Here is a 72,089-nt window from a genome sequence, read left to right on the forward strand (position 1 = left end):
CAGTTTCAGGAGAATTACAAATTCAAATGAATATGTCCAACAAGCAAAAGTAATTGAAAATAATTCCAGGTGTTATTTTTGTAGTTTCAAGAACAATAAAGAGGTTCCATTTCCTCTTCTTTCTAATTCTTTCAAATTCCATAACTGCTTTGTGCCTCTTTTCTTCTTACTGTCAGTTATCCCGGGAAACTGCCAATTACCTTTCCTTTCGTCCTTCTCTTTCCTTCTTCTCTCTTAGTTTAGAAGCTCCTCCTTTCTGGTCAAATCTTCTTCCACTGAGTTCTTTGGTAAATAACGTTCTTCTCTTATGAGAATATTCTGTTGAATAAAATTCTTCACCTTCTTGTACAACATAGTAATAAAAAATTAGCACTTCTGAATTTAAAAAAGACTATTGAGTGAGCGATACAATTCTTTTACTTAAAAGCATTTGTGTTTTGTTTTCTACTTCTCTTTCCTTTTTTTTTGGCTGAGTACAATGAACTTTATTGATGATGCATGACAAGGTAGAGCTTCCTAAGCCCCTCCCTCAGGGGGTCTAGGATGAAAACTATGGATGTCAGGAATGTCTCAGTGTATTGGGGATCAATCTGGGCAAGGGCTCCCTAGCAGCTGAGGGTCTTGTTTCTCCTTGCTGCAGTGGGCGGTCCAGGGGGCTCTTACTCCCTGGAGGCCATGTAGACCATAAAGTCCACCACCCTGTTGCTGTAGCCAAATGCATTGTCATATGAGGATATGAGCTTGACAAAGTCATCATTGAGGGCAATGCCAACCCCGGTATCAAAGGTGGAGGAATGGGTGTCACTATTAAAGTCACAGGAGACAACCTGATCTTCAGTATAGCCCAGGATGTCCTTGAGGGGGCCCTCTGATGTCTTCTTCACCACCTTCTTGATGTCATCATATTTGGCAACTTTCTCCAGGCAGCAGGCCAGATCCATAACTGACACATTGGGGGTAGGGACACAGAGGCCATGCCAGTGAGCATCCCATTCAGCTCAGGGATGACCTTGCCCACAGCCTTGGCTGCGCCAGTAGAAGCAGGGATGATGTTCTGAGCTGGTCCTCAGCCATCACACCACAGCTTTCTAGAGGGGCCATCCATGGTCTTCTGGGTGGTAGTGATGCATAGACTGTGGTCATGAGTCCCTCCATGATGCCAAAGTTGCCATGGTCAAACTTGGCCATGGGGACCAAGCAGTTGGTGGTGCAGGAGACGTTGCTGACAATCTTCATAGAGTTGTCATACTTGTCATGGTTCACATCCATCACAAACACAGGGCATCCACAGAAGGGGCAGAGATGAGGAGCCTCTTGGCTCCACCCTTGAAGTGAGCCCCAGACTTCTCCATGGTGGTGAAGACACCAGTGGACTCCACAGCATACTCAGCACCAGTATCACCCCATTTGATCTTGGTGGGCTCTTGCTCCTGGAAGATGGAGTTGGACTTTCCATTGCTGACAAGCTTCCCATTCTCAGCTTTGACTGTGCCTTTGAACTTGCCATGAATAGAATCATGCTGAAACATGTAGACCATGTAATTGAGGTCAATGAAGGGGCCACTGATGGCAACAATATCAACTTTGCCAGAGTTAAAAGCAGCCCTGGTGACCAGGCACCCAATGCGGCCAAATCCGTTCACTCTGAGCTTTACCATCGGGTCTCAGGGTTGCAGCTGGCTCTGCGCAGGAAGATGTGACTGTCTGTTGAACAGGAGGAGCAGAGAGCCTGTGTTTTCTTTATAACGTTGAGTGATAAAAGTGAAAAGGGTGAAAATTATGTGTAAGGGAAATATTCTTAGTGATAGAATAATAATGATAATAGGAAAAGAAAACACTTTTTTTTTAAAACCAAAAACTAGATATAATCAAGGGTTGGATTTGCTCAGCGGTATTTTGGTTGTATAGCTAGGTACTTATAATAAAAGCAATACCTTTACCTTGAAATGTCCACAGGAAAAATAACTTTAAAATTGGTATTCTGTAACCCTCTAACTCCTAACTTTCCTTTTCTCACTAAAACAATTGTAATTTTGTGAGATTTGACCTTTTTCTATTCCCCATCGTACTGCCAGGCAAAATAGAGAAAATGGGGATGTGAACGTGCTGCCATAGGGGCTCCTAGACATAGTGGTCATCAGCCTGGTGTTTCAGGGATATATTACTTTTGTGCACACAACCAGTCTCAGTTATAAAATGTCAAACAATGGTTGTGACCATCCAGTGAGGTGAATCTTTGTACACTGGAACCCATGCAGATAGTTCTTTTCCACCAAATGAAACTTTCACACCTTATTATTTCTCTTTTCAAACTTCTAACCCCTCTTTCCCAGTTAAATGACCTTGTTTCCCGTTTCACTGAGAAATAGAAGAATCAGAGACCTTTCCTCCTGTTCCCACCACAAGTACCAACCTACCTGAGTTACAAAGTCTGCCCTGTTCCCCCTTGCTGGGAATGAACTTCAGAGGGTGGCCACTCCTGTATGCCGGGGGGTCCTCTCCCCTACTCAAGAGTTTGAGTCCAGCATTCATCCCATCTCACATCTGTAGCTGTGATTTTTTCCTCTTTAGAGGATCATTCTCATTAACATACAAACATACTGTAATTACATTTTAAAAAATTAAGCTTCTCTTGATCCCACTTACCTCTCTAGTTTCCACATCATTTCTCTGTGCTCTTTACTGTAGAACTCTTAGAAAGTGTCAAAACAATTTTTTCTCAAGCTTTTCTCCTCCTACTCTTTTGGAACCCTCTCCAATCTCGTTTTCATCTGCCCTTCCAACAAAAAGGATTCCTGTCAATCTCACTAATGACTTTCACACTGCAAAAGTCCATGGTTAATCCTCAGTCCTCATCCTACTTCATTTATAGGGAGTTTTTGACTCTGGTGATCTCTACCTCCTCGACACTTCCTAACCACTCCCTCCTGGTTCTCTGGCCACCTCAGTGGCTGCTTTTTCTCAGTTTCCTTTGCTGGCTGGCAGGCCCCAGAGCTCAGACCTCCTCTCTTCTCTGCCTGCATTCGCTCTCCTGGTCATCTCATCCAGTCTTGGACATGCTGGCAGTCCAGACCTTTCCCTTGAACACCAAATTCAAATCCACTTGCTCACCATCTCCACTTGAATTCATCACAAACACAGCATACCCAGAAACACGCTGCTATCCCTGTCCTCCTCCAAACCTGCTCCTCTCCCCATCAACCCCATCTTGATAAGAAGCAACTCCATCATTTTTCTAACCTTCGAGTCAACCTTGCTTCCTTCTTTCTCTCACAGCGCTCACTCCAACAAAGCCAGCACCAAATTTTGTTATTTCTATCATCAAAATACATCCAACATCTGACAATTTCTTATTATTAATACATGTTGTTATCTGACTGATTCTAGACACCATCATTTCTTCCCCAGATTGCTGCAGTACCCTCCAAGCTAGTCTCCCTCTTCCCACTACAATCTACTCACCACACAGCTGGCAGGGAGCTATCTTTAAAGATGAGTCACATCAGGTCATTCTTATCCAGTGACTTCCCCTCTCACTCTGTGTAGGGTTTCACAATCTAATCTAATCTTTCCTAACTCTTCCTCCTTTCTCTACTGAATTCACACCAGCCTTTTAGTATTCCTTACTTGAACCAAGGACACTCCTACCTCAGGGCCTTTGCATTTACTATTCTCTCAACTGGGAATTTTCTCCCGATATTTACTAGATTCTTCCCAGTACTAAATTGAGGACCCTGTTCAAAAGCTACCTGATCAATTGCAGCCTTCCCTGATTGTTTTATATAAAATAGCAAACCTCTTTCCCACCTCCAAGCATTATCTGTTTTTTGTTTTCTTTTCCTTTATTTTTGCTCTTCAGTCTTCTTTACTTTTTTCTATAACATCGGTCATTGAGATATGCAATAAGCCAGGACAGATGGAAAAGGGAAACTGAGACAGAGAGCTGAACAAATTGGCTGAACAATTTACAGCCAGATACAGAAGATCACCTCCCTATAAATAACATCTCTGCCTCAGTTGTACTTCAGCTCCAGGCCCCCAAAAGCAGCAAAACCAGGTGGGTGATGCCAGGACCAGCTGCAGTAACTAATGACCCCCTCCTGTCGCTGACCAATCAGTGGAGACCATGATCCTGAAAGGGCACACTTGGAAAAGCTGATGACTATTCCATTGAGATCCTTCCCCAAGACCATCCCTAAACTCCCAGCCTTTAAAAACCTTGCAAATGCAGGTTCCCAGAATGCTAACTCCTGGGAGCACGCCCGCAGCTTTCCTTTCTCCCTTTTCCTCCCCGACAGGCACACATCTCTTAAACTGAAAGGGTCCCTTCTGACTTCTCAGCGAACCAAAGCACCTCTGCCTAGGCTCTCTCACGTTGCTTCTTCTGTCCTAAGTCCTTTCTTGTTTTACTGTCCCCAGCTTTAATAAACATACTCTCACAATCACCTGGACTCTGTCCTGAAGTCCTTCCTGAACAAAGGCAAGAAGCTGCACTCTAGTGGCAGGCCTGAGGCAGACCCGTTCCTGACTAGTCCCCTTTCTGGTAACATCATCAGCTGTCTTACTTGTCTATGGCCTTTCTTTCTCTCAATTAGAATGTAAGATCTATGAAAGCAGGGTTGGTGTCTATTTTGCTCACTGATGAATCATTAAGTTCTAGAACCACTCCTAACTGATCCCTAACTAGTTGTTGAAAGAATGGACAAATGAATGGATGAATGGAACATTTTTGCTATTATGTTTTTTAATAACATAGAGAAACATTAAAAATTGCTCTACATCAATAAAAATGTACTCCACCAAGGAAGTATAACATGATTGGTAAAATACAATATTTGGAGAAAACTTTTTGAGAAACTAATTAAAGTCATTCTAAAGTTGTCCAGAAATCCATTGGCTAAAAGAATGGTACAATAAAACACACAGCAATGAAAAATAATGAATGAGAACAATATACAGTGACCTGGAGATTTATTCATAATATAACATTAGGTGGAAAAAATATCAAACTTCAAAGTAACAAAATTAGCATCATTCCATTTTTTTAAAGTTTCAATGACTACTACATTTTATAAATATGTGGGTTTTGACCATGAAGAAAATAACTTCAAAAGGATAGAATTAAAGTAGGAAATCTCAAACTTCATTTATAAACCCCGATGTTGTTTACTTTATTGAAGTAATCATTTATTATTTTCATAATGTTTTTATACAATAAAGCTTTTCAATGTGTTAATGTAGGAAAGTGTTTGAGACAAAGTTTTTAATGGAATATGATGTAAGCATTGAAAAGCTTTTACATTTATAAATAGTTAAGTCTTAAAATGCAAAATTAAATTATCAAATGCTTGAGCCACACTTAGGAAAATAGTTAACTAGATAAATTAAACAAACTTCATATTTTTCCTTCATTGCTTATGCAACTGAAAACATTTTCAAATAGTTCTACTAAGTTTAATGTATAAATACATCCAAGTTGCAAAAGATCAAAAAAGCTTTTTCTAATCTTCACCCAAGGACTTTCTTTTTCTTTTTTTACTGGCTTTAGAGAGACAGGAAGAGTGAAGGAGACAGAGAAAAATATGGATGTGAGACAGAAACATTCAGCAGTTACCTCCTGTACACACCCCGACCAGGGATCAAACCCACAACCTAGGTACCAGCCCTGACTGGGAATCCAACTGGCAGCCTTTTGGTGTATGTACAGGATAACACAGCCAAGGCAAGATCCAAAAACAATTTTTTTTTCCTTGAAGAAGGATATAAACAAATTATCAAGGAATCATTTCTTGATTTTGTTCCTTAGGAGGATAGTCCAACTGCTGGAATGATATTTATTTGGGGACTGTGTTAATTTGAGTGATCTGGAGCTTTCCAAGTGTCACGGACAGGAAGTAGACTGCCTATGACTAAATAAGATGAACGGAGTATACTCAGGCATAGAAGCAGGCTTAAGAGAAGGACAGCACGCACTACCTAGTACAGAATCTCAATTTCCTTAGCAACAAGGCCGTTACAGAATGCCAAGAGAATCTAACTATTTTTAATATTCCTTAAAATATACATTTTTTTAGCCTACAGTTTCAATCTTGATATTTGCTTCAAATTCTTTCCAAGAAAATCAGATACTATATTAAAGAAATTTAATTCTGAACAAATTGGTGATTCCTTTATATAATATGTATGTATAAATATTTATTATACATATAAATAAGTATACTTTCTCATACATAAAATATTTATATAATACATATATGTTATACATATTATATTATAAAACTATAAAACTTAGTTTTTCATATATGGAAAAAGTGAGTTTTCACACATGGTAAAAAATCCTTGAGTTAATAAAAGGTAATAAAAGTTCCTAGATCTTTTGGATTAGCAATATCTTTTGGATATTCAAAATTTTTATTTATTATTCACAATACTACCATAGAAGGCATAAATAACATATGTCCACACCAAGACCTATAGAAAAGTGTTCGTACCAGTCTTATTCATAATAACCAAAACCCAGAAACCAAATGCCATCAATAGGAGAAGGAATAACTAAGTCATGGAATAGTTACACAATGAAACATTACTCAAGAATAAAAAGGAACTAATTCCTGATGCAACAATATGGATATATCTCACAGGTATTATATTGACAACAGACACGAGACAAGAGGAAGTCAAACCCAAGGCATTCTTAATTTATGATACCATTTATATGAAGTTCAAAAACAGATCAAACTGATCTGTGGTGACTAAAATCAGAAAATGGTTGTTTTAGGGGAGGAGATTATCTAAAAAACTGGAAAGGAGCACAAAGGAACTTTTGTGGAGCGATGGGACATGTTCTGTATCTTGTTTGAGTGGTGGTTACATGAGTATATACAATTGATAAAAGTCATCAAATTGAAGTAAGATTGAAGATTTTCATTATGTGCAAATTCAACTTTAAAAAATTATTGTACAAAGGGTTATTATTAAATACAGTGTGCTATAGTTGATTTAACCATTCCTCTAATGTTGGGCATTAGTTTTTTCCACTTTTCACAATCATGAATTATAATTCAATAAATATCTTTGTGCATATATTACATTGATCCACATGAAATTACCAATCTTCAATATTTCAATCTATAAAAATGACAAGTCCATATGTTCCAACATAATTTTTAATATTTTGGATTATTCCCGTACATTAAATGTTCAGAGTTGAGAGATTTGAGCAGTTTATTAACACAATACACTGTTGACACATATTGCTAAATGCTTTTCCTACCAGTTCGACAAAGATATACTTCCTACTAACCTTTTATAAAAGTGTCTACTTGCACCTCAATATTTTTAATTCTTTATAACTTGATAGCCACTTAATCTCTTCCACAACTGTATGCAGTCTCTTCTATCTTACCAGCTCTTTGTACCTCTCTTATATTCTTCTTCCATCATGTATGTGTACACTTATGGGTGTACAAGAAAACTTCTGGAGGACAAGTACAATCTCTTTTTCTTTATCTCCGAGCCTACTGCCTCTGCATGTCATTCATTCATTCATTCATTCATTCAAGGAACATCTATTGAGTTCACACAATGGACCAGTAACTGAGGAGGTGCAACAGGCATTCAAAATGTTCACTGACCTGAACACCACTGGTTTTATATATCCTTTTATTATCTCATTCGACATTCCTACCCCGCGTTTTAAATTTCCAGATTGAGACTTTCTCATTTCTACGGTGCACTAATCTGGAAACAAAAGCTCTGAAAGTTTAGCCTTTAAATGTTTTGAGTATGTCGGGTCCCTTCCGTTGGCCCTGTTAATTATTCCTTAAAATGCACCGGAGCGCCAGACTCTGGGGGACTTTAGAAGGGGATAGTAAAATCGAGGGCAGTCTGGTGGTGAAGGGACTTTTCACCGAAGTCCGAAGGGCGCCAGGGTCATAAATTTCTCTATAAGGACACCAGTGTAATGAATATGCAAATCACGTTAGCGGGAGCACACAGCACTTCCTGTAGCGCCCGCTGCCCCAACCCATTCCCACCAAGTGCCTAAATGAGCGGGGCGGGACTCGTCTCTCTCGCGGATTCTGAGGCGAGCCCCGCCCCCTGATCCGCCCCGCTCCGTCCGGGGCGCGCGCCGGGAGCCCCGCCCGGCAGTCTGGAAAGGGAGGGCCGGCGCTGCCGCACAGCTTCTTGCGGTCGGGTTCGGGACCGGGCTGCGCGTGACCGGCGCCGCGCGCGAGCGCCGTGAGCGCGCGCCCGGGCCAGTGACAGCCTCCGGGATGGACTGTGGCTCCGTCTCCGAAGAGGGGCCGAAGCACCCGCCGGACCGCCGGCGTCTTCTACTTTTCTTACTCGCCGGCCGCCACGGAAGCCTGGGCGGCCGCGGCTTTTCGGCACGCCGCTGCCTGTCCGCATTCCCGGAAGGTCGCGGGGCGCTGGGCCCCCGAACTCCGGGGGCCCGCGGCGCTTCCCGTGCCTCTGCGCTGCTCCTTCTGGTGCTGGTGCCCTCCCCACGCCTGGCCGCCGCCGCCCAGCGCCGACCACTAGGAGACTGGGAGCGCTCGCGCCCGGAAACCTTGGGTTCCCCAGCGGGTTGCGGGGGCGGCGGCGCACGGTGGGGCCAACTGGGCCCCGCCCTGGGCGTCACTGGTGCCGCCCGCCCCCTCCACCTGTGCCAAGCCCGAGTGCCAGCCCTCGCTTCCTCGAGGAGAGGTAGGATCAGGCGGTCAGAGGAGAGGGGGCTCGCCAGGCGGGGCTGGGACAGAGGGGTGGGAAGGCCGGGAGACCCAGAGGTCCGGTCACTAGAGGTCACCAGGTTTCTTCTAGGGCGTGGGGACGAAGGTCTGTCTGGCCCCGCCCTTCTGGTCCGCAGTATCTTGGTCTTGGCCAGCGAAGATGATCTGAATTAGCCGGTATAAAGGTTTTGGCACAGAATTGGAATGGGATTTGGGGAGGGTGGCGCGAGCCGGGACAGTGAGTGCTCATGCAGATTGCTGTTTTGCCAGTACTCACCTTGTCCCGACTCGGGTGAAGGCTGTGAGGGAGGCTGGCAAGTTTGAGAGATGGAGCTCTGGGAAATGAAGGGATTGTTTCACAATCTGATATTAAAATCCAATGGATTTGTTAATTAAATCATTAAGCGTTGGCACCTACTCTGTGCCTGGCACATTAACAGATGTTTGGAACCTATCAGTCCACAAAATATTTGCATTCTTGGAGCTTAATTCCAACAAAAGAGAGGATATACATATATGTTTAAATGGATAGATATAGATATAATTTTTTTATACATATACAATTCACATGTTCATATATAATAGTTGTATGTACATAATCTAATAAATACTATAAGAAAAAATAGAGGTGTTAAGGGTTAAGAAGTGAGGTGGGCCTCCAGTTATGACTTTAATAGCGTCTTCAGAATAAGTTTCACTGAGAAGGTGGCCTTTGACTAAATACTTGAAGGGGGTGAGGGCAGTCACTGCCCTACATGAAATTAAGGAAATCTAAACAGGCTCAGTTCACTAGATAGCAAATTGTTGATAAAAAGGTCACCGTTTTGAGTAATTATTAGCAAACTTGGCAAAAATATCACTTTGGGGGCATACTTTTCCATCAGTGGCCATCAGTACCCACTCTACCACTCTGGTGGCTTTTTTCTTTTTTCTCAACGGAACCGCCCAGTAAATGTGGGCTGCATCTAAAATTTAAGAATACCTTTGGCTAGGGGTGAAAGTGATTGGTAGAGCAACAGTGAACAAAGCTTTACATACAGAAGGTGGGGAATGAATAATAAGTGAACTTTGTCAGTGTCCTGCAGTACTTACGAGTTAGAGATGGCTTTGAACTTTATTTCTGTACTTTGCCTTTTGGTACTATTTTTTGTCAAGCTGGAAACTCGTGGTTTATTTTCTTCATAATTCAAGATTATGGTGCAAAGGGGAGAGTGTTCTTTCTCATCAGTTTTCCGATATTGTATCCACAAGGTGGTAACGTCGGATTAGTCTCAAATGATGTCATTCTTCACTGAGTATGTATGGATCATAAATATACAGTGGAAACACAGCCAAGACAGTTAAGGAATCATGTGTGCCCACTAGCCATCAGCAAATGAGAGTTTTGTTCCTTTGTCTTCAGCCTAGTAGTTTGTTTAGTGCCAAAGGTCCTAAGTAGGGCTACTTGGACTTAAGGATGTTACAAATAGGAAACTTGTACCTTATTTTGCTGTGTATAATACTCTCCTGTGTATAATGTGCACCCACGTTTTTTGCCCAGACTTTAAAGGAAAACATCTTTCATTTGAATTTTTTAATTCAATTTTTGTATTTCTATTTAGAAACAAAACTATCATATTTCAGGGTGTTTTGCATGCAGATATCATTATTGATTTCTAGTTACACTTTTAACACATAAGCACAAATAAAAGAATTATAAACATTTCTATAGATACAGGATTAGTACGGCCCATGTGTAATGCACATCCTTATTTTTCTATCGAAAATTAGGACAAAAAAGTGAGCATCGTACACAGCAAAATACAGTACTTGATTCCCTCTTCTGGTCAAGGCTAACTTTGGGCTTCTGTTGTTTGTGTGTTTAACATCCTTTAGGTATATTGAAGGTCCCCCAAAGGAGACTTTCCTATTACTATATATTAATATAGCTCAGCTTATTTTCTTTCTGGTTATTAGTAGGTACTTGTGGTTCTTGGGTCTCCTTTTGTTGTCACAAGAAAGAAAAGTGAGTCAGAGGTGCTCTGAATGTCAGTATTGCTGCATCCTCAGGCCCTTTGACAGAAGGTGAACTTGCATTCACCCTCTGTCAGCGGGGGTTGGAGGGCCAAGTGGGAAGTGGCCAGCCCTTTTCTCCACTTCTCAGATGACAATATTTCTATGAAATAAGCTTGCAATTGAAATAAACTCCAATAATTTTTTGGGAAGAAAAATCTGCAGTATCTAAATTGGAATTAGTTCTTGCTTAGAAAGGAGTCATGGTATTTTGTTTTGTTTGTGGTATTTTGTTTTAAATCATGTAATAATTAGTTTGTTACCAGAAAGCAGGAATTTGGGACTAGACTAAGCCCATCACTCTTCATAAGCCAGTTCTAGACTCAAATGTTTTCAAGATTCTTAACCATGCACAGTCCAGCCCAGTTCTAAGATGGGTGGGTGGCCTACAGAGAGCCCCTTGAAAGGTGCCTTCATTCAGTCATTCATTCATTCACCCACAATGTTTCTAGAGCTAGGTCTGTTCTGTGTCAGCAGACATGAAGGGTCTCTTCTCATGGAATTTTTGTCCCAGGACTGGAGGTAAAGAATGAAAAAAGAGGTAGGCATTTATGTGAAAAGGGAAGACCGTGGGTGAAGAGCAACACTTGCTCCTGTGATTGTTGTGAGCGTGGAATGAAATGTACCTCCCTTAGCACAGTATCTGTCACCTAATAATTGGTAATACTCTTATTATTTTTGCCATTGTTACTCTATCTTCTGAACATGCTCCCAGGCCCTGTCGCCACACGTGGTGGACACTCAGCTGCCAGTACCTAGATGTTATGACTCTGCCCCCTAATCATAAGTGGCTGGGCCGAGCAGGGCCTCCCAGAGGTTAAGAGGCTGGCTCTGCCCATTAACTGGCATTGTGACCTTGGGCAAGTGTCTCAACGTCTCTGAGACTTATTTTCTTTGTATGGAAAATGAGAGTCATAATAAGACCTACATCCCTCCCATCGGATTGAGCTGAGGGTCAAATGAGTTACGGAATGAACAGCCTTCAGCACAGTGCAGGCACATGGTAAGCTCCTTTAGGTATTAACTGTTCATGTTACTATCGATCCACATGAGTACAGGTTATTCGAGTGCCTGTTGTATGCCGAGCAGTGTTCTAAGTGCTGCAGGTACAGTAGTGAACAAAACCAGACATACCCTGACCTCGCAGAGCTTAGATTCTAGGGAGAGAAGGCAACAGTAAACAAGTAAATGTAATACCTGATAGGAGCAGTGCAATGAAGAACGTTAAAGCAGGGTGGGGTCTGCTGATACAGGTGATTAAGAAAAGGGGTAACATTGAGCTGTTCATTGAATGTTTGGGGTTCTCCTTTCAGACCTTTGTGACTTGCTTTGGCCAATGAAATGTGACTAGAAGTGGTAGGTGCCACTTTTGAGTGGAACTGCCAAGCTACTGTGCGATTCTCCACATCCCTTTAAAAAAAACAGAATGAAAAAGAGTTACTCATTTATGTAATAAGGGAAGACAATGTGTTAAGAGGAGAAAGGAGCTGAGCTCAGATTTTCTTTCTAGACAGTCTCATGATCCATATCTTAGAAATCATACAGTTGCATTTTTGTTTTTAATAATTTTTGGCCTTCAGTATGCCAGGCCCTCTGCTAGATGCCAAGAATACAAAAATGACTAAGATTGGCTGCTCTTGGGGATTGTGCACTAATAGAGGATACAGATATGGAAATAATATAATAAGTTCTGTGATAGAGCTATCTGTCCTGGGCTGAGATAAAGGAGCAGTAAAGGTGGCTCCCTGACCTGGGTAGAGTTGGCAGAGAGAGCCATAAATTGTATAACCAGAACCAGAACGTAATGAGTGTTTAGGAAGTTGTCAAATTAAATGAAGTGGGGTAAAGAAGATGCTTAAAATTTACCATTTGAGGAAGGGGAGCAAACCAAGATTAAGGATGGAATACCAAAGAATGAAAGTTCAGGAAACAGGGTAGCTTCGGTGGCTGGAAAGAAAGCTGAAAAGGTAAGTGTGGGCCAAACTGGAACAGGATGTGTATGCCTTGCCAAGGGCTTTATAATATAGGCCAGTGGTTCTTTGACTCTAAGGGCCATTTTTTAACCATTAAACACACACACAGAGACAATAGTTGTTGCATTTTATATGTTGTCAGTCTACAGTGTGTACTACAGAGGTACTATTGGATCTCTTGATCTTACTGTGACCACAGCAACCCTATTCTTTTAGCCAGTAAGTTGAGAACTACTGCTCTAGGCTTACACGGAAGAAGCAGATCTGTGGGGGCCTGTCCATGTCATGTTTTTGCTTTGCAGTTTCTCTAAGAGGGTGTAGGGATTGAGAGTAGGAGTTGATAAGCTGAAGTATCTTTCTGGTCATTTAGGAGACCTACTGAGCAAACCTTTGAACTTTGAGTTAGTAGATGACTGTTATCTCTTCTACCACTCTTCTACAACACCTGGCATCATTGAAAAGTAAGGACAAATATGTAGCAAAATTTGCACATAACTATGTTTATTACATTTAAATGAAAGGGTTTAATTTTGTGTTGTCCATCTCTTTTTTTCCCCTTTGCTGTCAAAATGTCTTTTTTTTAGTATGACTGTAATAGTAAGGAGCTATTATGTTTAAATGTCCTTTTTTGGCTAAATCACAAATTGACACTACAATTGTTGCATTTTTTTTAAAAAAGCTAGTATTGTGGTTCATGAAATACAAAAGCCAGGAAACCATTACTATGCTACCTACATCAAATGAGAACCCTGAAATAAGTTTACAAAATGGGTTGGATCTGTAGCTAAGTGAATAGAAATTCATAAAAATGGTAATATATAAATTGTTAAACTCATCTCCCTAAAAATAGGCTTTTGCAAAGACATCACAAGGGAAGAAAACGACAGATCAATCTCTTGTAAATAAGGACACAAGAATCCTCTAGAAAATACTAGCAAACCAAATCTTGAAATATATAAAAATGACTATCCACCAGGACCAGATGGGATTTTGTCCCAGGAATACCAGGTTCATTTAACATCTGGAAATCAATTTATGTAATGCACCATATTAACAAAATAAAGGAAACTACATGATCATCTCAAAAGACAAAGAAAGGGAATTTGACAAAATTCAACACCCCTTCATGATTTAACACACACACACACACACACAGACACACTCGGCAAACTAGGAATTATAAGGTAACTGCTTCATCTGGTAAAGTGCATCTGTGAAAAACCCTCAGCTAATATACCCCATGGGAAGAGACAAAATGCTTTTCCTCTAATGCAGCAGTTCCCAACCTTTTGGGGGCCAGGGACCGGTTTTGTGGAAGACAGTTTTTCCATGGACCAGTGTGACTGGGGGAATGGTTTTGGGATGAGTCAAGCACTTTACATTCAAGCCCACCTACTGCTGTGCAGCCCTGTTCCTAACAGGTCCACCAGTACCGCCCCATGGCCCAAAGGTTGCAGACCCCTGCTCCAATGTCAGCAGTAAGGGATGTCTGTTCTCACCCTTCCATTCAGCACTGCACTACAAATTCTAATCAGGGCAGTTAGGCAAGAAAATGAAAACGCATCCAGATTGTAAAGGAAGAGGTAAAACCACCACTGTTCACAGACGATGACCTTGTACTTAGAAAATTCTAAGGAATTCATTAAAAAACTATTGGAGCTAATAAACAAGTTCAGTAGGATACAAGATTAATATACTAAATACATTTTTAAAATACATAAAAATCAGTTCTATTTCTATACACTAGCAATGAACATTCTGAAAAATTAAATAATAATTCCCTTTACAGTAGCATAAAAAATATTTAGGGATAAATTTAACATGACAGCATAAAATTTATACTCTGAAACCTACATAACATTATTAGAGATATTAAAGACCTAAATAAAGGGAAAGACATCCCATGTTCATGGGTTGGAAGACTTTAATATTGTTAAAATGTTTAGGGTCAGAAATTGATAAACTGACCCTAAAATTCATGTGGAAGTGCGAGGGACTGAGAATAGCCAAAAACCATCTTAAAGAAGAAAAGAGTCACAGTACTCACTTCCTGATGTCAAAACTTAGCGATCAAGGTTCTCAATGTAAGAGCTAAAACTGTAAAATAACTAGAAGAAAACATAGGTGTAAATCTTTGTGTACTTGTATTAGCCAATAGTTTTCTAGATGTGACACCAAAAGCACAAGGAACAAAAGAAAACAAAGAATTGAGCTTCATTATAATTAAAAACTTCTGGGCTTCAAAAGGTGCTGTTGAGAAAGTGGAAGACAATTCACAGAATATTTCAAATCATATATATAGTATGGAACTTGTATCTAAAATTCATGAAGTCTTATGACTCAGCAATAAAAAGTAACCCAATTTTTTTTATGTAGGCAAAGGGTCTGAATAGATATTTCTCCAAAGCAGATGTAAATGTCCAATAAGCACATGGAAAGATACTCAGCATCATTAGCCATCAGGGAAATGCACATCAAAACCACCATGAGATACCACTCTACACCCACAAAGGTGATTATAATAAAAAAGATAAAAGGGGTGTTGAGGATACGGAGAAATCGGAACCCTCGTACGCTGCTGGTGGGAATGTCAAATGGCGTGGCCACTTTGGAAAGCAATCTGACACAACTTCATAAGGTTAAACACAAAGTTACCCTATGGTGCAGCAGTTCCACTCCTATGTTTGTACCCAAGAGAATTGAAAACAGGCTTACACAAAAGCTTATACACAATTTTAATAGCAGCATTATTCATAATAACCAAGAAGGAAACAACTCCTATGTCCTTCAACGAATGAGTAGGTTGAGTAAAATTGGTATTTTTGTACAATGAAATAGTATTTGGCAATAAAAAGAAGTAATGTACTACACATACTACAGGGTGGATGAATCTTGAAAACATCATGCTAGCTGAAAGAAACCAGTTACAGCATACCACATGTCTTATACTCTGTTCATTCGCAGTGTCCAGAGAAGGCACATCCCCAGAGTCAGGGAGTACATCAAGAGTTGCCTAGGAGTGGAGGCCTGGGGAGTTTGGTTACTTTTGGGGACGGTGACAGCATTCTAAAGTTGATTGTGGGGATGCTTGCACAAGTCTGTGAATATACTAAAAACAATCAAATTGTACACTGGGAATAGGTGAGTTGTATAGTATGTGAATTAGAGCTCAATAAAGCTGTTGTTAAAAAAAAAAAACCCAGGCTTTTGAGGTGTGCCTGATTTGTTCATGTTGCTGGGTTGCTTTGGTTTACCATGAGGTCCCCTTTTGAACGTGATTGTCCTTTGCATTCTAGAGCTAAGCCTCTCTGCTGGGCGCCCACAGCTGGAGCGCAGACACCAGGATTTCACCTCTTCTGGGAGTAAGAAGCTCTACTTTGACACCCATGCCTTAGTGTGTTTACTGGAAGAAAATGGTAATCCCTCCTCTTTGGTCACTCAGTGCCATAGAACGGCGCCGTGAATTATTACTTCTCTCACGATTTCATCTAATTTCTCATATTTCTCTTTGACTTTTAAGTCTGCAGGTAATCTTTTGCTCAGTCTCCATTTTTGAGTCCTCGTTTTTTGTTGAAGGACATTTTTGCTTCATCAATACAATAGAGATTTTCTCACACATTTTGTCCAACTGAAGTGTATTCTTTTAACATCACTCTAGAAATATAGTGTTAAAGATAAAAATCTAGGCACGAGTCAGCAAAACTCAGGAGTGGTTCTCACTGTCTGAAGCAGAGAAGTGATGGTTTTATTGCTGTGCATCTTGTATGCTTTTACAATTTTTATGAAATTTAAATGTTGCTGAGCAGCAATTATTGATAATATCACATCATTGTGTTCTCTTTAAAAAATATTCAGACTAACATTTTCTCTCATTGCTATTGTGTTCATTAATACAGAATGTTGCTCTGGCCATGGCTAGTGTGGCTTAGTGGTTGACTGCTGGCCTGCGGAGCACAGGGTCACTGGTTCGATTCCCAGTCAGGGCACATGCGTGGATTGCAGGCCAGGTTCCCAGTAGGGGGCGCTTGAGAGCCAACCAGACATGGGCGTTTCTCTCCCTCTCTTTCTCCCTCCCTTCCCTTCTCTCTAAAAATAAATGAAATCCTTTTTTAAAAAAAAAGATTGCTCTGACATATATGACATTTGTTGAAAGCACACTTCATTTATAGAGAACATTCTCATATTTCATCTTATCTAGACAAATACACCAAGTATAATTCTCTATACTGTGACACATACATCTCAAAATCAGAATCTTATATATCATAGATTATTCCTTGGAAATAAATGTATCTTATGTTTTTAATTCATTGATAGTTATTTATCCAGTTGTGTGTGATCATATCTGAAAAGCTACCCTCTGTAGACGTACTAAACATGCCCAGACCAAGGTGATGGAATGAATTCCGTGCCCCTGTGGGGGTTAGAAGCTCTGGGTTCAAGCTGCACTGGGGCTTAGCCTCGGCAGTCCTTTCATCCTCAGTTTCTGTTCCCTCCTTGGTGGCATGGGCATGCTAAGAATTCCAAAGGGCCTTTCGAATATTAAATTAAATAATGTTATTGAATGCATCCGGAAAAGCTGTCAAATGCTATATAATATATTTTACAAGCTTTTCTTGTCAGACTTGAACTAGCCAGCCCTTTTCACCAAAATTTCTTTTATTGGCCAAAAAAGAAAAGTGGAAGTGAGAAGAGGGCCATCTAAAATATCTTGATAAATTAGTAGGAGTCTTGCTACATTTTTTTTCTTTTTGGTGGGCCTGTGTGTTTCTATTCAAAGTAGAAATATTAGAGACAGTGGGGGCGTATCAACATCCACTAGGTGTTTGATGATATTAGGGGACATCATTAATTTTGTTAAGTGTAACATCGGCAAGGTAGCCGCAGTGGACTGCAGATGGCCACCAATCCTTTCTAATGAGAGGTGGAGTTTATTTTCCCTTTTCACCTTTAAAATTTTATTTATTCATTTATACAAATAAAAAATTGAGTATTTTTAAAATATGTTTTGGTGTATATAGTTCCTACTTTTCTTGGTTTCGAACCTTGAAATATGCATGAATATTTGCATATTTCAAGGCCAGTGCTGTGAGGACCCCACTGGAGTGTGTAGGGTAAGTTGTCCGGGTTAGGGTGAGGCCAGACAACTTACCCTTCGAGGAATATTCCCTCCTTTATCCTTTTTTTCTGCAGTTATGTCTCCTCATTAATGAAACTCCCTCTATGTCTACAGTCTCACTAACCCCAATGTGTTTTGTTCTCTCACTCCTGCAAAAGAATGATTTGTGGCTGGGAACTCAGCAGGTTTGCAGAGGCTTCTGCTTCTCCTTGTCTCCTTTCACTTTCCACAGGCACTTGTTTGATTTTAAGGCTTTGGAGTTTGTTTTATTATCAGCATAAGTTCCTTTCCAGTCTCTATTTTTCTTTTCTTCATAATTGGCAAATCTCATTATGTTTAACTATGAACTATTCTTAAATTTTTAAAAAGTGCAAAAGACATATACATTTTTTAAAAATTAGGGAGATAGGAGAAAAAAAACGTGCAAAACTATTCTGAATCCCAGTATCTGAGGGCTACACATGTTACCATTCTGGCAGACAACATTTTGAGTGATTTTTCTAGATGTGCCTGACCCACACATTGAAAATTGAAGGACTTTGAATGAAGTGAAGGGAGTAGGTCTTTGAAGGGTTTCTTTCTGTCGCCTTTAAAACTGTGCCTTTTTTTGAAAAAATTATACTCTCATGCATAATCTCATCTAGATTATATCACCTATAACTTTATTCAGACAAATGTGCCATTAATTACAAGAATCATAGATTCTTCTGAAATTCTTATAGACAGACGTATTTAATAGAAAGCACTACTTTCCACGGGCTTGGTTTTAAGCATTTTATTAGAATTTCCAATATGAAATATAAATTATTATCTAAAGTTATTAAAAATAGCAATACTGCCAAGTTGAATCTTTATACAGTTCAGTTCAGTATCATTTATTGAGAGTATCAAAGAATACATTTTTTTTCCTGTTCGGGCCTGCATCATCACTGACTGAAGGGAATTGCGGAGGACAACCAAAAGAACCGATTTTAACATTAATTGTCTTTGAACATTAATTTACCATATTTTTTGGACCATAAGATGCACTTAGGTTTTAGAGGAGAAAAATAGGAAAAAAAATTTTAAAGCAAAAAATGTGGTAAAATATTTAATAATATAAATAACATAATATTTTACCAATGTAAATGTAAGCTACATTTGGACTATAAGACGCACCCCCCATTTTCCTCCCAAATGGGGGGTGCATCTTATAGTCCGAAAAATATGGTGACTAACAACAAAATCACTGTGTCAATAATTTGACTTATTTATGCTGGATATAAAATAAGTGAGCTTTTCTACTTACTAAATTATTTTTTGCTAATATATACATTTTATAATGGAGGAAGTCACATCCATTAAAGAAAATAAAAATTACCTAGGATCTTTGTTAAATCACAAAAGCAGTAAATTGTATCTGTAATGTTGAGTCTTGCTTTTTTTCACCGGGCCTTGCATGCAGGCATCCCCTATGTTACTACACATTCTCTGAAAACATGATTTTGGACAGCCAGGGAGGACATTATAGAGCAGTTAGCCCAGCTGCTCGTTTTACATGAAGAAACAGACTCAAACGTGGCATACTTGTCCAGGGTGACAGACACGTCGTAGCTCGTGCCTAGTCTCCTCGTCCTCCTACCACAGTCTTTCACCTGCTTCTGAGCCCCGACTTTCACTTCACTTGTGTAAGCTTGTGTTTTCTCCCTCCCTGTGAAGGGCTTCTTTTTTTTTTTTTTTTTTTGACAACTAGAATCTCCTGAGTGTAATTGTCTTGGTGTGTTTACTTAGGGTTTACTACTCAACAAGCAGAAATCATTGTGTCTGCGTTGGTCAAGATCACGGAGGCCAACATGGATATCGTCTACAAAGACATGGTCACCAAGATGCAACAGGTGAGCTTTGTCAGGGCACTTTTGCAAATTTGAAATCTAAAGGGAGGGTGTCATTTGTAATATGTATTTTTAGATAATGTTCTATTGACAAGCATATAGAAATTTTAACCATAGTTGAGAGAGGCAGATTATTACAGTGGCATAAAAAGTATTTATTCAGAGCTACTTAGTGAACTCTTGTAGAATCATTATGCTTTTGTAGACTCACTGTACTTAAATGCCGATGGTTCAGCCCTCCATACCTGAGTAAATGGGGAGGTGGCCAGAATTGCAGCGGTGTGCGTTCGAGCCACTGGTCCTCAGACTGCCGCCCTTTTAGCTGTGATTCAGTTGATGGTGATACTGGACTTGAGTTTTTATTTTCCTTTTCTCATTTTGGAATAAGGGGCGACCTTGCAGAACCTCTTTTCTGTGTCTACATTCTTGTAGTTTCTCATTAAGATGATCCTAGGTAGAAACCATAGGAGAAGTACTTTCTAGACTAGACTAAGTTATATGTTTTGTTTTTCTTTTCCTAGGAGATCACTCTTCAGCAAATAATGTCTCAGATTGCTAGTGTGAAAAAAGATATGATTATTTTGGAGAAGAGTGAATTTTCAGCCCTCAGAGCAGAAAATGAGGTAAAACTAAACAGCCACTTGTAAAATGCTTTATATTCAGACGTTGAGATATAATATACATACAGAGAAGTGCACAAGTGAATGTACATCTCAATGGATCTTCACAAAGTGTACACTACCAGTCAGACAAGAAGTAGAACACTGCCAGCATCCCGAAGTCCTGCGCCTGCCCCCCCCCAGGCACTCCCACAGAGGGGACCACTATTGTGGGTTATAGCACCACTGACTAGTTTTGCCTCTTCTAGAGGCAACAGTAACCAACTCTGCTAATTTAAGCATAAAATTCAACTGATGGGGTCATACAGTGTGTCTCGTAACAGTAGGTCACGCTTTTCCGTTGCCTGTGGTGGTATATGAACATGCCAAATTATTCTGCTGTGATGTATATTAGAATTGTTGCTAGTGCTTGGTTATTATGAAGAAATGCTGCTGTAAAATATCCCTTAGTTTCTTAAAGTGTGACGTATGGGATCAGTGTTTACATAAATGGTGTCTTTGCATCGTCCTTGTGTTTTCAATCCTGTTATAGTCCCATAAAGGAAGTTCATTTATTACCTGTTTATATTAGTCTCAGTCTCGCAAGAAACCTTCTAGCAAAGATTCTCTTTTTGCTAGAAAAGGGTAAAATTTGAAACTCTCAGAATTGTCCCTGAAATCAACTGTTTGAGGGCATTTAGTTAAAAGAAAAATTAAGGGAGATATTAAAGAAAGCAAGGTCTCTGAAGGCAAATGTGTATGTAAAAAAAATTGTCCCATGCTGGCATGTCAGCTAATCGCTTCTCCTACTGAGACTGCTCAGTTAAGGTGGTGCTCTGAAAGTTGTCAGCTTCGTGCTGACTCTGGGAAGAACTTGTGTGTAAATACATGTCCTCATATTTGTTTATTAACACGTTTTATATTTCTCTTCTAACCTTCTAAACATATCCTTGACTTGGTTCTTTCTAATGTGTTTTTAGAAAGTAAAACTTGAACTACATCGGTTGAAACAACAAGTAATGGTAAGATCCTCATTCCTGTTTGCTTGCTTGCTTACAGTTACATAAGTTTAATAAATATAATGTCAGAAATACTTTGTTCTTAAAAACTTAATTCTATGTTAAATATTTGTGTAATATGTCTCAAAAGTACACATTGGAAGATTTAGCTAAGAACACAGCCAATGAATAAATTATTGATGTCTGTAACCAAATTCATTAGGAAAATTGTGTTCTAGGAGGAATTAAATCATTTTTAAATAAAAAATTCTTTAAATTAGGCACATGGTACCCTATATTTTCTTAGAAGAGACTGTCTTTAGAGAATTACGTATGGTTTTAAAATGCTCACTGTACCAATTGTTAGATTTTTTTTTAATTTTTTAATTTTTAAAAATTTTTTTTAGAGTGAGGGGCAGGGAGGGAGAATGAGGGACAGAAAGATCTATATAAGAGAGAAACATCGATTGGTTGCCTCTCATATGCACCCCAACCAGGAACCACACCAGCAGCAACCTAGGCATGTGCCCTGACCCGAAATCGAACTCACAACCTTTCAGGTTTATGGGATGATGGTCCAGCCAAGCCACGCTGGCCAGGGCAGTTGTTTGATTTTTTTTTAAGTGGCAGGGACATTGGTGTGAAAGAAGAGATTTTGATGAGTGTCAGGAAGAAGGCTTTATCTAAATAAGAATGTAATATTTTACTTCTTTGAGTCTGTCTCTGCTTTCCAAAGTTCTCCAAGAACCAGCTTTAACCATAAATTCCACAAGGATATTATCTTGGGAATCTTGAAGCTGAAAGCAACAGTAACCAACTCTGCTAATTTAAGCATAAAAGGGGATTCTTTGTGTATATAACCGAGAAATCCCCAGGGTTCTCTCTGGACGTGGGTGGGCCCGGGTCTCCCCAGACACCTATTCCAGCTCTGGGCGCTCCGGTCCTGCCCCTTCCCTGGGAGGGGCTGTTAGGCTGGAAGAAGGGGAGGCAGCTTTGTCAGGTTCGCTTCCTCAGCGGGTCTGGATTTCTTAACTCTGAATTTCTTTCTGTGTTGTTTGCCCTCCTACTAGGATGAAGTGGTCAAAGTCCGAACAGATTCCAAATTAGACTTCAATCTAGAAAAGAGCAGAGTAAAAGAATTGGTATGTTCCTTTATTAACATAGAGTATGAGTTAAATTCTTTGCTGGATGGAATGCTTGGTCAAGTCTAAGTTTAATATTTACCTGTATGTGGTTGTTAGACACAATTTTTTCTTAATTTTAATTATATTTTAGATTAACACTTAAATTTGATGTTTTCTTAAGTATAATTAAAATTAAAGTCTTGGTCAAATAAGCTTGAGTCTTTTTTGTTTCAGATATACTAAATTATGTATCACTTAGACATTAATAAAGAAATTAAACTCAATGTTGATCTATTTCATGCTGATTTAAACCTCTATAGGTCCTGATTTTACAAAAGTTTAAGTTGATTATTTGACTTGAATAATATTAAATTATTAATATGAAGTAATATTAAATTCTACACTGAAATTCAAGATTTTAAAAATATTTCCATATTCTTCTTAAAATGAGAAATCTTAATGGACTTTACTACATTGTTTTGAAATGCAAATTCTAAATGATTAAGTTATGTTGAATTGAAACTTTTAATTAGGAAAAGTAGTGCTGCACATTTGTTGCCAAAAAGGTCTCACGAAATGTAGGCTGTAACTTAAGCGGAAGCAGATGTACACCCGTGTGATGACCTGTGGGTCACGCACTGGAAACACAGCTCTGTTGCTCTAGCTTTTCCAAAGACAATGCGGGGAAATACAATTGCTTCCCCTCGGAGCTTTCAGAGTAACAATCTTTTACAAATTGAGTTGTAATTGACATATATTAGTTTCAGGTGTACAACATAATGATTTGGTATTTGTACATATTACAGAATGATGGCCACAATAAGTTCAGTTAATATCCATCACCATGTTGTGTAGTTAAGAATCATTTTCTTATGATGAGAACTTTAAATATTTACTCTCTTAGCAACTTTCTAATATACAGTACACTATTATTAACTATAGTTGCCATGTGGGACATTACATCCCAGGACTTCTTTTTTAACTGCAAATTTGTACCTTTTGACCCACTTCACCCATTTTTGCTCATCCTCCAACCTTTGCCTCTGGCAACTGTCAGTATGTTTTTGGTATCTGTGAGCTCCGGGAGTTTCTTATTTTTTTAGAGTTTACATGTAAGTGAGATCATATAGTATTTGTCTCTCTGTCTGGTTTATTTCACTCAACATAATGCTCCCAAGGTTCCTCCACGTTGTCACAATGGCAATAGTCCCTTCTTCTTTATGGCAGAATAAAAAGAGATACACACTATACAAGGATCTGTCTCAAATTTTCTTGAGTCATTCATCCATCCATGGACTCTTCCGGTGTGTCCGTGCCTGGGCTGTTGTAAATGCTGCTGTGCATGTGGGGCTCGATACATTGTATGTTGTGATCTTCGTGTGCTGGCTGCCTCTGGTTTTAACCCATCTATCTTCTTATTCAGGCTTTATTTGAATTCGATAATATTCAGCAGATGCCTTTTTTATTCTTGGCATAATGTGAAATAGGGCCTGTAAAACGTTTTTCACTGACACAGAAATGGATACACATGCAGAAACCAAATGCTCACAATTGTTCATTGTTTTCTCATTTTTCACAATTTGCTTTTAACCAAAATGTGCTACAATGATAAATGAAACTAATATTCAAACTCAGACAAGTACTTCACTGTACTTTGGAACTGCATCTGGGTTTCAAGAGTTAAGCTGAGCTTTTTTATACCAAATAATTATTATGTTCATGTAACCTGTCTTTCTAATCTTAAAACACTTTTCAACCATGAAGATCAAATCCCTTACTTAGATCACTAAAATATTTAGTGATCACTACTAGCCTGTGACTAGTATTGTATCTAGAAGAGGAGAAACTCTCTTAGCTACCTTTGTCCTTATGGTCTGGGAGCTTAGCAAAAATTCTGAATTCACTTGACTTAAGAAGATGCCTATTGTTAACCATACTAGGAGGAAATGCCAAGAAGGTTGGGAAGTATGGGATGTGAGCCTGGATTAAAGCCAGTGAATTTATATGATTTACTGCCCTAGCTGAGAAGTTGTTCTTGGTAATACTAAACTTACTCTGAAGTGCAGGACAGTAGCATATTATTATTCAGCTGGCGTGTAATTTCTTTTAAAATTCCTGGCAATATCAAAATGTGGGCTTTTCCTTTCTCTTGCGCCTGAATCAGTCTTGGCTTACTGAAGGCCAGAGTTTGAAGAAAATGCAGTTCCCCTCTGCCCTCTGGTGGTGATCTGATGCATAGTCCTCTCCTCATCTAAAGCCCTGACATTTAAAGACAGAGATGAGCATTCTTTGGTTCTGTGACTAGGACCAGGGTTTGGGTTTGAGGTTTGGGGACTTTTTCTTCTTTTTTTAAATTTACAAGTGATTCTGTTTTTATACTCTACCCCTGGTAGACCCAGGGGAAGTTTTTATAGCTATAAAGTTTCTAGATACTTCAAAGCATTATTTTTTCCTTCAACAACTTAGTGAAAGTGACTTAATGTAAGTGAACTTTAATTTTTCACTTACATTATAGATTTGCATTTGTTTGACTAAATCCTAGTGCCTATTACTGAGGAGACATGTCTGATTTTGGTCTCAGTGTCTACAAAATTGCACCAATCTTTGCCCAGATAGTATAGCCAAAGGCAAGACACCATTTTAACTCTGTATGAAACTAGTTCCTTTAGTAACACGGGGTCGTGACTGTGCCCAGGTGGGTTTGCTTTAAATTAGATGTGATGAAATAGTGTATTTCTTGCATTTACATTGTTTTATAATCACAAGGCAGTATCCATGTCATAGAATAATATTCTTTGAAACGATTTTTTCCCGACTTTATATCTTTCATATCTTTTGTCTAAGCCTCAAGTTTTGTTTGTAATTGTGATGGGATAGCTACTATATGGAATTATTTCCCACTTTTTCAGCTCTTTCCTGTCAAAGGCCAAAAGGGTATGACTCAGCATCCATGTAAATTGGACCCAGAGAATGCTGAATAGTGGGAGGGGCCTAGAGACAACACAGGAAGAGATGAAAAGAGAAAAACACAGCAGAGAGAAAGGGGAGGGTGACAAGGGAATCCCCATACTGGAGCAGTGAGTGAATATACATAAGAAACCTCAAAACAACAGAACTAAAGGAGAGGGACAAGTAGGCTGCTGTATTCTGGAGGCAATTTCCAGTGTCACATACTCTTGGAAGTAGTGAGACCAGAATGTTTAAGACCCTAGAGGAGGAGGGGAAAGAGAAAGATATCAGAATCTGACCTCTGTGATGTGTTTGTTTCAGTATTCATTAAACGAAAGGAAGCTGCTGGAAATGAGGACAGAAATGGTGGCATTGGTAAGAAATGAGACCAACTTTTCTTGGTCATTTTGTTCATCTCTGCTTCATCCCATGCCTGGTTACTGGTATTTGTAGTGATGTGTTATAGAAAAATATATGCAGGCTTGATGTCATGGGGTTTTTTTAAATTGTAGTAAGATACACATAAACGTTACCATTTAACCATTGTTAAGTGTGTGTTTTAATGTCCTTAAGTACGTTCACATGATGGTACAGCCGTCACCGGTAAACAGCAACTGCCCATCTGCTCCCCCCAGCCCCCGGCACCCACCACTCTACTTCCTGTCTGTGAATTTGACTACTCTAGGTAACGTACACGAGTGGCACCATACACTATATCTCCTTTTGTGACTGGCTTGTTTCACTTAGCACAATGTCCTCAAGGTTCATCTGTGTTGTAGTCTGTGTCAGGATCTCCTTCCTTTTTAAAACTGAACAATATTCAGCGGTATGGATATGCCCTGTTTTGATTGCCCTTTCGCTAGACAGTCGGGGTGCTTCCCTGGTGGCTGTTAGGGACGACGGTGCCGTGAACACGGGGTACAAATGTCTGTCGGAGTCCTTGTTTTCTGAGTATGTGTATATACCTGGAAGTGGAGTATCATAGGATTTTTTCACACTTAACCAAATACTTGCTTATCTTGATTAACTTAATAAAAGTTAAAATCTCAGTGATTGAAGAATAATAAGGAATGGACATAGTTTTTTTATTACATTTTTAACTTATGACATTCACGTACTTCTTTTCCATCCTGTAATACCTGGGACCTCTGGAACCTGGGACACTTCCATGAGAGAATATTGGAATATTCCTCTGGAATACTTCTCCATTCATCCAGGCATTTATTTTCTTACTCATTACCTGGATTGTTAGTCATAGGGAACTACCTACTCGGCCTAGAATTTTCAGTGAAGCATCTCCAGTGCTTTAATGCATTCATGAAATACGACAATCCCTTTATAACATCAGCCAAACTCACCGCCCTTTGGGAGTAATTATGTATCTAGTTTAACTGTATTATATTTGGGAAAGAACACAAATAGGCCTTTGGTATAGCTAAGCCTCATAACAAAACACTTGGTGTTTGAACTATGAAAGAAGAAAACTTTTAAAAATGTGAATAGAAATAGTGTCAAGGCAAGCACTGCTGCTTTTAGATTACCCGAGATTCTGTTCGTTTTTTAAAGTGTGCTTGTATACCTTTCATTAAGAGGAGGATAGGACACATTTATTGCCGCTGAGAACAGACTGGCTTCATTATGTTAATCTCACTGGTACAGCAATCTATAATGTACCAAAGCTTTTTTCACATAGATTATCACATCTGATTCTCTAAACAGCCTGTGTAGAGGCAAGGCTAACTGTATTTTCTTTCCCTTTTTTCAAAAAGAAGGAAACAGGCCTAAATTTGTTAAAGGCCCTGACAGCATGAGGCCGGTAGAACTGAGAGTAAAGCCCAAGTGTCCTCAGTGTGACCCGGGGGCCCGCCTGCACCCTGTTGGGCAGGAACTCTCAGGACGGACAGTGGAGGAGGTGGTGTACCCCACGTGGTGTAACGCTGTGTCTCTCTGGTTTGAAAGCACGCCCAGCAAGACCGGGCCGTCACCCAGACGGACAGGAAGATAGACACTGAGGTTGCCGGCCTCAAAACCATGCTCGAGTCGCACAAGCTTGATAATATTAAGTATTTAGCAGGTAAGCTGTTTTGTATATAGGTAGTTAAAACAGGCTGAAAATAAAATAAACAAAATCTATAAAATAAGTCATTTCATTGTATTACACTGATTCCAACACATTTTTTCATATTTTAATATCTTTGAAACTGGCAAGCATCTTATAATTCCCAGTAGAGTATCATACTATAATTGGCAATATTTTTCTTAGAAGTAAATAAAATGATGTACTTTATAGTCAGTGGAATATTAAGTTTGTTAAGATACTATCTCTGAACTATAGTTATTTTAAAAAAAATTTTTAAATGAAATTCAAGACACAGAATATTTTACAGAGTTGTGATCTTTCTGCCCATAAGGAGTTAATCGCAATTTTTGAGCCAAAGGAGGGAATAAAGATTCGTGTACCAAAAAAAAAAAAATTAGCCATTATTTTAACTCAGATTTAATATTTGGGGGTTAGTCAATGTTTTAAAGTTATAACAGTATGTGGAAGGGACATGTTGCTCACAAGTTGAAGGGCGCGACCCTCTGCAGTACCCACATGCTTTGTGACTACAGACTGATTCGGAGCTTCCATTGAAAAGTTTTCTCGAATCCTGGATGCATTTGTACTTCGGAGATGATGATTTCAATCTGTGGGTTTGTTTTTATTTTTGTTTTTGTTTTTTTATGGGCCGATGTTTCATGGAATGTGGCTAATCAATGAACAAGTTTCTTAGGGGTTTTTTCCGCCCTGGGGGGACAGGTGGATAAGTGTCTCTATGTTTTCTTAATAAAAAGGTGTTCTGTCAAGTAACTTTATAACTAATACTGTGTTCAATTTTTTTTTTAACAGGGTCTGTATTTACATGCCTAACAGTAGCTCTGGGATTTTATCGCCTGTGGATATAATAAAGTGTCTATTTAAAGAGATTTCCATCGTTTTGCCTTAAGAATACCAGATTGATGTGCTTTTTCCCTCCCATTTCAACTTTTACCCCTGATTTTCGTTTAATGCATATTATGTATTTTATACAAATTATGGACCTATAACCAAGGCAGAGAAGTCAGGAATTCCGTAATTGCTCCTTTCGTCCTTTCTGTTTGGTTGACTTCATAATGCTGCGTGGTGGTGGACAAAGCATGGTGGAAGACTCGTCCAGCTGGATCAGTGAGCTTGGCCTAACCAGGGGGACATACCAACAGTAATTATTTGTATTTGTATAACTCTATAGTTTTAAATGTTTTGTCACACAGAGGTTTCCGGGTGACATTTAAAAGGCACATTGGCTTTACCAAGTGCTGAAGAGTTGCTGAAATTAAACCAGGAGCACCAAATCCTCTTTACCTGCTACCCCGGCCCTTGACATCAGTCAGCCTCTGTGTGAGAGCGCTGTGTTTCGGCTCTAGCGAGTTCACATGTTAATCGTACAGACATACTTTACATCCAACGGAGGTTTTTCTCTTTTAGTTTCCATTGTCTTCATAAGTTACTGTTATGGTTATTTTTTATGTGCCTTCCAGCTAGAAAATCTTGTTACCTAATGAAGTGTTGTAATTGTAATAGGGATTCTTGTACCTCTAAGTTTCTCTTCCTCCCTCCCTCTCACTTGGTCATTCTTCCTTTCCCTCATGTTTTGAGCTGTAATAATACTCCACTTGTGGCATTGCCTGCATAGAAAACTTGGTATTTCTTGGTGTGGACGGCTGCTTCAGTTTGTGGGATGGGGTGTACTTCCTTCTGGTCTCTACTCTCTATAGAAGGGAGGCAGTCTGTTTTCCTTCTATAGCAACATCTAGATACTTAGATAGTGCACGCGCTTTTTAGAAATGTCTTTAATGAATACGCCTTTGCGAATTGCAAGCTCAGATCATACGCGTTCAAAATTAGAGAACTCTCATGCCAGGTATCCTCTGAGTTTAGGTAGATTTCTTTGGCTGTTACAGATATTCTCATTCTTGCCTTACTTCTGTATTTAAAACAAATAAATTCCTACATACAACTGGGGTTATTTCAGAAAAGCACGTGCTCATCTTATTTAAATGGCTGGCAGGTAGGAGAAAATAAGCATTTTAGGAGAGGTGACATTGATGGGACCTTTTTGTCTTTCTCCACGTGCACACGTCTGAACATAATCTGGTACAGGGTGAAGCCGCGAGGGGGCTTCCTGGCCAGACTGGTGGACTGAACCCACTGCCAGTGTGGTTGGAGCAGCCCACCACACTGGCAAGAAAAAGTTGCCTTTTGTCCTGTGGGCGTAATTTCTAAACTGGAAAGTGTAGGTCTTTGTCTTTTTGGAAAACATTTATGTAGCACAAAGATTCTGAGTTCCAAGTAAGTATGAAAATCAAGTACTTTTGCATTAGTGCTGTCAGTTTCAAAGTTATTAATTTAATCTTTTCCAACTAGATCTGAAATTAACTGCTTCAGAAAGTATTTTATTGATATATTCTTCCCCTTCGGAGAAGGATCCCCAGAGAATACTGCACATTTAGCCATTGCCTTAAGTATTAAAGACGAGTAAATGGCATCCCATTAGGACCACATTCGCGACTACTTAATGCAGATATAACTGATTAGTGGGGCTTAGATAAAGGGCTTGGACTGCAGACACTCCTATGAAATAAAGAACACCCAAGGGAGAAAGTACTATATGTAATTATGTTTCAAAGCAAACACTAACTTGTATAGGTTAAAAACAGTGAAGTGACCTTATATCCTGATAAAATGCTTTTAAAATAACATTCAGGGGGGTGACATTCTTTTATCTGCCAAAAGTATTCCAAGTGACATTCCTGCTGGTGATAGTTTGAGCCATTGACTTTGCTGTAAAGTTCTTGGCAGTACGGAACAGCCTTTTCCCCTCCACCGCAGGAGCAATGGACTCCCCTTTTGATGGAGTGGATTGCATGCTTATATGGGGGTGAGGAGGGTTCAGGACAATGCTTTATTTGGTCAAACGTATTCTATTTGAAAAACGTATGAGCCAAAGATACGTGTCCCCTTCCCACTGCTGGCCCAGACATCTGTGAACAGCATAAGCGCTCTGTGACTGGACACGGTACGAGCACTTGCTGAGCTAGCTTGGCTTAGAAGGATTCAGATCACTTCAGGAAATTAAGCATTAGCACTAAAAAGGGGAAAAATGCCTGGAAAAACTTTCAGAAAATCTGTAACCATAGCTAGTCCTGAAAACATACCTCTCTAGGTGCAGGTGCTTTTTAGCTACAAATGCCTATAGCAGAACAAGTTGACAGAAACTGTATTCCTCCTAATCACTCCGTTCTTCGGGGTTCCTCTGCATTCCTAGTTTCTCCTCTCCCCTCCCCTTGATCTTGTGAAAGAGCCCAAACTCCAATTCCATTTCTTTCCTACGCCCTTAATAAGCAAAACCTGTTTGTGTGTATGGTTCTTTACAGGAAACACGAATTTTGGTTTCTGTGCTGGTCTTCTTTTCACCTAGTTTTCTAGCTTAATATCTAATAAAATGAAATATGAATTATTCATTTTTCCCTTAAGCATGTCAAGTACCTCAGTTGAGAAGTCACAAATTTGAGAAGAAAGGCTTTATGACTCAAACCAGACATCTTGCTGGATTTTGTTTCTGAATACTTTAAAGCCCAGTATCCTCGGCCACCTTCAACTTGACCCTGACTGGATTGTTTTGGGCTAGCTTGTGTGTTCCTTCTGCAGCACCACTTAGGGACAGGATCTTCCCTCTTAGGCTCTAGTCTCCTCCTTCCCAGCCTCTCTGCCTGTTAGCTAACCGTGTCAGCATTAGCAAGCATCTCCCTCCCCCCACCCTAATACGCTAGGAATTTTGGCCTCATTTCTGAACAGATCCCGTACAGACGGCGATACAGAACTCAGGCCTAGAAAATGTTGGCTTTAACATACGTTTATCAAATTTGTGATTTTTCTGACATGAAAGCAAAAACATGTTAACCAGAAATAATTTATTCTTTATGTATATAAAATGTTTGGTAATGTTTAGCCTTTTGTTGGAATTTTATTGGGAAAATATCTCTACAGATTTACACTTATGTTCCTCTGATTATAACCTAAATCATTTCTTAACCCTGTCATTACTTATGCAAATATTCAGTTAAATCTAACAATACATTAAAGTGGGTATAACGTGTAACATTTTTATTATCTAAAATATGTAATTCTATGTGGCTGATACACTTTTCTACCTACTCAAATTGAATGTGAATACTAGAACAAGTTCTGCCTATACTGTATTTCAGTTGTTATTCCCTCCAATTGTCTATGATAACACTGGTGTATTATAAGAAAATCTAGTGCCTAAAAATTTGAATTTACATAGATAAATTTGAAAGTAATTATTTGATTTATAAAATAAACTTATTTTTCAAAAGAATTGCTTTAGCATGCTTGTGTAAAATACTTTACTTGTTTGAGGAAAAGTGGGGCTTATACACAAGTTTTTAAAAACAGCTGAGGATTCGGGTTGCAAGTGATAGAAACCTAAATGAATCCAGCTTCAGCAAAAAAGGAAGTTGCTTTTTTGGCTTCCATGATCAAAGTTCAGGAAGAACAAGACTAAAATGCCATCATCTTCTGCACCTCTTACCGCTCTTTTCAAAAGATTTTATTTATTTATTTTTAGAGAGAGGAAAAGGGAGGGAGAGGAACATCGATTCATTGCCTCTCACGTGAACCCCATCCAGGAACCAAACCTGCAACCCTGGCACATGCCCTGCATGGGAATCAAACCGGCCTCCTTTCGCTGTGCCGGAAGGTCCCCAGCTGAGCCACACCCGTCAGGTGGGCCCAATTCTCTCAGATCACCTTCATGTGTGGAGAACCAGAAACGGCCAGCAGGTGCCCAGCAACTCCAGCCAGAGAGTTCCACTTTGAAAAAGCCTGGAAGGAAGTATCCACAGCCAGCAGCTGAGATAGCTGCCAGCAGAAGGCTCCCTCCAGGGGCACTGGTTCTGTTCCTTGTGGTGTGCTTCCTTGAGGACCTGTGAGCAAATGTCCCACCCCTGGAGGACTGAGCTCGTCTGCAGGCAGCCTGCGCTGGCAGACCTGTGGAGCAACAAACATCTCCTCAGGAGGAAAGCAAGGGAACACTGGGAAAGTAGGTAAATGACAGATAGCCCAGAAGTTAATTTTAGAAACACTTCATTTTCTCCAGAAATCTTCTACCAAAATTAGAGTCAAATAAACGAAGGGATTTGAGGGCAAGCCTGTGAAGTTTCTGAAGGCCCTAAATGATTTGCAAAGTCATCCTTCGTGTTTGAAATGGTGTGCCACCGGTGTTGTAGATGTAGGTCATCCACCTACAGTGTCTCACCTGGGCCCCGCTCTCACATCTGTGGGGCTTTGATTTCTTTAAAAACTAAAACGTCTAGAAATAACTTTCTCTCTGGAATCGACCTCTGGCATTTCGCAGCAGAGCTTCGCCATGCAGTCATGTCTCTACCGTAATTCTGCAGTTTCCATACGAAGATCTCAGACTCTGGGACCCCGGGAAGGGTCATAGTATCCACTGTGAACCTCGAGTGTCTGGGCTTTGGTGTCCTTACATAGAGAGCAATAAGCTTGGTCTTCCTGTACATGTCACACAGATGCAGGTAATTTATTTTTAGGCCAACACTCAGAAATAAGAATTTGAAATACGTAGTCATTTCATTTTATAAGGTCCTAACTTTTCAGTTGAATCCTTTTTTTTTCTCCATACTCTGTTTCCGTAAACCCTCATGAGCTATTTATGATTTTGAAGTTTCAGGTGAACATGGTATTAAAGCCCCGGAAGCTGCGCCACAGGTTCAGATTAGTGTGGCATTTTGAAGTTACTGTCTTGAGAGGTTTTTACAAAACCTTCCTTCTCGGCCATCTAGATTTGACAACACCCATTCTTCCCAGGAGAAAGGAAACAGCTGTTGAGTGGCATCTTGATCCTTTTGGCATGAAAGTCAGTGTCTGCCTAGCACAGAAGTATTTTTTACTATTTCCCTTTAATTTTACAGTAATTTATGGGTTGGATGAACCTCACAGCAACCCAAGGGATGCTGGGACAGGCAGTGGTCTCTCTCTCTCAAACCTCAAGAATTGCTGTGAAAACCTCAGTGGTAAGACTTTGTGGGGAAAGATGGAAGCCGGGAGTTCAAGATACTCAGTGAACCCATGAGAGCACTCATAATTTTTTTTTTGCATTTGTGTCAATTAGATGCTTCCAACTGCAAGTAACATAAAACTAACAGTGGCTTGTGCCTAATGACTTTAATTACTTGAGTCTAGAAATAGGTGATCCCCAAGGTTGGGTTGGCAGCTCAATGTTGCTTTCAAGGACCTAACTCTTCATCTTTTGCAGTTTTACCTTCCTCTATTTGTTAACTTTCAGCTTCAACCTTGGTCATAAACCTGAGCACAGTATGACTGCCACAGCTCCAGACATCACATCTTCATGTGGCAGCATCCAAAGCAAAAGGAAAGATGGAAGAGGGCTCTTCTCTATGTCTCCTTTTAATCAGGGAGAACACTCTTTCCCCTCTCACAGAAATCCCTTTTATGTCTCAGGCCAGGACTAGGTCACATGGCCACCTCTATAGCAAGATTTTCAGCCCTTCTGGAGGAGGCGCTCAAGGGGAGAAAGAGGCCAGGAATGGCTGTTGGTTGGCATTCAATAGTGTTGGTTACAATATCCATGAAAATACAAACACGGGCTGAACACTAAAGAGAACCATACCATTAACTTTTAAGTTACCGCCCTTTAGTGGCTAGAAACAGTTCAGAATGTCCTTTCTCTTTATTTCTAATAACATGTGGGTGATTTTATTTTATTCTATGACACACAATATTTTTACTGGCTCTCCAACCAAATCTTCAATTCCTGTTTTTGTTTTATGAAACAGTTCCTAGGGTTCCACAATTGTTCTGGATTAACTTGAGGGGGGGAAAGTTGCTAATTAACAAATTCACATACACACTTAAGTAGTTCTCAAAACTCCTCAATGTACAGTCATATATCCTTCGCTCTGCCGTAGTATTGGAGCCAAACCACAGCCTACCCCAGGCACCACTCTCCCCCCTGCAAAGCAGCAGGGTAGCCTTCCCACAGCTATTTCATCCCTTAGCACCTACAGGGTTTTGTTTTTTATTTTAATTTTTTGCCTCAGTTCCTTTAAGCTGCATGTCAACAGCATGGCTCCTTCGCCTCATCTCTCTTCTCTTCCTCTTTTCCCAGCTTCCTGGTTTCCCCTTTGCTAACTATCTCCTGTAAGAAAAACCTTGATCTAAAATTCACATGGTTGCAGGAAGTGTAAAAAATAAGTCTACACGTGTTAGAATTTGAGGTTGGGGAGAGACGACCGGGCTTCTTTGGGGGTGAATGTAAAAGGCATCGTGTTCTCTGCTGAACAATGTGCTCTTTGTGAGACGCTGCAAATTATTGATTATGTCCAATTCCTTCACGTGACCTAGGACAGGTGTACCTGCAGAGAGTGTGCTTACGATGCATGGATGCAATTAAATCACAAGGCCAGGTGCTCGTGAAAACAAAGCCTGTTGAACCACGTATGGTCAGTTCTGCGTTTTCTCCGCTAATGTTTCTCTGAATGCCGTGGCCTGGTTACGAGCGCCAGCAAGTGCTGTTAGAAAAGCACGAGCCAGTCCCCAGAGTTTAAGACTGAGAAAAGTCTATTAATGTCCTCCCGCCGATTAGTAAAACCATGATTGTTTTAGCTGCACAATATCTTAATCTGTCTGTTAAACACCAGTTTTTACAGGCACATAATTTCACAACCACTAAGATGACAAGTTGGGAGCCCGGGGCTCAGCTCCCAGCCTTGCCCCTTTAAACCCTTTAACCTGGCCAAGCCTTGGTTCCCCCATTTCTAAAACCACAACAGCAATAACAATAGTGGGAATAAATACAGCACATTAGTTTACTGTATTCCAGGCACAGTTCTGACGTCTTTACATGTTCATTGAACCTTCATCACATCCCTATGAAGTACACATCCCTATATAGTGTACTATGATGATCTCTGTTTTCTACCAATGAGGGAATCAAGGCAGGGGGAGTTGAAGTAACTTGGCCCAAAAGCACCCAACTGCGAAGTGGTGACGCCAGATTCAAACCCGAGCATTCTGACTCCAAGGAATAGAGACCCTGCCCAACGGATGGCACTTGGTAAGGCTTGAATGAGGGCAATTATGTGGAAATGTCTTGTAAACTGTAAAACCACACATGCATGGGAAACATAACGTAGTCCATGTGCCCTAACTAGAATCGCCTAGTAATTACTAGTAGTGTTCTTAAACCACCACCCAAACAAGGAAAGTTCCCTTAGTATGCTCCCTAGCAACCACTCCAGAAGACCAAAACAGGCTCTTTTACTGAGAAAGATGCAGTATCTTAGCAAAAGAACATAATCCTTTGAACTTCTAGGGTATAGATTATAGCAGGTATTGGAGGAATAAGAAAACCTACAGGAAACCAGTATAAGCTACCAAGTGCTATCCCACACCAGCCCTTCTATAAATCCTGGGGTGATTGTGAATGTTCACATTTTTATTTGGAGGTCTTTATATAAAGAGATTGATGTTGACACTGTCTAAGCCTTAGATTCATCCAGATTTCAGGCCTTGAATAATTCTATATTTAGTTTAGTGCACTTCTTTTTGTGGCATGATCATTAACTAGGATATTTCATTCATAATTAGCCAAGTCAACCAAATCAACCATCTATATCACTACACGAAAAAAATAAAACAAATTTCAGATGCTTTTCAAAAGTTTCCCAGAACCCCATGCTACCAAATCCTGACCAGGTCCTGGGGAATGTTCAAATTCCGTTTCATTTATGTAACACCTGCCCTCAGCTTTCCATGGAAACCATGTGTCTCCGACTGTTCTCAAGCAAAGCAGGACTTCGGATCTCAAAGAGGTGGAAGGAAGAATGGGCACACTTGCAGGGCACACCATGCTTTTCACCCCGACCTCTTGAGTTTTAAAAAAATGTATACACAACTTCACCAAAATAGGCAAGTCCATAGAGACAGAAAGTAGATTGCTTAGGGCTGGGAGGTGGGGGAAATGAAGAGTGAGTGGTAATAAGACAGGGTTGCTTTTTGGAGTGAGGAAAGAGTTCTAAAACTTGATTATGGGGTGATGTTTGCATGCTGAATACACCGGGAACCATTGCGTTGAATGGCACACTTTAGGTAAATTGTTAACTATATCTCAATAAAGCTGTTTTTTAAAGCAAGGCAATCTACACCTGCCATTTACAGATGAAGAGCCAAAGCCGGAGTGTTGTGTCGTTGGCTGCATGGAAGCCCAGACTGCGATCTGAGTGAGCCAACTCCTCCTTCAGTCCCCATCCCTGTCCGCCACACGATCCTGACCAGTCTCCCAGGATGATGCTCTGGTTTCTCTTCAATCGTAAATTGCTTTTGACTCGGGCTTAGAGATAACTAAATGAAATCTAGTCATCATCCCTACATTGAAAATGTTTGATGAGGGGCAACGTTGACTCGTGCTCAGCACCAGGAGAGAAACAGAAGTCACTCATTTATGAGCTAGTCTCCCCAATGCTCTGTCAGCTCCCCCAGGCAGGAGCAGGATTTGTTCATCCCTAGTGGACAGCACTGTGCTTATGAGAGCCAAGGTGGCCAGGGCTACCCATCCTGACCACTGGACCTCTTCCATGGACTGAGCCAGCATGGGGACAGTAGGGGACGCTATAACAGGCAGGACATCCAGAGGTCAGCCATCAGGGAGCTCAGACCACTCAGCACCACAGAAGACCCCTGACATGACCTCGGGATTCCTTCCCCACATCCCTGTCTGCACTGACCCAGGCCAACACAGGCCAGCCAAGCATGACTCAGAGTTCCCCAACTGTGACCATTGTTAGACATCCGGGGCATCATCTGAGAAATGCCGTCCTACTCTGTTCCTGTTGTCCCAGGCCCAGGCTGCTGTGTTCGGGAGGTCGCATCAGGGGGTGGGGGTGGAAAAGCCCTAGGCTGAGAATCAGGAGGCTGGGGTGTGCTGGTCCCTTTGAGCTTTCATTTCCTTGTCTGTAAAATCAGGAGGTGAACCAGATGATTTTATTGTTCTTCCCAGACCCACAACTCTCATTCTCGAGCATCTCCATCTTGGAACTCAAGCAAACATGGCCCCAGTACTCATGGAAATATAAAATTTAAGCATTTATGGAAAAGGCCTCCCATTAAGGAATGCTCTTACAGTCATTAAAACTAATTTAGGTTAGCAAAAAAAGAAAATCTATTTTTTTAATCTAACTCATTCTCATTCACCCCCAACATTGTTCTCACTCTCCATAATTCTTTATCACAGCTTAACTCCCCCAGGAAGCTGTCTAGGTCAACCCCATTCTTCTCTGTGTCCCTCCCTATGGGCGTGCTGAGCCACGGTTAGGAGCGGGGGCCTCCAGAGCCAGGCTGCCTTGGTTTGCATCCTGTATGACCTCGGGCAAGTGACTTAACCTCTCAGTGGCTCAGTTTCCTCATCAGTAAAGTAGGGATAATAACAGCACCTACATCATAGGGGCAATATGAGGATTAAATTATTGTGTATTTGTGAACACCCAGTACCTAGAAACAATTTTGTTAAGTTTTAGCTCATCTTACTATCTTGAGTGTGTTATTGTCTACTTATCGACATGTTGTTTTATCATTGCTCCTATACATCAGTGGAAGGACTGTCCCCTAACTGGTGTCCTTTCCCAGTGCTTAAATCATGCTCTGTACACAGCAAAGCATTTGATAAATGCTTATCTGTTTCCCAGGCAATCTGTTTCAAATGGAAGAAAGTTCTTCATTAGAATTTTTGTCCAGGATCATCTGCCCTTATTTTAAACTCTGGGGGAGTGTTGGAGACAAGAGTTGTCACCTTCCTGCTTGCCTTGTCTCGTGTTTTCCCTGAAAGCGTCCTTTAACTGTGGCCACCCTGGTACCTTGGGACTGCCCTGTACTGGGCTTCAGATTACAGGTTAAAATTAGCCACAGCACCATGGGAGGGGGACCAGAGGAGGCAGGAATGAGGTGGGAGTGGTTGAAATAGACCTGCAGTGTAGACAGTGGTGTGGGGCGAATAGAGACAGGGCCCCTCAAATATTGGCATCCACTGAGAGGGCACCAAGCCTACAGGTCCCCAAGGCTAGAAAACTCCTGAATTCATGCCGTGGTATCTGTCTCTTGTGCAAGGCCTACTGCTGCTACATTTTAGCTGCTTGACAACTGGAATCTTCCAGACTGTTCCTTTTGTGATTACAGACTGTCTCTGGAGTAGCATGGTGTGGGTGGATGCAGTTTATAGAGTTACTTGGACCAGGAAGCCTACTCCTCAAAGGAACACTTGCTTTACACTCTTCCAGTGTTGTTCTTGCAAAACAGCATAATATGCCAATCTGTTTGGGGGAAAGGAGAGGAGAAGGATGTCATTCAATTTCAGGACATAAATACCAGAGCACAGGCCAGCCCTGAACAGAATACAGCAGGAACTACCTGTCATGTATGTATCCTCCCTCCTCTTTCTGGGCCTTTTCCTCATTCCACAGTATGCCTCCTTCGGTCAAATGCCCACCGCCTTCATGCACGCTCAGTGCCCTAACCCACCAGAAATAGACACAAGCTCCTCCGCTCTCAGGTAAGGAACAAACCTCACCCTTTTGTGTATGACTTTGTCATGAAGGTGGGTTTTGACAACAGAGACCTGGACTCCAGTCCCAGCTCTTCTGTTTCCTAGTTGTCTGAACTATGGCAAATTACCACACCTCTCTAACATGAAATACAGGTAATAATGCTAACCCCCCCGGGTAGTGTGCTTTCAGCTGCAAGTAACCGAAAAGCCAACTCAAGGGGGTTTAACCAATAAGGAAATGACCCATCTAATCAGAAGTTCAAAGGTGGGACAGACTGATTGAACCCTAGTGTCAGGAACCCAGGTTCTTTCTTCAACTCTGCCTTCCATCTTCAGTGTCAGCTCACTTAAGTCCCCTTTCAAAGTCAGAGAGGCTGCCAGCAGGACAAAACGAGCCACTGCCTCCACCACAAACTAATAACTGACATGGGAATGCTGTGTGCTGATTGTCTTAGACCTGGGTTCCTGAACCAATTGCTAGCAAAGTAGGGACAAGATGACCATGATTGGTACACAGACCAGTGGTTCGCAAACTTGAGCATGCGTCAGAATTGCCTGGAGGACTTATTAAACCCAAGCCCACTGGGCCTCAGCAGCAGAGTTTCTGATTCAGTAAGTCCAGAGGAGAGCCTGAGAATTTGCCTTCCTGACTAGTTCTTAGGTGGCCCTGATGCTGCAGGACCCCACTTTGGAAACTACTAGCATAGACTAATCAGGGGTACCTCTGGACTGGGGTCACTTCCCAAACTGCAGGTGTAATAGATGTTGGAGAGCTAACTGCAATCTTCATGACCTTGCAAAGTAGATGTGGAGATTGTTTCAGTAACCTATCATTGCTGTGCAACTGAACGCTTCATAACTTAGTGGCTTAAAGCAGCAATGTATTACTATTTCTAATGTTCCTGCGGGTTGACGAGGCCCAGCTGGACCACTTTCACTTAGGGCCTCATATGCAATTGTGGTCGGAGAGGTTGGGGCCAGAATCACCCCAAGGCTACACCGAGCTGGGCATTCAAGATGGCTTCCTCATTCACAGATCTGGTACCTGGTGTGGTTTCAGGGGGACTAGATTTCTTACATGACACTTGGCCTTCCCCAAAATGACTGTCCAAGAGACCAGGATTGAAGCTATAAGGCCTCTCCTAATCTAGCTTTGGAAACCACACAGCAGCACTTCTGCTGCATTCTGCTAGTTACATGTGAGTCACAGACAAGCCCACATTCAAGGGGAGGGCACTTCACAAGGACATGAATGGGAAGAGAGGCAAGGTCTTTGAGGGGCTATCTTAGGCACTGGCTTCCAAAGGGGTTAAAGGAGATCACTCACGTCAAGTTCTGAGTAGGAATGTAAGTAAAGCATTTACCATAAGTAAGTCCTCAGGAAATGAGCAATATTATTATTGCTGTTCTTTTCGGGGGGGGGGGGGGTTGCTTATTACACTTTATCTGTTATTGAGGAATTTAAGGCTTTCTCAACCAGAAAGGATTTTCAGGCAAGTCACTAGCCAGAAGGTGAGGCAATATTTTCTTGGAGTGTGATCTTTCCAGTGTCCCCATAACCATACTTACAATAACGATTTCCTTAACCCAGAGTGAGACCTGCACCCCCGGTATACCTGCTAGTCAATGAAATGTTCCTTGTCTATTGGCTTCCCTGTGGCTCCAAATTGTAATGTTGGCTTTTGATGGGAGATTGTTTTTTTTACTCGGGCTCTTGTAGATTGGCTGATTTTACTAATAATTATGACAGCTCTTTTATTCTGAGCCAGTACTTAGGTAAAAGCTAGTCGTCCTAGTGGCCTCATTCACATTTAAGTTATGGAAAATGTCACCAGCCCACCAGCTTATCACGTTACTCTGCGTCTCTCCCATTCAGCCACAGACATCTGAGGACAGCACAGCACGTCTCTGTTCTGAAGACAGAGACAGCATCCCGATTGGAAAAACACCGTGCGTCGTCACTTGGTTTCAGAATGGCCCCACAGATGGGATGATTCTTCCTTTCTCTGCCAAACATGCACATATGTATCTTAGCTTTATACTTACCAGCTTTTCCCCTTTTCTTTGGAGTGTGAGAGTGAGTTGGGTTTCTAGTCATCTGCATGACCAAGAGAAACTTGAGGGGCTTTCAGTTTCTGCATGTTGTTGGGGGTGGGGAAGGAGCAGGTACAATCTGTAAGAAGACCCTACTGGCTCAGAGGGAAAAAGCAAGGAGAGTCTGAGGGACTAGAGTATTTTGTCTGTCAGCTAAGGTAACCGAGGGGCCTGCCAAGCTCTGATGTGTTTAGACTTGAACTGCACGGGGAAGGTGGCACACAGGCAAGTTCCTGGGATTTGTTTTGTGGGCTGAGTAGGCTTGGGTGTTCTCACTGGGCTATTTCTGTATAAAAAAACTACCTGGAACCATCTGAGATCTGCGAGCTGCTGTGGTTAGCTGTAATACATCTTCTAGTCACTCTCTGTTGCATCATTTCCCCTCCATTTTATGCTTAAAAGAATGACTGTGGGTGCACATGTGTATGTCTGTGGGAGTGTGTATGTTTTGTGTGTTCCAAAGTTTGTTACCATGGAGAGATGTTTGGAAAAGGTGTCTTGTGAACCACTTCAGCTGAACAGATAAAAAATGCATTTCAGAAGTCAAAGCTCCTCTTATCTGCATAGACCCTCTGGAAGGACACAAAATTCAGTAACAGTAGTTGCTTCTAGGGGAGGGAACTGGGAGGTCAGTGGGCTGAGGGAGGCTCCCTCCTCACTGTATACTGTTTAATTTTTTTCTTTTTACCATAAGCATTTAGTACTTTTTACTACTGGAGTTTATATGCCAAGGCTTCTCTTGGAAAACATTTGTTGGCTCACATAACCCCCTTGTCCCCTGCACTCAGCTTCCCAGGAGGAAACTGGGAGCCTCTGAACAGTCATGGGCTGAATATGAGAAAGGAGTTTGACTGTCTTCTTGGATACTATCCATTGCAATAGATAAAGTATGTTGAGGGGAGATACCATGTCTCTCAGATTTAACAGTAATCAACAATGACTTTAAACATTCTTCCTGGCAGCATCGCAGAGAAAATGCAGCTGGCAGGGAATGGAGCAGCCGCTGACAGCAGGGAGTGAGCTCGGCATGTACGTGATGCTTAAAGCTGCCTGCCAAGCCAGAACAAAACAGCTCATCCAGGTTGGCCAGGGAAGCTCTGTGCCTGGTCACATGGAAGAATATTAAACACTTTCTTAATGTGTCCACACAGGTTTTGATTCCCAGAGAGAAGGCGGTTCAGACTTCAGAAATTGTGGTTCCCTCCTCGTGTATTCTTATACTCTCTCTGCTGATGACCCACTTCTAAACCGAGAATACAAATTACGAATGAACGTCCAGTAGCACTTCCGTTTCCATCTCTACTACAGAGGGAGTCCACTAAAATAAAGCGTGTCAACTCAGCTCCTCTCACTGACACTAATATCCAACGTGGGCTAACTGGGTGGCACTGGACAGAGTTTCTAGTCGTTGGGAATCATTGGCAAACCCAAGAGGGAGGAAAACATTGCCCATCACAAAAATAACTCTAGAATTGTGCAATCTGCCAACACTGGTCATTTGCGTTGAACTTGTTTTCAGCGCCCTGTTAAATACGCCACACCCTAGCACTGGAGCCATTACTCCCTCCTTTGAATAGCATATTAGTGAGAACTAGAAAAGCTTCTGTGGATTTGGCAAGGTTTAGTATAAATGCTGCCATCAAATCTGACAAAGGTGAAGATGAGAGAGGGAAATATGTCTATTCGTTATGCTTTAGTGCTGTGTGTCCATTCAAGGCTAGCTTTTTCGGGTGAAGCTGTGCTTTCCTGTCCATGAGACAATGCCTGGACCTAGTATATTTGGCCGACAATATAATTTTGCTGCACAGGTTATTGTTGTATTGTTCCAAAATGTGTGAAATTACCATGGAACTTCACGTAATGCTGAATATTTTTCCATAGGAAATATTCTATTTTGCACGCAGAGCTACCGAGTCTCAGAGTTGTCTGCTGAGGACATGATGTTACTCCACTGAACACAATAGGGCAGATGTTTCAGAGGGTTTCGGTAAAGTCGGGAGAAATCTGACGACTGCCAGCTGTGCACCAGACACTTTCATACAACAATCTCATGGGGACAACCGCTCTGAGAGGCTGACATCATTGGTTGTACTTTCCAAGGGAGGAAGCTAGAGCACGGGGAAGTGAGTGACTTGCACAAGGGCGTCCCCCTGTAAATGATGCTGGAGAACACACTCAGGTCCTTCTGGCCCCACAGCGGTGACACTGCCTTTCAGTGCTCTGCTTGATGCTGAAGGTGAGAGAAGTGGCTCACCGTTTGGATGTGGACAGGCTGGCTGACTAGACTATGGGTGGGGCACTGATGAGGATGAGGGCTGAGACTGGGTGAGAGGGGGGGAGGGAGTTCCAGTAACTGATAATACAGTGACATCTGGAGAGTGAGAGGTGGGATTCCTGCTAATGTAATAGCAGGTAAGTAAAAACAGTGATGTAGGAACAGGGTTGCAATCTCTGGAAAGACCGAGCAGGAAATGACGAGGCAGACCCTTAGTCATGGAGGATAGAAGCCATGGAGGCATTGTCTCTGAGTCAAAGGGAGCAAAAGGTCAAGATGGAGATGAACAGGCAGGACTTTTGTCACAGGGAATACAACAATGGCCATGATTAACATCAGGTCAGAGCAAGACCAGCACCAGCCTGACTTGGTGCTGAGTCCCTACTATGTGTCAGGCACTATTCCAGTTATCATGGAAATAGCAGCGAACAAAATAGATGAAGTCCCTGCCTTTAGGGAGATAGAGTGCAGTGAGAGACAATTAAATAAATAAACAAACAAGGAAACGTATATCAAATGATGATAAATACTACAGAAAACAAGTCAGCTGAGTAAGGGGGATAGGATAGTAATGTTGGTGCTGGTGGTGCCCCTTATTTTGCACAAGGTAGTCAGGAAGGACCACTAGCTCTGGGGCATTTGAGCAGAGAAAAGGTGAGGGAGTAAGCTATGTGAATATCTGGGAGAAGAGCCTTATAAGTAGAAGGCACAGCAATGAAAAAATCCCTGAGGCAAAGCGTACTTGGGGCATTGGAAGAAAAAGCAAAGAGCTTTGTTTCCCAGGTCAGTTTCCCCAGGAAATATGTGAGAGGTGGCGCTTAGCATACAAGATGTTTATTTGGGTGCACACTTGGGATCAACTTGTGGAAAGGACTGGAGTGGAAGGGTTGACTCAGACAACCCAGGGGGAGTTCTGAAGATAGGGTCACCCTTCAGAGCTATCCCGCACAGGGGAGAGGGGACTTGGACCTTGCACCCTCTTGTCATTCAGCTGTGGCTGCCATGCGAGAAGGGTGGGATAAGATGTTGGGGAAGGCAGCTGCCCTTGACTGAGGTCATTCTCAGTACCTGAGGGCCGTCAGCCAGCAGCACACCCAGCAGAACCTCAGTTCCTGAAGGGTGACGGTGGGCATCGCCTCTCCCCATCCATTGCATGCTGGTGTGATTGAAGGAGAGCGACAGAAAACGGGCTCAGAGAAGCATCCAGGGGCCAGCTCGCGCAAAGGAAGAGTGAAAACAGAGAATATATAAAATGCAGTCACTTTAAGCTGCTAAAACTATTAACATTATGAAGGATGAAGTATGAGAAAACAATCCTATTCTTGTTCTAACTAGTCTGGGAACTTAAATATTTTTAAAATTAACAAATTTCTTCGATTACGGTTGAAATACAATATTACACTAGTTTCAGGTATACAACATAGTGACTAGACATTTTATATAATTACCAAGTGGTCATCCTGATCAATCTAGCACCCATCTGACACCACACATAGTTATTACAGTGTTACTGACAGTACTCCCTGTGACTGTGTTTATGGCTGGTAACCATCAGTTTGTTTTCAGTATCTATCAGTTTGTTTCTGTCTTGTTTGTTTACTTTGTTTTATAGATTCCACCTCTGGGTATTTATCCAAAGAGATCTAAAACACTAATTTGAAAAGATGTATATACCTGTGTTCATGGCATCCTTATTTACAACACCAAGATATGGAAGCAACCTACATGTCTTGTATCCAGTTGGATAAACAACTGGATAAAGAAGATATAGTAGATATATGTGATGGAATATTACTCAGTCATAAAAGAAGAATGAAATCTTGCCGTCTGCAACAACATAGATGGACCTAGAGTGTATTATGCTAAGTGAAGTGAGTCAGGCAGAGGAAGTTAAACTTTTGAACTTTTCACTCTTGCATCAATGCCAGGATATACATCAGTTTGTGGTGTGTCAACAGCCGGACATACACTAGACCTCCAGATAACCCTCTAATTACCCTGTGAAGGACTCACACATCCAAACCGCCTGGTGTCCATTAGCCAGACCACCAGACATGACCAGACCTCCTGGCACCTACCTTCCAGACTGCCTGACATCTGACTGATAGCCACCCTGGATCAATGCTACAGCTAAGAATGCAGGACAGATAATTCTCAAGAATGTACTTTTTACTATAAGAAGTCTTAACTTTTCTTTCTTCTTTGGGACACTTCTGGGTTTTTGCCTAGCTGTGTTCCCAGTTTGCAAACTCTAAGACTCTTGAATAAATCTGTATCATTTATTTCTAGTCAAAGCCTCCAAACTCTTTCTGAGTTGTTTCCACATAGGCCTTGGTAAAGACGTGGGCTTTATTCCACCCGAGGCGGGAGGTCGACGGTTTTGAGAAAGGCATGCGAAGCTCTAACTCTTGTTTTAACCTGATCGCTCTGGCAGATAAGTGGAATAGACTACAGATGACGAAGGTGGGAAGTGGGAAGAGTTGTTAGGAGATATTTGCAATAAAGAGGTTATGATGGTTTGGAGCAGATGGTACTGTTGGTGATGGAGAAAAGTGGTTGGATTCTGGATATTTTTGAAGGTAGAGCCAGTGGGATTTGCCGATGGATTCACTGGATGTGGGATGTGACAGAAAGGAAAAACAGGGATGACTCCAGGGTCCCTCTGGAGTAACTAAAGGGATGGAGCCACCATTTACTGACATGGAGAATCCTGTGTGTATGTTTCCTATTGCTGCTGTAACAAATTACCACAAACTTCATGGCTTAAAATATCATGAATTCACCATATTCTCTTATGGTTCTGGAGGTCAGAAGGCTAAAGTTAAGGTGTTGTCAGGGTTATGTTTCTTCTGGAGGCATCAGGGGAGCATCCGTTTCCTTTCCGTCCTGTACAGGCAGCCTGCCTTCCTTGGCTCATGGACTTTTCCTCCATCTTCAAAGTGCATCATCTCAATTTCTGCTTCTGTTGTCACAACTCCTTTTTCTCTCTCTGACTCTGATCCTCCTGCCTCGGGCATAGAAGGGCCTTTGTGATTACACTGCCCACCCCCCCCCCCCAGGGTAATCTCCCCATCTTAAGATCCTTAACTGAATCACAACTGCCAAGTCCCTTTTGCCATGTTCACAGGTTCTGGGGATGAGGACATGGACATGTTTGGCAGGCCATTATTCACACTGTGGAAGGAGCCAGTTTTGCAAGGTGGAATCAGAGCTCAGCTGTAGACATGTTAACTTTGAGAGATCTTGTTAACTATCCAAGTCAGCAGTTGGATAAATAAACCTGGAGTTCAGAGGAGAAGTCCCAAGTGAAACAGGAACTTGGTGGTAGTTGTCATGATGTATTTAAAGCCGCATGAGCTAAGATATCACCTAGGGAGCAAATGCAGAGGGAAGAGAGAAGTCTGAGGATTGAGTCTCAGGAAATTCCAGTGGTTGGGGGTTGGGGAGATGAGGAGCAACCAGCACGGAGTCACCACGGCAGGAGGAGAGGCATGTGAGAGTGGTGGTCCAGCAAGAAAAGAAAGGGTTTCACAGCGGACGGAATAATCAGCTACTGAGAGGTCAAGTAAGATGAGGACTGAGCAGTGCCCATTCGATTTGCCTGGTGACTCTGACAAGAGCAGTTTCAGAGCAGTGGTGAGGCAAGAACCTGCTTAAATTGGGTTCAAGAGGTAATGGGAGGAGAGGAATGAGAGACGATTAGTATAAACAACTTTCTAAAGAGTTTTGTTAGAAAGAGAGCAAAGAAATGGTGCAGCAGCTGGAGTGGGTTTGTGATCAAGAGGCCTGTGAGCCGAGGGCCTTCCAAGGACGGCTCGAGTTCCAGAGTCTGAGCTGGGTGGAGTCTCTGCGTGAGCACGAAGGAGGCGCAACTGAAGGCCGGGGTTACAGGCAGTGGAGCCAAGAAAATCTTGGTGTGATAAGTGTGTGTGGGGGGGGGGGCAAAGAGCGATACAGATGTGCCTCTTTGTATACAAGGAATGTCTTTCTACAGGTGCTGAGAAGTTGGCTGTGGATTGAATTTTTTAAATTTTGATTTTATTTTAAGTACAGTGGGGAAATTATTTAAAGGAAATTATGGTGATTTTTTTAATGTGAAAAAGCCTCTCCAAATATAACCATGTTATGAGAATTTTCATGTATCAGTGTTTCCAAAAACTGGGTACACCTATAATTATACTTCTGGTTCTCTGCTACATCTAGAATGAAACTAAATGTAACTACGTATTTTCTCCAAAGAATACTAGATTCAGATGGCATGTAGTTTTAAAAAGCTAAAACATGGAGCAGGAAAGTTATTTTCCAGAGGTCACTGAGTAAGCCTGGCCGCATCTGGCAATAAAGCAAGAGAACAGGAATTCAGGTCGGCTGCCCTCACAGCCCACATCAAGAGCCTTAAGCAGTGGTCATATGGCTTTGGGAGGGCTTTAAAAATTAAAAGACCAAGCCCCGGCTGGGTAGCTCAGTTGGCTAGGGTGTTGTCCTGATATGCCAAGATTGTGGGTTAGATCCCCTGTCAGGACACATACCTAGGCTTCAAGTTCAATCATTTCTCAGGGCACATACAGGAGTCAATCAATTGATGTTTTTCTCTCACATCGATGCTTCTCTCTCTCTCCCCCTTCCTCGTTTCCTCTCAAATCAACAAGTAAAAAAGTACAAAAAATAAATAAAAGGCCAGCATCTAGTAATATAAACAGGATGCGGGAGAGCAGCATGGGGCCAGGGTACAGAAGACAGCATGCCCGCAGGGTGGAGGGGCTACCAGCTTTGGCTTGCACTAAGGAGAAGGTGCCCATTCTGTGCCTGGAGATTCAAGGCTGCAAAGTATCACCTGGAAAGTGACATGATGAGCAGGCCCTCTCAGGCCCTTTGACATGGTGTTCCCTCTGCTTGGACTACTTGGCCCTTCCCTCCTCCCCTGGCTGACTCTTACCTCATCTTTCAGGTCTCATCTGAAATGTCACTTGGTAGGAAAGCCTTTTCTGAACTCCTCAACCAGCCTCATTCCACGTAAATCCAGTTATGGGCCAATTAATTTGAAAGCTACAAGAATGCTTTGTGAGCCATGCCAATTGTGTGGATGCTAAAGCCCATGGTCATACAAGCTTCTGGGCCCTTCCAGGCCTCCTATGCTTAAGGACCATAACATTTCTGCTCAAAGCACGCTTGGTACAGAGATCTACAGAACCTGCCCCTGCCTTTCTCTAGGTCTCTGCTACCCATCAGCAGCCACAGCATTCCTGAACACTCCATATAAAATAGCAAGTCCACCCAGGCCGTACCACGCCAAGCCTCTTACCTTGCTGTATGGTTTGCCATAGTCTCTGATGATGTTATTTGCTTGTTGGCCAACCTCCTCCTTGCCATGAGGGCAGGGGGTCTGTCTCGTTCACTGTTGTATTCCCAGAGCCTGAAAGAACGCATGGCAAGTTGTAGGTGCTTGATAACCATGTGTTGGGTGAGTGGGTGGATCAGTCAATGTCAGAAGACGGGGAGGGAAGGCGACCAAGGCACGGAACTGGCCCATCATATCCCAGCCCCAGGAAGCCTCAGGACCCCCAGGGCTCCAAAGAGGAAAATCCTCCTGATGTTCCCCCATGTCCTTTAGCTACCCTTTCTGTCATACCAGTGTCGTCACCTGGCCTCTGTATTTCCTGGTTTTGGTGCACGTGCAGTGCCAGTTCTCTCGTCTTGCACTGGGTCTGAGTTCCTGGGTCCTCTAGGATTAATACAAGTGCCCAGCAAACAGCCTGTTCACACACTGCAGTCTCCAGCTGCTCCCCTCCGCCCGAGCGGCCCGTTTGAGGTCAGCCCCACCTGTTTTATGAGATAGAGCGTCTCAGCAGCACTATATCCAGTTCCTGAAAAGGTGTTCACCTGCTCGCTAATTATGCTGGGGAAAATGCTTTAAGGAAACTTCTCACTCTCCTAAATAGTGATCACAGAAGACTCTCTTGAAGAAAAATATTCACAATAACCATTGAGAAGCACTTTGGTTTTTTTGTTTGTTTATTAAGTATAATTGACATACAACATTATATTAGTTTCACGTGTACAACATAATGATTTGCTATGTGTATATATTGCAAAATGATCGCCACAATAAGTCTTTTTAACATCTGCTGCCATATATTGTTACAAATTATTTTTTCTTGTGATGAGAAGTACTTTGATTTGTGTAGAAGTTGCCCTTAGAACTTCCCATTGTTCGTGGAGACCTTCCTGTGCAGGCTTTTAGGTGACATATTTTCAAGAGTTTCTGACTAAAACACCAGCAGAGAATGAACATATGGGAAGACTTCACGAGGACCCACATCATTTACTGTTTCCAATATTTGGCGGGAATGCGGAAGGGTGGGTGAGAGAAACAACCAGAGGTGAAGGTGGCTCCTTCTGCGGCTGTGCCGTCTGCTCTGTGGGCTCCACTCACCACCACCGGGAGGATCATTACAGTGCCCTCCCTCACCCAGAAACGGAGCACGGGCACCCAACTTCCATGGGCTTGCTGAGTGTCTACCCATTTTGCTTCTCCCAAAAGACAAGCGTGGCTAAGACTCTTCAGGCCCTGCTAGCCCAAAACTTTCCATGGTGTGGGTTCGCAGAGACCGCAGCCACTGTTCGGGACCACTTTAGGGGTGGGGCTCAGTTACAAAACCCCAGCTGCCACCAAACCCCCCTCTGTTTACTTTCTTGGAGCAACGCCATCCACAGGTAGAAAACCAGGTGAAGACGCCCTTGCAGGTAATAACGAATTAGGAAGTTTCACTCTTGCTCCTGTGGCTGTTGGATCTTTATGCTGGTAGACGTCAGAAGCCTCCTTCCCAAGGGCCTTCCATACTGTGCTCTTTAGTCAGTGCTGGACTTTCCTCTGGGCCGGGCTCATCTGGGGGCACAAAATCTCTTTAATTATTGTCATACATCTAGAACATTCTAGGGTTCCAGGTATAACTATTTGTTGAATGAATGGATGAATGAAAATTTAAGGATGGTCTTTGGGGACAGAGAGGGCTGCAACTTACCAGCTGAGAGGATTCAGGACATTTACAGAGCCCCTCCACACCTCAGTATCCCATATGTAAATGAGGGCGGCAATAGCACTTGCTTCAAGGTCGTTCTGAGATTAAACGGGAATGGACAACAGACACTGGACACAGCATCTGGCAATGGTAAAATTTCCATACAATGTCCTTATTATTTCCTGTTTCACTTTCAACACTATTCTCATATGGCCTCAAACTCCTGGATCAATTCAGGAACCAAACTAGAGGAACTTGCTATATGTCTGGGGCAGTATGGTTCAATAGTATACAATTATTCCTTTTCAGTTCCTGTGATGTAAAATCGGATTCAGCTAATATAGTTTTTCAGTATTAAATTACTTTCTGGTTGAAAATGATTCCTTGCTTGTGAACTATTGCTACCTACTGACAAATTCACAGCAATGTATTAATAACTAATGATAGTACTTGCACTTGAGGAAGCAGTGTTAATGGTAGAATTTGGGGCAGCTAAGTGGGAACTGTAGGGTAAATATTTTTCCAAGGCATTTCTACTTAAAATGTGGTCCTTGGACCAGCAGTATTGGGATCCCTTGGGGGTTTGTTAGAGATGCAGAATCTCAGCCCCCACCAGACACGCCGAATCAGGATCTGTATGTTAGCAAGGTCCCCCGGTGGTTCATATGCACCGTAGTTTGAGAAGCACTTGTGTAGGGGGCCACGAGATATTGGAATTGCCGTTTAATCTATACGTAAAACTCTTGTTAAAAACTAAAGAGTACAGCCCTGGCTGGTGTGGCGCAGTGGACTGAGTGCCGGCCCGTGAACCAAAGGATCACCAGTCAATTCCCAGTCTGGGGCACAAGCCTGGGTTGCAGGCCAGGTTCCCAGTAGGGGGTATGTGAGAGGCAACCACACATTGATGTTTCTCTCCCTCTTTCTCCGTCCCCTCTCCTCTCTAAAAACAAATAAATAAAATCTTAAGAAAAAAACTAAAGAGTACAGACGGATATAGTAAAACTTCTGCAGGTGAACCCACATTTCGCACCCATTTCTGCTGCCCCTCCTCCCTGTCTGTTCTAAAACCCATCAAGCCCCTCCTTCTACACACACGCCTTGCCTGTGTGTGTAGAGGGAGGGGCTTGCCACACAAAAGCACATCTCCACCTACTATCAGTGGTGAATACTGAGAACGTATATCTACTTTTACATTTTTATGGTTCACTTGTTACAAAAAGCAAAGAGCAACCAATAATGTTTCTCGCTCACACCAATGTTTCCCTCACCCCTCTCTTACTCTTTTCCCTCTTCTGTCTCTCAAATCAATAAAAACATATCCTAGGGTAAGGATTAAGAATAGAGTAAATAATATAAGTCTGTTGCTAATTGTCTCCAGTTTTCATAATAAAGAATAGAAACTCAGTTATTCTATCTTTAAAAAAATCATTAGGACCATCCTCTCTGAGTTGGTCTCTCTAATTTAAAACAATTCTAACTCCTGCCGTTTTTTACACATGTATTGTGACACAAACTGGGCAATCCTGCTCACCCTGATGCCCATAGGGAAAACTGAAAAAAAAAAATCAGATCAGGCACCATTATGCTACATTCACAAAAAGAGGCACTATCAAACACTTCTTTGGGTTTTTGTGATGCCTGCAAAATCTGGAGGACAGGAGAGGGCTCACTGCTGTTCTGCACAGTAATAAGGGCACTTACAGTTCCTAAGAATAAACACAGGGCCATGCTCAGTGGAGGAACATTCCTTCCTTGATAGAGGATTCAACTGACCTTGGACCCCAAGGAAAATTGTCTCTGTAATGTATGTACTTTATAGGTAATGTAAGGAACAAGCCATTCATAGCTCTTATGGGTGGGAAAAGAAATTAAAATTAGCTTCTAATCATATTCAGCTTCTACCGTGGGAGCTGTATTAATCAGAGTTCTCCAAAACAAACAGGACCAATAGGAGATTAAATTACAGGGGTGGGCAAAAGTAGATTTACAGTTGTGAGTACAAAACACAGTTTATTCTTTTTTATTATTTACTAATTATCATATTATTTTCCATACAGACAACTGTAAACGTACTCTGTCCCACCCTGTAGATATATAAAGAGATTTATTATAAGGAATTGGTTCACAAAATCCTGGAGGCTGAGAAGTCCCAAGACCTGCAATCAGCAATGCGGAGACTCAGGTAAGCCCTGGTGTGAGTCCCAGTCACAAAACTGGCAGGCTTGAGACCCAGTTTGAGGGGGAGGCAGAAGAAAAACTGATGTCCCAGCTCAAGGCAGTGAGACAGAAAGAGGTCCCTCTTACTGACAGAACAGGTCAGCCTTTTTGTCCTATTCAGGTGTTCCACTGATTAGATGCGGCCCACCCATGTTGGGGAGGGCAATCTGCTTTACACATTGTACTGATTCAAATGTTAATCTCACCTGCAAACACCCTCATAGACACACAGAGTAATGTTTGACCAAATATCTAGGCACCCTGTGGTCCAGGCAAGTTGACCCATAAAATTAACCATCACAGGAGCACAGGTGAAGCAAAGAAGCATGTCAACGTTAAAGCCACTACTTGAATGTTTGGGATGACAAGGAGTCTAAGAAGGAAATTTCTTTTTGTAAAAAGAAGTATGAGTGTCTGCCTGAGGACTTTCAGTGGCCGCAGGAGCACGTTCCATCTGTATGCTGGGAGGGCTGGAATGTGGGGAGCTACTCCTCCGGCAGCAGCAGTCCTCCGCCAATGATGATTGGGAATTGGTAAAGAAATATCCCAATTTCCTTGCCCCTCCTATCGCAAGACCAATATACATTCTGTACCATCTTTCAGAGGGGCTTAGTGAAATAGGATCCCAGTTACCCAGTGGTAACCTCCTCCTCACAAATGTTCCTATTCCATTCCTTGTCTCATCGTACCTTCCCACTTCCCTACTTGAGCTGAGATCACCTCCAAAATAAACTATGTGTGCTCAAATCAGGTCTCAGGGTCTGTTTCTGGGGGCATCTGGTCTAAGATAAGAGGATAAACTGTGCTTAACTCATAAATTCACTGTTATTAATACATGGGTTTGAGTTTGGAATTCAGGCCTGGCTGGTGTGGCTCAGCGGATTGAGTACTGGACTGCAAACAGTAAGGTCATCGGTTTGATTACTAGTCAGGGCACAGGCCTGGGGTGTGGGCCAGGTCCCCAGTTGGGGGCATGTGAGAGTCAGCCAATCGAAGTTTTTCTCTCTCTCTTCCCCTCTCTCTAAAAATAAATAAATAAAATATTTTAAAAAAGAAATAAAATGTTGGAATTCACACTACGCGGTCCTCTGAAAATCCATACTTGAACATTTTTTTAATCCTTGCCCAAGGATATGTTTATTAATTTTAAAGAGAGAGAAAGGGAGAGAGAGACAGACAGGCAGAGAGAGAGAGAGAGAGAGATGGATGTGAGAGAGAAACATCAATTAGTTGTCTTCCGTACACACCCTGACTGGGGATGGAACCCACAACCTGGGTAGATGCCCTGACTGGGAATTGAAGCCACAACCTTTTGGTGTATGGGACGACACTCCAATTAACTGAGCTACCAGGCCAGGGCTAAAGTGTTTGTTTAAGGTAAGTCAGGGTAGTAAATTATGCCTGGGAAAAATAAAGACAACTCTCCTCTGAAAAGCATTTTAAATTTAGCCCTCCAAGAATTTTCAGAGATATTCCCAAGGGATACCAGTTTGTAATAAAAACATCTCAGAACGCACCAGCGCCCTGTCTGGTGTGGCTCAGCTGGTTGGAGCATCATCCCATAAACCAAAAGTTTGCATATTCAGTTCCCCGTCAGAATACATGCCTGGGCTGTGGGTTTTGTCCTGAGTTGCATATGAGAAGCCACCAATCAACACTTCTCTCTCACATCAATGTTTCTCTCCCTCTCTCTCTCTCTTCCTTTCTTGCCCTCACTCTGAAATCAGTAAGTATGTCCAGGAGTGAGGATTAAAAAAAAAAAAGAAGACCACAGAAGGATACAAACCCTCATGCACAAGAGTCAGCAAACTCTGAGTGATATCTTTAAATGAAAAAGTATTGATCTATAGATTCAATTCAACCCCTATCAACATTTCACCACACTTTTTTGAAGAAATTGACAAACTCATTCTAACATTTATAAGAATTAAAAAGGACATAGAAAAGTCAAGAATATTTGAAAAAGAAGAACAAAGTTGGAAGAATTGCAGTAACTGATTTCAGTTCCAACTATAAAGCTATAGTAATTAAGATAGTGTTGTATTGATATAGGAACAGATGTATAGATTAATGGAATATAGGAGAGAGTGCAGAAATAGATCTTCTCATATATAGTCAATTGATTTTTGACCAAGTGTCAAGGTAGTTCAATGAGACAAGGATATCTTTACAACAAAATGTGCTGGAACGATTGGATTTCCACATGGAAAAATGAGTCTTAATTTGTACCTCACACCATATCCTAAAAGTACTTGAAATCATAAGAGACCTACACCTAAAAGCTAATAGTATAATGCCTCAAGAAGAGAAGATGTAAAAAAGTGTTCACAATCTTTGGTCAGGCAAAGATTCTTTAGAAGGGACACAAAATCATAGTAAAAAGAAAAAATAGATAAATTAGAGAAATTTTAACTTCTGATATTCATATACCTCTGACAAAAGACTTGTATCCAGATACATAAACAACACTTACAAATCAATAATAATAAGACAAAAACCTAATTTTAAAAAATGGGCAAAAGATTTAAGCAAACATTTTACAAAAGAAGATATGCACTTGACCAATAAGCACATGAAAAATGCTCACCATTTTTTATTCATCAGAGAAATGCAAATTAAAACCACAAGATACTACTACATAGCCATTAGAATGACTAAAATCATTCTAGTCATTGACTAGTCATTTGCTAGTCAAATGAATGAGCTACCTAGCCAGGGCTATATGATCACATTTTTATGAAATTCTAGAAAAGAGAAAAATAATTTATAATAACAGAAATAGTATCAGTGTCATAAACAAAATTTTTTAAAAGGCAAAGTACTTCCAGTCAAGATGTAGGCATAGGTAAACACAGCTCACCTCCTTGCACAACCACAGCAAAAATTACAACTGGACTACCAAACAACTATCACCCAGAATAGTCAGAAAATTGAGCAGTATGGAAGTCCAACAACCAAGGAATAAAAGAAGTCACATTTGTACAAACAGGTAAGAGAAGCAGAGATGTGGAAACATGTGGAAAGGCATGGAGATGTGGAACAAGTGGTCCCACACCAACGTATGGTGGATAAAAATCAGGAGGGATACCTTGGGAGTGAGGGATACCAGGCCCACACCAGACCACCCAGGACAGAGTTCTAGTGCCAGGAACATAAGTCCCCATAACTCTGGCTATAAAAACCAGTGAAGGTTTGGGTGGCAGAAGAAACTGCAGAATTCTCAGGAGTTTCCTCTCAAAGGGCCTGCAACAGACTTAGGGCTTAGGCAGACTCACTCCCTCTGGGCTCCAGCCCAGGGGCAGCAGCTGGAAGGGAGAAATTGAAGTGTCTGGCATCAGGGTGAGTGCTGGGGGACATCTTCCTCCTGGACAAAAGTCCAGAGGTCAAGTAGTGGCATTGTCCCCTTTCTGAGCCCTCCCCCACACAGAACCACAGAGTGATCACAACATATCAGAGACTCCATCAACCTGGTTCACAGGGGTTGCTCTGCCCCAATGATTACCTAAGGCTCCACCCCATCCAACTTACCAGTGCACTTTTCTGCAATAGGCCACCCTACTAAGACTGGGAGTCAAAGCCACTCTACCTAATACACAGAAACAAACACAGGGAGGTTGCCAAAATGAAGAGACAAAGAAACATGGCCCAAATGAAAAAACAAAACAAAACTCCTTAAAAAGAATGAAACAAAATGGAGATAAACAATCTCTCAGATGCAGAGTTCAATACACTGGGTATTAGGATGTTCAAGGAACTCACTGGGTACTTCAACATTATAAAAAAGTCCCAGGTAGAAATGAAGGTTACAGTAAGTGAAACAAAGAAAAATTTAAGGGGAACCAACAGTGGAGTGGATGGAACCAAGAGTCAAATCAATGATTTGGAACATAAGGAAGAAAAAACATTCAATCAGAAAAGTAAGAAGAAAAAAGAATCCAAAAATACAAGGGTAGGCTAAGGAGCCTCTGGGACATCTTCACATGCACCAACATCTGAATCATAGGGATGCCAGGAGGAGAAGAGAACAAGTAAGAAATGGAAACTTATTTTTTAAAAAATAAAGAAAGAAAACTTCCCTAATTTGGTGAAGGAAATAGATATACAAGTCTAGGAAGCACCGAGAATCCCAAAGAAGATGGGCCCAAAGAGGACCACACCAAGACACATCAGAATTAAAATGCCTAAGGTTAAAGATAAAGAGAGAATCTTATAAGGCAGCAAGAGAAAAGCAAAGTTACCTACAAAGGAGTTCCCATAAGACTATCAGCTGATTTCTCAAAAGAATCTTTGCAGGCAAGAAGTATGCAAAGTGATGAAAAGCAAGGACCTACAACCTAGATTACTCTGTCCAGCAAAGTTATCATTTAGAATTGAAGGGAAGATAAAGTATTTCCCAGACAAGGTAAACCTAAAGGAGTTCATCAACACCAAGCCATTATTATGTGAAATGTTAAAGGGACTTATTAAGAAAAAGAAGCAATTCAAAACTATGAACATTAAAATGGTAATAAGTTCACAACTATCAACAATTGAATCTGAAAAACAAACTAAGCAACAAGCAGAACAGACGCAAAATCATAGACATGGAGATCATTTGGAGGGACATCAGTTGGAAAGGGGAAAGGGGAAGAATGGGGGGAAAGGTACAGGGAATAAGAAGCATAATTGGTAGTACAGAACAGACAGGGGGATGTTAAGAACAGTGTAGGAAATGGAGAAGCCAAAGAACTTATATGTATGACCCATGGACATGAACTAAGGTGGGGGACTGCCAGAGGGAATGGGGGTACTGGGTGAATGGGATTCAAGGGGGAAAAATTGGGACAACTGTAATAGCATAATCAACAAAATATATTTAAATATAAATGAAAGCATAGCTCAAAGACAAAAAAAAAGGCTAAGTAAAACCACAGTGAGGTATGGGGTTTTTTTGACCTGCAGGATAACAAAAGCGCAAATCTAGATCAGGGATCACGGGTGGAGTTTGGGGACTGACTGCAAAGGACCACGACAGACTATTTTGTCGTGAGAGAAATGCTCTATCTTTTGATTAAGGTAGTACATATTTACAAAGCAACAGCAAAATACACACTTCAAGTAAGGATTTTATTGTGAGTAAATTATACATTTGTCAAACTACTATCAAATATACCCTTTAAATAAGGATTTTATTGTTTGTAAATTATACCTCAACCAGGGGGATGGGGAGTTATTGTTTAATGTGAACAGAGTTTCAGTTGGGGGAGATGAAAAACTTCTTTTTCATGGTGATGATGGATGGTACTTAATATGAATTTTTGAAAGAACAATGTAAATATATTCAAAGCCATAGAACTGTACACTTAACATGGTTAAAATGGTAAATTTTGTATTATGTATATTTACCAATCAAAAAAGTATACCTCAATATTGATTTTACAAAATTGAAAGAGGGTTTCCAAAATAGAAGTTTGAAAAAGAATGAAACACAATGTCTAGAAAGAAATATATAATATTTGGAAATATGTAGGGAGGATGTACTAGATGCTAGCAATGTATTCGATGCTATTGGGTTGTCTAAGAAGATAAAAATAGCCATCATAGAGAATGAAAAGAGCTGGAACTAAGAGCCAGAGTTCTAGTGCCTTCGTGGCGTACTGTGTGGTCTGGTCATGTTGCTTTCCCTCTTCAGCTGCCTCCCCAATAACGTGTCCATGATGAGCTGCCTTGTACCCAAGGTCTCTCCCAGTTCTAACACTTTCTATTTCTCTGTCCTTTAGGGATTTACTTCCTTATAGATAAGAGAATGGAAAAGGGAATCCATAGCCTAGGCAAGGAAGACCTAAGGTGGGCTTTAAAGAAATGAACAATATTCACATTCATAATAACTGTTTGTCTTAAAGAAGTCATGCCAATTTTTTTCCAGTTAACTTTTACTAAGCACTCATGTTTTATGTCCAGGCTTTCTCCTTTCCTTTCCTTTCTTTTCCTCTGCTCCCCTCCTTTTTTCTCCCTATCCTAGCCTTCCTCCCTTTTTCTGTGTTCCTCCTTCCCTTTCTCTGCTTTTTTTCTTTCTTGTGACTCAAAAGCCTGTATATCAACACTCCCCCAAACCTGCTCTACCAAAGGTCACAGTGACCTACTTCCTCGTTGCCTGTTCCAAAGCATTCTTAGATATGCATCTCACCTGTATGTTTCACCAAAGTCAACACTATTAAACCCTCCAGTCCAATAGAACTTGCAACTCTTCACTTGTGAGATGCCAATCTATCTGTCTAATCCTGCCTCCCGGACTGCACTGTCTCAGCTGCTTCTTTCTCTTCAGCCCTTCCAGGAATCAGAAACCCATAGAATATATTTAAGGCCTATGGGCCCTGTGGTCCCCATGGCATCTTCTTTGTTTTTGTTTCTTTGTGTGTTGTTGTTGTTGTTTTAAGCCATTTCAAGTGTAAAAGCCATTCTTAGATGAGAGATTCTGTTCTGTGTGGTTTTCCCTTCTCAATGTACCTGTTCTTCCTGGGCCATTCCACCCAAGGCTGTCACTCCAATACCCACCTGTATCCCAACAGCCTAAATAATCCATCTTTCCATGAGTGAGCCATTAAGGATGCCCCACTTTATGCATTCTAGGAAATTGTAGTTGTACAAAAGAAAAACAACAAAGTACATGAACAGATGATTTATAAAATAACAAAAGTCAATGGCTTTTAAGCATATTAAAAATCTTAGCCTCATACATGATAAAAGAAAGACAAAGTAAAGAACCACCATGACATGTGATTTTTGACCTTGCAGAATAACAAAAATAAAAGAGTGATCACTAGGGGTCGATGAAGTATTGGAGAAATAAGCATCATCCTCTGGGTGGACAATTTAATAATATTGATCAAAATATAAAGTGTACATATCTTCAGACCCAGAATGTCCATTTACAGAAAATTATATGAGAAAGGCAGAATAGAGAACACAGTGTGGCATGTTTCTACTTGTATTAATAAGGCATGGGGAGACTATACGCATAGACAATAGACTGTTAAGAGTGGTTAGGGTGGGGCAAAAACTAGAGTGCTGGGAGTCAAGGGTGGAGAGAAACTTATTTTTTCACTGTGTATTTTTTGGAAGATCTGTCCATTTTTTACAGTGGGGTGTTAAAATCCCCTACTATAATTGTGTTGCTGTCAATATCTTTCTTGAAGTCCTCTAAGATTTTCTTTATGTATTTGGGTGCTCCTATGTTGGGTGCATTTATATTTACAATGTTTATGTCTTCTTGATGGATTCTTCCCTGAGTATTATGAACTGACCTTCTGGATCTCTCTTTATGGCCCTTTTTTTGAAGTCTATTTTGTCTGATGTGAGTATTGCTACCCCTGCTTTTTTTTCCTGTCCATTTGCTTGGAAAATTTCTTTCCAGTCCTTCACTTTCAGTCGCTGTGCTTTTGGTCTTTTGTCCTGAGGTGGGTCTCTTGTAGGCAGCATATGTGTGGGTCATGCTTTCTTATCCATTCAGCTATTCTATGTCTTTTGACTGGAGCATTTAATCCATTTATGTTTAAGATTATTATTGATAGGTGGTTATTCATTGCCGGTTTTTCGTACCTGTGTTCCTCTCTCTCTCTTTTCCTTCCTTTTCTTAAAGCAGTCCCTTTAGCATCTCTTGCAGAGCTGGTTTGGTGGAGGTGTATTCTTTTAGACTTCTTTTGTCTGGGAAGGTCCTTATTTGGCCTTCCATCTTGATTGAGAGCCTTTTTCACTGTGTATTTTTTGTATTGTTAGAGTATTTTTATCTTATGCATACTGTGTTTTTACCAAAATATTAACATTAATAGGTGAATTGAAAAATAGATATATAATAGATAGCTGATAGGAAGGACAACCTTATAAACAAAAAGAAAGGAATAATTGAGATGGAAGGGACCTAAAACATGTCTAATCCAACACCATTTGCTGATGAGGAAACAGAGCCCAGAGCACCTCTGTGACTTGCCCAAGACTGCACTGTTCCCGGCCAAGCTGGAACTTGAGTCCAGGCCTCTTAATTCTCAGCCCAGCACCTGTCCCTCTACAAAAATTAAATCAAGTCTCTTAGATGACCCCTTTGATGCAAGAAGTTCATCTACATATTTTAACTTGAGAAGCAAATGAAGGCATTTATAAACTTGAACATTTGCAATATATTTTCTTTTCTTCAAGGAGGGTCCATTCTTGTATTTTAAAATTAGCAAAGTATTAGATGTTTTGGTGTCTAGAAAAATGGTAGAAAACTTAAATAATGCAGAATTGTATTATAGTGTTAATTTTTCAACAAACATTCCAGCCCTCCTCCTTCTTAGTTGATTTTCATGGGACCTACACCGCCTGCAGCTCCAGGGGACACTCTGATCTAAGCTTAAGCAGGCCTCTTGCCACAGTGATTTATTTAGAATGTATAGGTCCAAGCCAATCAGCACTTGCCTTTCTCCTGGTCACAGGGGTTCATTCAGGGTAGGTCCAATAAGTATTGAATCTGAAAACTTTTGATGAGAATTATGAGACACAAACATGTCTCTGCTTCTGGATATCATGAGGGTGCATATGTGGAGCCTGGAGCTGATGCAATTTTTTTTTTTTACTACCAAAAAGGAATCTTACCTAAGAATTCAGCTGACACTAATTTCTCAACAGAAACATTTCAGGTCAGAAGGGGTTAGCATGAACTATTCAAAGTGATGAAAAGCGAGGACCTACAACCAAGACTACTCTACCCAGCAAAGCCATCATTTTAAAATGAAGAAGAAATAAAGAGCTTCCCAGACAAGAAAAAGCTAAAGGAGTCCATCGCCACCAAACCAGTATTACAGGAAATGTTAAAGGGACTTCTAGAAGAAGGAGGAGGAGGAGGAGGAGGAGGAGCAACATAAATATGTATAGTAAAATGGCAATAAATACATACCTATCAATATTCCCTTTAAATATAAATGGATAAATGCTCCAATCAAAAGACAGGGTAGCTGAAAGGGTCAGAAAACAAGACCCATGTATACATTGTCTACAAGAGACAGACTTCAGATCGTAAGACCCACAGAGCCTAAAAGTAAAAAGATGGAACAAGATATTTCATGCAAATGGAACTGAAAAACAAAAGTTGGGGTAGTAACACTTACATACAACAAAATAGACTTTAAAACAAAGGTTATAATAAGAGACATAGAAGAACATTACATAATGATAAAGGGATCAATCCAAAAAGAGGATACAACCCTTATACCATTTATGCACACGACATAGGAGCACCTAAATATGTAAAGCAAATTTTGATGGTCATAAAGGGATCAATGGTAATACAGTCATAGTCGGGGACTTTAACACCCCATTGCGATTAATGGATAGATGTTCCAGACAGAAAATCAACACAGAAACGCCGGCCTTAAATGACACACTAGGCCAGATAAATTTAATTTAATTGATATTTTTAATTAAATTTAATTGATATTTTCAGAGTATTTCACTCCAAAGCAGAATATACACTCTTTTCAAATGCATATGGAACATTTTCCAGGATAAACCACATGGTAGGCCATGAAACCAGCCTCAATAAATTTAAGAAGACTGAATTCATGTCAAGCACTTTCTCCAATAACAATGGTAGAAAATTAGAAATCGAGTACAGGAAAAGAAACTGGAAAACACACACAAACATGCAGGCTAAAGGACATGTTACTAAATAATGAATGGGTTAAAATGAGATTAAGGAAGACATCAAAAGATACTGTAACAGGGTGCAGCCAAAGGGGGCCCCGAATAGGGATTTGTAATGGGGTTCAGAACTCAGTGTCCAGGAAATATTAGAAAAATATATATATAGGATGTCCTCACCCCCACAAGTCTGAGCTAAGGGATGGGATGCTTGGAGCAGGGCCATTGACAGTTGTTTTGAATAGCAACAGTTTTGCAGATAACCTCTAGAACAGTCATTTAACATATCTGTAACCTTTAGCTGGTTTCATAGATATGTGAAACAGCCGTGGCCCTGCTTTCAGCCAGGAGGGTGGGAGTGACTTCAACCCATGATGTAACTAACTAGGAGGCAACTCCCCCTGGTTACAGCGCCTGTGTGAGAGCTTGGAGATGATTGGCTCCACACCACAGGGCCACACCTGCCCAGTCTTACTATGGCAGCCCAGTGAAGCTGGAAAAATATGGGAATGCTGGCAGCTGTGGCCAATTGTGGGAGGAGTAGCAAGTGGTGTGGCAAAGGAAGATTGGTGCTGGGATTTAAACCTAGGCGTGGCAGCCATGCAGCGTCTTTTTTGGGCCAAGCGGCTTGGGCAGAGAAGAACCACAGACTTCTATTTCTTTTTCTGAGATACAGTACCCAGGACTGGGCAGAGGGGGAAGGAAAGATTGTGCGTTTGTGGGTATTCTAAAGGATTTTGGAATCTCAGTGAAGACATTAAGTTATTACTCTTAAGTTTGTATAACTCTTTATATAAGTAATCCCTTTCCTTTTCACCAATCTCTTGCATTGAGAGATGTCTTTCCCTGTCAGCGGGCAAGGTTAACATCGTACGGAGTGGGGGACCCCTGGAGCACAAGGGTGGGTCCATTTGGTAATAGTATATCATTCAACCCCTCCCCCCAGGTCTGCTCTATAACAACACCTTGAGACAAATAAAAGGAAAACACAATAACTCAAAATCTGTGGGATACAGGGGAAGCAGTCCTAAGAGGGAAATTCATAGGACTACCTGAAAAAAAAAACTAAGAAAAGTCTCAAATAGACAACGTTGCCTTACACCTAAAGGAACTAGAAAAAGAACAAGAGAGCCCAAAGTGAGTAGAAGGAAGGAAGTAATAAAGACCAGAGTAGAAATAAACAAAATAGAATCTAAACCATACAAAAAAAATCAATGAAACCAAGACCTCGTTATTTGAAAAGATAAAACTAAATTGATACAGCCTTAACCAAATTCATAAAGAGAAAAAGAGGACAAATAAACAAAATGAGAAATGAAAGAGAAATAACAACTGACACCACAAATGTACAAAGGAGTATAAAAATATTATTATGAACAACTGTATGGCAACAAATAGGACCGTCTGGAAGAAATGGATAAATTCCTCAAAACATACAATCTTCTAAAAGCGAATCAAGAAGAAACAGAAAGTTTGAACAGACCAATTACAAACAACAAAATCAAAGCAATAATCAAAGACTCCCAACAAACAAAACTCCTATACCACATGGCTTCACAGGTGAATTGTACCAAACATTCAAAGAAGGACTAGAACTTGTCCTTTTCAAATTATCCCAAAAAATTCAAGAGGGAAGACTCCCAAGTTTGTTTTATAAGGTGAGTGTTTTCCTAATTCCAAAGCCAGATAGACACTACAAAGAAAGGAAATTGTAGGCCAACATCCCTGATGAACACAGATGCAGACACCTTCAACAAAATATTAGTAAACCAAATTCATCAACATGTTAAAAACATCATACACCACGATCAAGTTAGATTTATTTCTGGATGTAAGTTTGGTCCAATATCCACACCACATAAACAAAATGAAGGATAAAAATCATATGATTACATCAATAAATGAAGAAAAAGCAATGGACACAATTTGGCACCCATTTATGATAAAAACTCTTAGTGAAGTGGATATAAAGGGAACATACCTCAACACAATGAAAGGCTGTATGTGACAAACCCACAGGTAACATCATACTCAGTGGTGAGAAAACTAAAAGTGTTTTCCTTAAGATCAGGAACAGGACAAGGATGTCCACTTTCACCTCTCTTATTCAATATAGTGCTGGAAGTCCTAGTCACAGCAATCAGACAAGAAGAAGAAATAAAATGCATCCAGATTGGAAAGGAAGAAGTAAAACTATCCTTATTTATATAGGACACAATACTGTATATAAAGAACCCTAAAGATTCCACCAAAAATCTACTGGAACAGATAAAGGGTTTCAGTAAAATAGCAGGATACAAAATAAACATTTAGAAATCAGTTCCATTTTTATACACCAATAATGAACTATCAGAAAGGGATACTTAGAAAACAATCCCATTTATAATTGCACCAAAAACAATACCTAGGAATAAAGTTAACCAAGGATGTAAAGGATTTGTACACAAAAAACTGTAAGACACTGAGGAAACAAACTGAAGAAGATACAAACAAATGGAAGCATATATCATGCTCATGGATAGAAAAAACTAACATCATTAAAATGTCCATACTACCCAAAGCAATCTATAGATTCAATGCAATTCCTATCAAGATACCAACGGTGTCTACCTGACCAGTGTGGCTCAGCTGGTTGGGTGCTGCCATGCAAAGCAAAAGGTTAGGGGTTCAATTCCCCTTCAGGGCACATGCCTGGGTTGCAGGTTCAGTCCCAGTCAGGGTGCACAGGAGACACAACAAATCGATGTTTCTCTCTCACATCTATGCTTCTCTCCCTCTTTTTCTCCCTCCCTTCCCCTCTGCCTAAAATTAAATAAATAAAATCTTACAATAAAAGGTACCAATGATGTATTTCACAGAACTAGAAAAAAAATCCTATAATTTATGTGACACTACAAGAGACCCAGACTAGCCACAGCAATCTTGAGAAAGAAGGACAAAATTGGAAGTATCATGCTACCTGATAACAAACTATACTACAAGAATATAGTAATCAAAACAGCATGGTACTGGCATAAAAACAGACACATAAATCAACAGAACAGAATAGAGAGCCCAGAAATAAAACCATATCTATATGGTAAATTAATATATGATAAAGGAGGCAAGAACATACAATAGGTTAAAGGCAGTCTATTCAATAAATGATGTTGGGAAAATTGGACAGATAATGCAAAAAAAAGAAAAAGAAACTGGACCACCTTCTTACAACATATAAAAAAAATGAACTCAAAAATGGATTAAAGACTTAAATGTAAGATTCAGACCCATAAAATTCCAAAAAGAAAACATGGATAGTAAAATCTCTGATATTTTTCTTAGCAATATTTTTTCTGACGTATCTCCTTGAGCAAGTGAAACAAAAGAAAATAAAAGCAAATGGGATTACATCAAACTAAAAAGATTTTTCACAGCCAAGGGCACCATCAACAAAATAAAAAGGCAACCTACTGAATGGAAGAAGACATTTGCCAATAATACGTCTGATAACCAAAAATTACAAAGAACTCGTAAAACAACTCCAAAAACCAAACAATCCAGTTTAAAAAGTTGCAGAGGACCTGAAGAGACATTTCTCCAAAAAAAGACATACAGATGGTCAGTAGACATATGAAAAGATGCTCAACATCAATCATCAGAGAAATGCAAATGAAAACTATGATGAGATATCACCTAACATCTGTCAGATTGGCTATCATCAGTAAATCAACAAAAAACAAGTGTTGGCAAGGATGTGGAGAAAAGGGAACTGTTGCACTGTTGGTGGGAATGCAGATTGATGCAGGCACTGTGGAAAGCAGTATAGAAAGTCCTCAAAAAATTAAAAATGGCCTTGGCTGGTGTAGCTCAGTTGGTTGGAGCATTGGCCAGTAACCAAAAGGTTGTGGGTTTGATTCCCGGTCAGGGCACAAACCTAGGTTACAGGTTCAATCCCCATTCTGGGCGCGTTTGACCTTGGTCCAGGTGTGTATGGGAGGCAACTGATGGATGTTTCTCTCTCGCATCAATGTTTCTCTCTCTTCCTCTCTCCCTTCTTCTCTCTCTAAAATGTCCTCGGATGAGAATTTTTTTTAAGGTTAAAAAATTAAAAATGGAACTGCCTTATGACTCAGTGATTCCACTTCTGGGAATATATCTGAAGAAACCTGAAAAACTAATTTGAAATAATTTATGCACTCCTATGTTCTTTGCAGTGTTATTTACAATCACCAAGATATGAAAGCAGTCCAGGCACCCATCAATAGATGAGTGGATAAAAAAGTGGTAGTTCATATATACAATGGAATATTCCTCAGCCCTAAAAAGAATGAAATCTTACTAGTATTTGCAATAGCATAGATGAACCTAGAGGGTATTATGCTCAGTGAAATAAGTCAGTCAGAGAAAGCCAAATACCATAACATCTCACTTATATGTGGACTCTAAAGAGCAAAATTAAGGAACAAAGAAAATAGAAACAGATTCATAGATACAGAGAATAGACTGATTACTGCCAGAGGGGAAGGGGAAGGATAGGGAGCTAGGTGGAAAAGGTGAATGGGTTAAGAACTACAAATTGGCAGTCACAAAATAGTCCCGGGGCTGTGAAGGCACAGGTAATATAGTCAATAATATTATAATAACTTGTATGGTGACAGGTGAGTGCTTGAAATATTACTGGGACCGCTTTGTAAAGATTTTAATTGTCTAACCACTGTGCTGTACACCTGAAATCAATATAAAATAATATTAAATGTAAACTCTAATTGAAAAATTAAAAAAAAAATCAGCTGGCCCAAGAGAAAGCAGAGAAGAGAGAGGGAAAGAAACTGACTTCTTGAAGACATTATTAAGTTGCCAAATCACACCAATCCTGGTATTGTCAACGTGCCAAATCCCAGTAGACCTCTGAACCTTCCGGTTATGAGAGCAAAAGTTCCCCTTCTGTACTCAAGCTCATTAGAGTTAAGCTTTTCACTACTTACTAGGTAAAGAAACCAAAAGGATACATATTTAAAGTAAAGAAGTGAAGCGTCTCCCCACTTCCACACCAAAGTAATAACCACCGAAAATTATTTGGCGTTTGTCCTTTATTACATACACATGTATAGCTTTTTGGGTTTTTTTTTTTTTAACAGTTATCATTTACACTACTCACAATTTTTACAACTTGCTTTTTTCCTACTTGATTACAAGGCACAGGTAGTTTCCCTATCAGTACAAAAAAAGTGCCCATTGCTGGGTGGTGTCCTGTGGTACGCTTGTAAGTTACTCATCAAACCCTCTTGTAATTTTAGAATTTAGTCTCTGTATTACAGTGATGCCGTGTGTGTGTGTGGGTATCCTCATACACCTGTGTGAGACATGTTAAAGGGAGTGATTGTATTTGTGAGCTCTGGAATCAGACTGCCTGGACTTAAATCCTGGCCCCACTAATTACTAGCTGTGAAAACTGAAGCCTCAGTTTCTTCTTCTGGAAAACGGAGGTAATTATAGGCCTGCGGTCAACACACCACCTCGTGAAGGAAACGAAGGCACCAGGCACAGCACAGACACGTTGTTAGTGTTTAGTTAGTGTTTAGTTTAGTTGTCATTGACACCAAAGTCTGGAATTGGACTTTCTGGGTACAAGCATGTTTACCCTTTAGATTTTGATAGATGCTGCCAATTGCCCTCCAGAAGTAAACCGAGTTACACTTTCCCCTGGAGTGCCCTTTGACTCCCACCTTCACCAACACTGGGTTTTTGACAATCCGGTAGGCAAAATAGTTACTCATTGCCGTCTTCCTTAGCAGTGCTGGGATCGCTGGCGAGCGCTTTGAGTGTCTGCAAGCCATTGTACTGCTGGCCCATGAGCTACTCGCTCGTCTTCTTTGCCTCTTTCCCTTTTGAGTTTTGCATCCTTCCTCTCTGGTTATTTGTGGACATTTAGGGTACTAAACCTTAATCTAATATATATGATGCAAATGGTTTGTTCTAGCCTGTCATATGTCTTTTAACTTTTTTAAATGTCTTTTGTTTTTTAGAAGTTTGTATTTTTTAATATAATCAAATCTGTCCATTTTTTTTTCTTGTGGCTTCTGGACTGTGCCTTTTTAAAAAGGATAGTTTCTGATATACATTTGGCTTTTCTATTCAGAGCAGGGGTGCTCCTGGATTGGGGACATATCATGGGTTTGCTTTTTTTTTTTTTTCTTCCTGGAATAGTCTGGGCCTCCTGGACATTATGATATACTATTAACTTAGAGGTCTGAAAAAGGCTTATAGTGCCAACTGGGGGTCTTGGCACTCTATCCACAGCACCTCCTCCTGCGCACCACAGAGCACTCAACCTACAGTAGAACGGGCCCCTGAGCTGAGGGGAGGGGCGGGTGGGTCTCTGGCCCTCAGTGTAGTGTGCATCGAATGTGGGTTTTGACAGTGGGACGCAGGAAAGGTACAGGATATAGAAATGATACAGTTTCTGCCCTGGAGGTGTTTGGAGAAAACTGACACAGAAATGGATTATTTCAGGTTTTCTCCTATGCATGATTAACAGTTTACTCTATCTTCATAAAATAGTTAAATATAGGTAATGATGTTGAACAGGTTACTTCATTCAGCAGTACAGAATTCTACTTTTAACAAAGGGATCCAACAAATTATGATCTCGGATTCCACAACAACCGAAGAATTACCTTCTACATGAGACTAACAAACATAGTCTGGTGCAGGTGGAAACCGCTTGGATAGAGTCCATTCCTTGGCTTCTCCCCCGGGTTGTGCCAGGAACAAACCTCGTGATCCAGGGTGCTCCCTAAACCTTTAGACTTTGTCGTTTCGCGGTTGGCTCTCAGGTTCTTGCGGTGAGGGGAGTTTGGTAAGGGGAGAGAGAGCACAGAAAGGCAGAGATGCATGAGAATTGTTTTATTGTTGTTTTGTTTTGAGTTTTAAATACCATGTTGAAAAATCCTGCCCTTTAGATTACAGTCATATTTGGTTTGCAAAGTAATTTGTAATCTGCTCTTGCACCCTCCCCAGCCTCACCCCGCCCTCCTGTTTCTCTTCCCAAATAGCTCTGGGTGCTGTGATTTCTCAAAGCCTTTGCCTGTGCTTCTCTGGCCTTCTGCTCTGGCCTTCCTCCCTTCACTTCTTCATCCACTGTTATGGAGTAAATTGTGTCCCTCAAATTCATATGTTGAAGTCCTTACCCCCAGTACCTCAGAATGTTGTCTTACTGGGGGGAGGGTGTTGCAGATATAATTAGTTCAATTAGAATGAGGTTGTACTGGAGAGGGTGGGCCCCTAATTCAGTAGGACTGGTGATCTTACAAAAAGGGGGAAATTTGGACACAGAGACACAAGTCAAGAAATGCCAGAGATTGCCTGTGAACCACATAAAGGTAGGGAAGAGGCATGGAACAGATTCGCCCCCACAGCCCTCAGAAGGAAAAAATCTTACCAATACTGTGATTTGGAATTTATGGTCTCCAGAATTTATAGAGGTAAACAACAATTCCTGTTGTTTAAGACATTTGGATTGTGACACTTTGTTACCGCAGACTTCCGAAACTAATACATACATTTCAGGCATCACCTGGAGGCCTTTCTTCACCCCCACAGTTTGGGTAACTTTTCATAAATAACTAATTTGGATGTGGTTGACACAATGTTACATTTTGTAAACATTCAATTACACAAGTAGTTGATATTGTCATTTTCTTTTCTTATTTTGGACATGATTTTTTTTTCAGGACTCAAACATTTTTATAGTCCCAGGGAAAACTTGCTGGCCTTAAGTTCATGCCTCAAGTGCTGAATGAATCAAGCCCTCCTTAGCACCCTGAGCTTATTTCTATTGCAGGACCCAGCACCAGCCCCATGGGTGTAACTGACACTTTCCTGTGTTTTTTTTTACAAGCCCGTAGATTCCTCTAGGACCAGTCTCTACCATAATTCTCTTTGTGTGCATCCCAGCAGGCTGTCTAACATGCAGCTGGCTGTTCAGTAGACTCATTTAACGAACAAATAAGCACTTTTTTTTTTTATAACAAATCCCACTTTTTAAAATGACTAAGTGTGGCAACAATTAATGTTTCTATTTTAAAGCTTGGAAGCAAGGAATAACTAAACATGAAACAAAGAAAAACCTAAGGCATATTTTTTACATGTGAGGAAATTTATGCTCTGAGGACTTCATGAGGACAAACCCACACTTTACAGCATGAGGACAAACCCTTTGTCATTTTGCTAACCCTAAAGAGCAGATTGGTAAGTAATCTAGCTGGACTTCCATCTCTCTTGGCCTTCCCCCGAGGCGTTGGTTCAAGGAGGTGAATCTTGCACTGGGTTCAACTTAAGGGTTTAGAATAAATGCTAGAGAGAAAAGGTCAAAGAGGAGAAAAACATCGACGTCACAGTGGTGGGAATGAGTGGCCTCTGGAAAGACGTGGGCTCGCGGGGGAGGGGAAGGCAAAATGGCAAGAAGGTGGTGGCCTGTAGGATAATGATGCTGTGGATGAGATCATAAGCAGGCAAGTCACCAAGCACATGCTGAGAGTTTACCCCTGCCTAAAATAACAGCAAGTACTGGCATGCACCGGCTCTTTTCGCCCTCCCGACAGCATTGTGATGCAGTTCTCATTCTCCCTACACAGATAAAGAAACTTGGGTTTAAAAAGGTTGTGCTGAGATGAAGGTGAAGGTCTTACAGCTGGTGATGGCAGAGCTGTGACTTGGAGTTTGTGTGGCCCCAGAGCCCACACACCTAAGTGCCGCTACCTCTCCAGCAAGTTGTATTTGTGTGTCTGTCACTACCTTATGGGCCCCCCGAAGGCAGAAGTGTTATGTCCATCTTGTATTCTGGGAGGTTTTCTGACTTTTTGAATGGAAGGATATAATAATTGCTTACCAAATCAGTTGATTTTGTTTGAGGAGAGCACATCACACTCTCCAACTTCATTTCTCTTGTTGTTCATCACAATATTTATTCAATGGCAATAATTCTTTTTTAAAAAACTCCTCACCCAAGGATACGTAGAGAGAGAGAGGAAGGGAGAGAGAAAGACAGAGAGAGAAACATCAGTTGGTTGCCTCCTGCATGTGCCCTGCCTGGGGATGGAACCGGCAACCTTTTGGTGTAGTTTGACGCTCCAGCCAGCTGAGCAACCCGGCCAGGGCAAGGGCAATAATTCTTTGAATCAAGACTATTCTGTTAAAATTATTAAGCATGTTTATTTTTTTAATTTATTGATTTTAGAGAGAGGAAGAGAGCAAGAGAAAGAGAAACATCGATTTGTTGTTTCACCCATTCGTGCATTTGTTGGCTGTTTCTTGTATGTGCCCTGACCAGGGATCGAACTCACGACCTTGGTTTTCAGGGACAACACTCTAACCAACTGAGCCTCCCAGCCAGGGCCACACAGTGCCTATTCTTCGCAGGGCACAGTTCCACTAGCTCTGTGTATATTAACTCATGTGATCCTCTCAGGAACCCTCCAAGCAAAGCAGCAGCCCACAGTCATGCAGGTTGTGACCAGCACCCCCTAAAACTGTGCAGTTCTCAAAACCTGCTCAACCACAGGTGGTGACTCTGCTGGTAACCCTTAATGTGCCCATTTTACAGACGGAGAAACTGAGTCATAGAGATGTTCAGTGAAACTTTCTTAGGTTCACAGTTAAACTCATGATAACTACCTAATACTGATCAAAACATGGTAAGATCTCATTCATTCAGCCCAGTTGCAAGGGCAGGTATGGAAAGCGTGGAATTTACA

At 41.1% G+C, this 72,089-nt stretch overlaps 1 protein-coding gene and 1 pseudogene across 1 annotated transcript; one reads left to right on the plus strand and one right to left on the minus strand.

The window, feature by feature from the left end:
• Positions 1 to 659: 659 nt before the first annotated feature.
• On the minus strand, positions 660 to 1,658 carry LOC112309353 (glyceraldehyde-3-phosphate dehydrogenase-like; annotated as a pseudogene).
• A 6,471-nt stretch (positions 1,659 to 8,129) lies between these two features.
• MCUR1 (mitochondrial calcium uniporter regulator 1) lies at positions 8,130 to 28,381 on the plus strand. Its single transcript, XM_053920797.2, has 9 exons — positions 8,130 to 8,709; positions 16,054 to 16,173; positions 19,647 to 19,750; positions 20,269 to 20,370; positions 21,327 to 21,368; positions 22,415 to 22,486; positions 25,739 to 25,792; positions 27,377 to 27,491; positions 28,308 to 28,381. Exons 1-9 carry the CDS (start codon positions 8,277 to 8,279, stop codon positions 28,361 to 28,363), a joined length of 1,098 nt encoding a protein of 365 aa, XP_053776772.1. The 5' UTR covers positions 8,130 to 8,276; the 3' UTR covers positions 28,364 to 28,381.
• Positions 28,382 to 72,089: the final 43,708 nt, after the last annotated feature.

This window comes from Desmodus rotundus, chromosome 3, assembly GCF_022682495.2.
Source record: "Desmodus rotundus isolate HL8 chromosome 3, HLdesRot8A.1, whole genome shotgun sequence".
NCBI classification, from domain to species: domain Eukaryota; kingdom Metazoa; phylum Chordata; class Mammalia; order Chiroptera; family Phyllostomidae; genus Desmodus; species Desmodus rotundus.

Coding starts and splice junctions, on each gene's coding strand:
- MCUR1 (XM_053920797.2), top strand. CDS start 8,277: ATGGACTGTGGCTCCGTCTCCGAAGAGGGGCCGAAGCACCCGCCGGAC. Junction 8,710..16,053: donor CCTCGCTTCCTCGAGGAGAG/GTAGGATCAGGC, acceptor TTTGCATTCTAG/AGCTAAGCCTCTCTGCTGGG. Junction 16,174..19,646: donor GTGTTTACTGGAAGAAAATG/GTAATCCCTCCT, acceptor GTGTTTACTTAG/GGTTTACTACTCAACAAGCA.